General features: G+C 40.2%; 1 long non-coding RNA gene across 1 annotated transcript; it reads left to right on the forward strand.

The window, feature by feature from the left end:
- The first annotated feature begins 3,998 nt into the window (after window positions 1–3,998).
- Window positions 3,999–9,509, forward strand: LOC133388391 (uncharacterized). Its single transcript, XR_009763780.1, has 3 exons — window positions 3,999–4,136; window positions 8,794–8,920; window positions 9,218–9,509. It is a non-coding gene; the product is annotated as an uncharacterized LOC133388391 (long non-coding RNA).
- Window positions 9,510–72,089: the final 62,580 nt, after the last annotated feature.

Below are 72,089 nucleotides of genomic sequence, written 5' to 3' on the forward strand. Positions count from 1 at the left end.
TTTTGGCTTTCTGCACTGCCTCTGCAACAAGGACTGCTTGCAAAGGCATTTATGAGCACCTTCTAGAACAAGAAAACTGTACTCCCTCTCCATAATTCCCTTGAGGAATGCCACAGCATGTACTTCTCTCCTTTTGAAGTTCATGTGATTCTTCTCTGTTGAGATTGCTCTATTTGGGAAGACAAGGGGGGTTCCATGCAAATATCCAGGCAAGTGTTGCCTATTACTTATATTAATGAAGATATATTGAAAATGTTGTGCCAATATATGCATATATTTAGGATTATATGTGTTTAAATGCTAGTACAATCATCCTGGACCTTGTCTTATTCTGTCACAGTTCAGGGTTCAAAAGGGAAGCTGGCATCAGCAGAAGCACTTATAGGTAGAATAGAGCCATGCAGGGATGGGAAAGAATTTTTTTTATGTTTGCAAAACCTGCCTAATTTGCACTTTCCTAACCCATACATGATCTGAACTAAAGCTATCTTTTTGAAATTCTTCCAGTCTTGTGGTGTGGTACAACAATGTGTACAATGCGTACAACCACCCCCCAAACAACTAGGAGGGTGAAGTACATGCAGTAATGCTGATATTAGTAAAAACAATGCACAAAATCCTTTATATGGGGGAGAACTGCTTGCAAAAATGCATATATTAGACAAAACTGTACAAAAAATCCACATATTGCATGCAATGCACACAAACGTACATACATATTTTTATGTGGCCTTAACAAAAACAAACAAACCCTCAAACGGATGTGGAAATGGAGAGAACTGAAGTTAAGGATGGGAATATGAGAAACGCAGGGAAACCAAAACGGACAGATTCATCCATCTGTAGAGCCATGACAGGTAAAGAAGGGTCACATCCAGTAAGGCGGAGGCTGTCAGGACTTAGCACAGAGCACGGTGGACAATGCTAGTTGGCAAATTCTCACCCACACAAGGACAGCTGCTACCTCAGCCAGATGAGGGGGTATTCTAAGCATTTCAAAATTGTGGCTTGGTCCTGCTGTTGGCCTCACCCCATCTGAGGAACTGCCCGTGCTCTTGAAGGCTGTGGCCCAGTACTTCAGCTGTTGGCTCTTATGGCACAGAGGCAATGGAAACTGTATCTGGAGTCTTCTTCTAAGTCTGAGAAGCTGGCAAGGCAAAAACTTTCAGCCTGAAATGTCCTGGAGTGGGGAATGATGGAGAGGCACCTCCTACCTGTCCATTTTTTCTTTCAGGCTCGAGCAGGGAGAAGAGGGAATCATAGCCAGACAGTATGACAGACCATGTGTTTAAGGATGAAAACATGTCCCATGTTATGTACTTGTCTTGAGTACATTTATGTGTCACTCACTGATAGCTGTTCATTTCCCCACCTTTTTGTCATAGAGAATGTGTTCTAATAGAATAGTTTGACTCAACACACTGATGCATAGACTTCAGTAACTATTTCCCACCAGTCAGCATAATGCATGGCACATTTTCCTTTCATGAATGTAAGTGCTATAACACAATGCCCTTGGCTAAAATAACTGCGCAAAATAGCTCTATGTATCACAACTCAGGTTTAATCTTTTTTTTTAAAAAGCCATCATGGCTAACTGCATGAAAATTATGTTTTCAGAACAGTCAAGAATTTCCAGTGACTGTTTATTAATAGGGGGTTTAATGGCATCTGGCAACAGTTATCTGCACCATTTCATTTAAAGATTTGAATAAAACTCCAGACTCTTAGTCTTTCTAATTAGTAAAGTTATCAGTCTTGTAGGAGACACATATTAAGTGAAGGGCAGGTAAGTTTCAGACACTTCTCAGGGTTATGGCAGTTTTTGTGTAGTGGATATGAACAAACCTAGCTGGATTTTTAAAAGATGGACCAACCTCTATATTTCTATTTGCTATTTTCCAATAGCCTGTTTGCTTGGATATATCTGTTTGCAATTCTCCTAGTCAATAAATATCTGTATATCTGTCAACCAAAAGCAGTTCCCTTCTCTCCCAAATCTATGAGTGACTAGGGGTGTGCATTGGCCTCCATATAATCTTGTGTTGTTCTATTGTTTTGTATTCTATACCTTATAGTTCGTAGGAGAGCTATAAGGTATAGAAATGTACAAAAATGACAGAGCAACACAAGGCTTTGTGGATGCCTTTATGAAAGATATAGGAAATCTCTAGGTTACTCTTTGCAAGACGCATTGTCTGCAGAGCACTGAATAGCTCTGGATTTGTTTGTGCCCTCTCTGCTTCAATCTGTGTTTCAGGCTCAGTATAGTATAAAGTTCTGTGTTTCCCCATTCATTGCAAAGTGTAGTCTAAAAAGAGCTATAATTCCCCCCCTTTTATCCAAAGTGAATGAAATTTACAGTCATAGGAGCCCCTCCAGAGTGGATTTAGCCTGCCATATTGAAGACAAATATGCCCAGGGGCGTTTTGTGAGCGAAATAAAAGGGATTCATTTTCCTCCATAATTTCTTGTAAGCGTGGGGAGTGGGGTGTTGTCTCATTCTTACCATAAAATAATTAAGGTGTGGCTGAGTGATATGTATTTTTGTTTGTACATTTTTTAAAGCTTTGCATATTCATTCCAGCCTTCCCCCCCCCCTTATGGTTGCTTGTGTTCTTTGAAAAACCTTATAGGCTTTTACAGGTCTTTGATAGACCTTACAATGCAAGGCTGTCTTGAACACTGCCTACAAAATTCTGAAGGAACTCTGGGTTTATTTGTGTTTTGTTAATGCCAAGCAACACAGGACTGCATAGCAATCACCCATTGCCATGCTTAAAAAAAAAATCAGAGCTCCTCAGTGCTCTGCATGCAACATTTTGGACAGCCTTACCTCTTGTAAAACCCATGGACCTAGAAAAGCATAGCGATACGTAATAAAACAGAGTTGTATATGGTACAGAGCAACAGGGTAGCACAAGGCTTTGTGCACCCCCCCCATCTGACTCAGGGGGCTTATTGACATCATGCTTTGACTCAGAAGGGGCAAAATTCCTAAAGAGGATGTGAAGCCAGTGAAATAAATTTGAAGAGAGCCCCTAGAATAGTGAACTGGAAAACTCTTATCTCAGATTAGGTATGTGAAAATAGCATATGTTGTGACTCTCCTCCTTCCAGAGGTGGCCCTCCTAAACATCTCTCTGCTGTTCTGTTGTGCTGTACAGGTTTCCCATTAGCTGCCAGGCACAGTTCAAAATGGTGGTATCAGCTCTACATGATCTGGAGTCTACGTACCTCAGGACATACTTTCTCCTATAGACCTGATATTTAGATTTACAGGGCAGGTTTTACTCTGTATCCCCTCTGCTGTGGATGTGAGAACTGTTAAGTGTGTGAGAATGGCTTTCTTCAGAATAACATCCACCTTGTGGAATGCTTTACTTAAAGAGCTCTGCCCCTTTGCTAGCTCTCTGTTTCCAAGTTAAAACCTACCTTGATCAGAAGAAAATCTCTGCTGGCTGAGACATAGCTTCTTTCTGTTTTAATCAATGCAGAGTTTTTCTTGGCTGTTTTTTTTTTTTAATGCCCATTCCCTTGTGGTTTTAATTAAATTCTGTTATTGCTTCCATTATTATAGTACACTACTTCGGGTACCATTGTTTTGGTAGAGAATGCAGTCTACATATGTGTGACTGAATTTAAAAAGAAGCAATAGACCATGAATGGGTGTTATTTAAAGAGGGCATTCATCCATTTTTTGTTTTAGACAGAGGAATCCTTGTCAGTTCACTGGTTCTACACACTAGGTCAGATATGGGGAACCTTAGGCTCAACAGCTGTTGCTGAACTACAGCTCCCATCATCCCTGACCATTGTCCTTGCTTGCTGAAATTGATGGGAGTTGTCATTCAGTAACACCTGGAGCTTGTGTGTGTGTGTGTGTTGGAGGGGTTGTTTGAATTTTGTCTGTGTATGCATGCTTTGTGGGTTTGTGTGAAGGCAATGTGTTTGTGGGTTTATGTGAAGTATTTACATAACACTGATTCCAGTGTCAATATTCCTTCAATTTGCAGAGGAAGAAAATTGGGCTGAAAGATCAAGGGGAAATGTGAATATATGAAGGCTAACAGTGTAAACCTAACCATGTCAACTCAGAAGAAAGTTCTGCTGAATTCAGTAGGGATTACTCCCAGGTAAGTAGGGTTAGAATTGCAGCTTGAGTGTATTAAATGAGCACACAATGCATTCTGTCTGTCTGTCCATCTATCAGATTTATATCCTGCCTTTTCATTGAATGATCCTCAGGGTGATTTACATCAGAGTGTGCTTCTCTCCAGTTTTGAACTTCAAGGGCAACAACAATGAATACTATGTGAAATTAGGAGTTTGTTGCTAACATGGTGTAGAAGTAAAACTGAAAGTGGGGAACTTAGATTGCAATATTTCCCAAGGAATAAGACACATAGTGCTCAGTGAAACTTAATCCTGAGTACACCTGTTTAGGATTATGCAGGTAATGTACAATTTCTTGTTTTTTGGTGTGTGAGTGATGTAGAAATGTGTTAATCCATCTCTTAAACCTGTGATTTTTTTAAAAAAAATGTTTGATTTTATTGCAGAATAAATATTGCACATTCTGTCTTCAAAGTTTGCAAAAGCTTGATATAAAATATGCCTATCACATAAAAACACACAGTAGCCTTAACAGAAACATGACAGTATTAAATGGCTCTTGCACTGTAATAGACTAATGGGATTCAAGATGAATAGTATGAAGGAGTACTGGGTTTGTTCAAAAGGAAGGCTTCCATTAGCTGAACTTCTGTGATAATCACCGCATGTCAAAACTGTTTATGTTTCATCAACTTCCTCCTGAAGACAAAGTACAATGGCTCTGTGCACAGAGTAGGGATATTAGTGCACCCTGGGTAACATTTGATGCACTTGAAAAATTCAAACAAATTGAATTTTAAATTTGCTTTCATAATAAAAGATTGGTGTAGCTGGTTTCCAGCATCCCTGCACTGATTGCAGAAAAAAACCCTTACCCTTAACTTGAGCCATGGAAAGGTCAAGGGGTTTTTTTGTATTATTAATTTTAGATCCCCACCTTTCCTCTAAGGAGTTCAAGGTGTCATCCATGGTTTTTTCCTCCTCATTTAATCCTCAAACAACCTTGTGAGGTAGATTAGGGTGAGAGAGAGTGACTGGCCCAAGGTCATCCAGTGAACTTCATAGCTGAGTGGGGATCTGAACTGTGGTCTCCCAGGTCTTAGCCAGCACTCTAACTACTAGCAGTGGCGTCACTAGGGTTGGTGTCACCTGGTGTGGTAACTCATGGTGTCACCCCCATGGACCTCCTCCCGTATCAGACCATACAAAATCCTTAGTAATGTTTTTTGTACTAATGTTACTCGTAAATCATAATTCCCATATATCACTGAATGTAATGGCAATAGTAGTGACATAAACAACTAGCAAAATTAAAATTACACCTTTAAATTACAATATCATATGCACAGCCCAAATTCTTGCTCTTATCACTAATGGGAGTTAATTATCTTGCATATGCCCATAGTAAATTTTCAGATACTTTCAGACCCTCAGCAATTTTCAAGTGGTCTATGTAGAAGAAAAGTTTGGGAACCCCTGGAATAAGACACCTGCTTATGTCCCTATGCTGCTCTCTCCCTTCATTTAGGGGCCTGGGATGCATGCGTGTGGAAACACCTCCTTACAATTATGGAAAGTGATTCTTAATAATGTCTCCAGACACAAAGTTACATAGGTATTTATCAGTTGTTTAGTAGAAAATTCAGAGCTTCAGGGTCCCTTCATGATAGTTACAGCCACGTACACCCTTTTTTGCTCCTGGATTAAGGATGAGATCTTTGTTAATGCATTCTCTCACAACAACAAACATCTCTAGGAGCCAATCAGCATGAATGTGGAGAGTGTTAGCAACTGAGAAGAGTCTTCTCAGTGGCTGACTCACCTTCTTTCACTCTGATTGGCACAATCTGCAGAAAAGGGAAGGAAGCATATTAGAAGACTCTTCTCAGTGACTAACGCACTCCCTTTTCATACTGACTGTAGGATGCTTGGAGACATAGCGACCCTGCTCCCAAAAAAGCAGAGGGACTAAGATCCCCTGGGCGACTACCCTCCTGGTGCTTATGGACATGACTGTAATATATTTTGTGACGTGCAAGTTCAATATTATTTATTAAGTGTTTAGGATTACACTGATGGCATTCCCAAATATGTACTTTCACACAGACTTTGGTTTTCCATAACACAATGTTTGTCCAAGCCTTCTCACTTGCGGGGGCACTACTTGCACACCCCTTCCATAAGCACATCAAAGTTGGATACACACCTGAATGAAGACCCAGACAAAAGGGCACTCAAATCAAAAAGGTAATTACAGTGGCCGAGCAGATCTTGTACAGTGGTTATACTGACTGGGCAGCCACTGTCCTTCACATTTTACAAAATACTTTTTCCTATACAAAGATTAAATTTCTGTGTATGAAAAAGTAATATATGAAGTGGTCTCAATAGTGAGAAAAGTAAACAAGTGAATGGTGATCCAAATGTTTTTCATTCTCACATTATGAAGCTAGCTGCCAGATGATGTATCACCTTCCCTACGCATGCAGCGTAGACTGAAAAAACAGCACCCAAGCCACCATTCAATACGTGCACGTGTTCTTTCCGACATGAATCTACAGGTCTCAAAAAGTAATGTGTGAGAAAGTCCTCAAACACCTTATAACATGCCTCAAACATGGTCTCTTGTTCTACCAGCAAGCCTTCACACCATCACTTTGCCAAAACATAAGGATAGGTAAATTGCTTTTAGGGAGGTTCACAATTATGATTTCCTATTTATTTAATCTAAAAATATTTAAAATACATAAAAACAGCCAGGGGAAGATATTGGAGAAATATAAAATAAATACAAATAAAAAAGGGGGGGGGAGGTGAAGAGACCTTAAATGTGCTACTCACCATCTCTCAGCCTGTCCTCCCCTCAGGATGAAAACAACGGAGAACCATGACCACCCCCAGGAAGAAGGGCACACTTAAAATGTAGAGGAAAAAATTATCTACAACCATAGTGTGAAATCAAATACTTATTGGGACACAGTATGAAGAAATATTTATATAAACATGACTCTCAAATATGTTTATGAATTGCACGATCTGTAAACATATTTATCGTGCAATCCGATGTTTGTTTACTCAGAAGTAAGTCCCAATGTATTCAATGGGGCTTACTCAAGTGTGCAGAGAACTACAGCCTCAGGTGATAAGGAACTTGTTCTTTCAACTTGTTCTTTTAAGTTGAGACCTTATCCCAGTCTGAGTCTGTGTTGGAATTGCTTTTTAATATGTTTTTAAGCCTTTTCTTTTTTTAAAAAAGATGTTTTTTTAAAGCTTTTAAAAATATTTTCAAAGATGTTTTAATATATTTTAAAGTCTGTTTTATGATGTTTTAAAGTGCTTTTAGTGCTTTTGTTTACCGCCTGGGGCTCCTACTGGGAGGAAGGGCAGGATATAAATCAAATAATAAATAAATAAACTTCATTCACCCAACCCAAAATTCAGAATCATGCCTCTTTAGGCTGTTTTCCAACTGTTTATTCTTGCTTTATGGTTATTGGATTTTAAATGGCTTTATTTCTTGTTGTGAGCTGCCTTGGTTTCCAACCCTACCTCACAGGATTGTTGGAAAGACTACACACATACACTGCAGATGTATAAATACATACAGCCCATATAATAGTTTATTGTCAAACCAGTTGGTCATTGCAGAAAAATCAGTATTAGTTTTTAAAAAATCAGTATTCGTTTCCTACAGAATAAAAACTGTAATACCTAAGTAAGCCCTGCCTACTTGCTTTAAAATAGGACTGGAGGAGGGGGGGGGACAGAAAGACAACACAAACACAATTCTTTTTTACATTCACTCCAAAGTCCCATTGATTTTCAGCACATTCATAACCATGTCTACTCAAAAGTAAATCCTATTGAATTCAATGGGATTTACTCTGGAGATATGGGATTAGCAATGCTTTTACCCCCACAAAAGCAAGTATTGGGAAGGTTTTGAAAACACTGCCCAGGATCTGACTCCTACACACAAGAGGGGAAAAAACTGAAATGTATATAGTTACCCAATTTATGAGATTTTCAGATAAATGGGGGGGGGGAAACACCATTTTCTGGCCTTGCAATGAGGTTTACTAGACACTGCCACAGGTCAAACAAACACTTCACTGATTGGCTGCAATCCTGAACGGGTGGGGTTAAAGCTACAAAGTGCTATACAGTAGCTTAAAAAAAGATTTAATGGGGGCAGCTGACGTTTTTATGTATATCTTGAGAACTGGACCACCTAGAAACTTTTTTTTTAAATTAAAACTGAGAGACACCCCCCTCTGATGGTGTCACCTGGTGTGGTCTGCAACCCCCGCACCCCCTAGTGACATCAATGGGGCGTGGCTGATGTTTTTATATATATCTCGAGAACCGGACCACCTAGAAACTTAATTTTTTTAAATTAAAGCTGAGAGTCACCCCCCCTCTGATGGTGTCAGCTGGTGCAGTCTGCACCCCCCGCACTCCCCTAGTGACGCCACTGTCTACTAGACAACACTAGCTCTTCACTGGAAGTTCCCTTTCTTCCTGTCCCATTGAGGAATGCTGGTCTACCCACAACGGCTTTGCTGCCACACAAAAACAATCAAGTATGAAGCAGCATCTGGCAGGCAGAGCAAGGATGAACAGGGAAGGTGCAGCTGTTAACAGTCTGTTATGCTCAACGTGTCTTTCTGTCTACAGATTAGGAACAGAAATTATAAAGACTGACCCACAGAGTGCACAGAGCATCAGCCAGGAAGAAAAAAGAAAGATGGAGTTGCTGGAGGAAGTTGTTAGTATTTGCTTCCCTTGACTCTGCCTAATTCAGGTATCCCACCAAGGTGGAAACCACCTTCAGTAGCTTCTGCACATAACCAGTTTCCTCCAGAACTACAACCCAAAGGCACTGCTGTTTAAAGGGGCCAGAGTGGTGAGGAGGAATGGTAAAGGAGTTGCTAAACTTCCTTGTTTTTCCTTTGTTACTCTTAGGCTAGTAAAAGTAATGTAGCTCAGGGCTTTATTCCCCTGTTCCCCCATTTGTGCCTGTAACAAGGGACCACAGAGGACTTGCTGTGTTTAGTAACTTGCAATAGGGTTATCTGACAGTAAGCTTTCTCCCATACAGATCTGTCCTAAGGTCAGGAAGATCATCAAGCCTGTGCCACAGCCGGTAGATGTCCATCTGGCAACAGTGGAGTTATCTTCTGTGATGGCAAGTTCAGCCACTCTCAGGAATAGTTTTCCCCCAGAAATAAAGGGAAGCACCAACAAAGTTTAGTGAATGCTGAAAACATGTCTGTTCACTGTGGCTTTTGCTGGCTATGGAAGTCTGCTGCTGTAAAACTGGAAATGATTTTTTAACTGCTTGATTGTTATTGTAATTGCATTTTTATATTGTATTTTATTATTTGTTGCCCACTGCTGCCTTGAGATGTCCACAAAACAAGTGGTAAATAAATAAATAAATAACCCCAGGTGCCTCATTTCCTAGCCGTCCGGGGGTCAACATAGCTCCAAATCACCCCAGGTAGGGTTGGGACACCCGGAGCAATTCAGGGCTGTCAGGGGGCAGGCTGTTGGCCAGGAAGGCTGCAGAGATCTGCTTCACCAATGTGTTTCCCACAGGGAAGGTGCTTGATTGAACCCCTCCCGCTCTTGGTCAGTGGGGGAGAAGACACAGTGTCTCCATCCCCTATACCTCCTGTCTGTATGTTGAATTTGGGTTTTCAAAATCTGAAATAAAAATTTGCTCCACCCCTGAATTGATTCATGGCTGGATCTGCAGTGGGTGGTCCTTGGCACAGGCTCTGGGTCAGGATGGCAGGAGTTATGCACAGCCCTAGTGTGCACTGGTCTTCCCAAAACTAATGAACATTTCCACTACCTGACTCTTACCCATTGCACATGAAAACCCTCCTGTCCATGCATTCAGTTTATACAATAAAAATCCATTTATTTTCTTTTGTCACTCCAGAAATCTCAATTGTTCCTGTTTGTGTGACTGAGTGACTGACACAGCTGGTACTTTGGAAATAACAACAATAAAATGTTTCATCTGTAACCCTTCCCTTCTCTATCACCTTTACACAATACAAATCTGTTACTTTTCCTCTGGTCCTCCACATATCACAAACCAAAAGCATTAGCATACACTGAAAAAGAGGGTAGAAAATTCCAGGTTTTTTTTAATACTGTAAGGGTAGAAAATAGCTGAGAATAGTAAAGGATAATTTGCATTAGTACAAATATGTACTAACCTTGAGTATACACCCCATCCCCACTAAATCCAAAATTAAATGAATTCTTTTGTTCTCTGGATAAACCCTTTAGACAGCAATCCTAACCCCCAACCCATGCTCCTGGAAGGGGTTAGGATCCAATGGATTTCCTTGTCTGCTGATCTCTGCCAGATTTTGCCAGTAAGGGTGGGGCTTTGGTGTGGAGGCTTTTGCTGCATCTGTGGAAATTGCAGTAGAGGCAACACTACTGCTGGTGGTAGCTGGTGGAGGGATGAAGCTGGGCCGGTCACAGATCTGCTTGATCCTAAGCTGATCCAGTTGGCACAGCAAAACAGCTGGTACAGCAAAAATAGAAATAAGCTGCCCTGTCACCTCCTGCTCACCTGATACAAGTGGCAGGACTTGGATGTTAGATTCCACCTCACTTCCCCCAGCAAGGAGTTGGGATTGTTCTACTGAGTACCATCTCTGCTGCAAATAGATTACAAAAAAAAAAGTGAGTGAGGAGGAAGAATGGATAGGTTTGGGGGATATTTTTTTGGGGGGGGGAGTACAAATTGCAGAAAGATAGCCTTGATAGTCTCTTGGAGCAACACCTAAGGAAGAATGACAAAAGGCTGCATGGAGCACAAGAAACACAAATCACGTATGCTTCCTGCTCTATCTGCATTGTTGCTGAAGATTCCAAAGGCAGTCAACATTTTTATGCCAATATATAAGGAACTACAAAATAAACTCAGCTGGACATATTTTTTGTACTGTTTATAGCCAATGGCCATTACTAACATAACTAACAAAAAATAAAGACAATTAACTGAGGAGGAAGGTAAACATATAAATCATTAAAGAAAACTCTGATGGTCATATGTAGGCTGTGAGGTTTTTTTTAATAGAAGGTTGGGGGAGGTTGTATTCTGAAGCATAGGTGCTTGCCCACCAGTGAATCTTAACACTACTAATGGCAGTGACACACTAAAGTACCTGCTAAGTGCTGTCTCACTTCAGGAGAAAATTTAATTTGGAACTCTTCCTGGATTATGAATCTGACCCTGTAATTTACAGCTCATTGAATAAAGCTAAATAGAAGGGAGGAAATGCGGATGATTAATTAAGGAGAAGTAAATTAGTCTCTCTTTCTGAGTAACAGGCTTGGATACATTCTACCTCCTTCTCACTATAAAAATCCATCTGCAGGCCAGGTAGTTAGTAATTTCTAAATGAAATGCCTGCATTTAGATAAGAACCACTAATGAACAGACCAATTGCCTTGGTTTAGAATGTGCTGTGCAAGACTTGCTTGCAGGGAGATTAATCTGCCACATACTTTGTGTGTGTGTGCTTTCTTATCCCATTTTGTATTTAATTTCCAGATGGCATAGCAAGAATTTTGATTAGCTTCAGGCTAGTTCACTCATGCGCATTCAGCAAGCATGACTGCATGATGACTGCAGCATCTTCTTGCCATTGCATAAAAGTTTCCAGAGGTGCTTAGCTGGCTCCTTAGGAAACAGAATATGAAGCTCAATGGGTCCAGTGATGCAATTCTTAAAAACAGTATGCTTCCCTACTTTGTGACTGTTCATTTGTGTCTTGGAAGAAAAGATAGATGAGGCAGATTAAAAACAGTAGGTGTCACTATCTTCATTCACCAGGTATTGGAACTTCAGTGCTGACCTCCCTGCCCTGAAACAGGTGGGACCCTAATTGTATGTTTCATGTTCCAAAGGCATAGTGTACTTGGTGCTTGTATGATCTGTCTTCATAAGCATTCAGAATAAGTGTTCAGAAGGAGCCACAGGTCAGTGGTTTTCATTCTTTGTATGCCAGAGGTGCCACGTTCAGTCCTTGGGATCTCCAGATACAGCTATGGAAGACTGCTGTCTGAAACCCTGGGGAGCTGCTACCAGTCAGTGTAGGTGATACTGAGCTAGATGCGTCAATAGTTTAACTCTCGTATAAGAAAGCATCCTATATTTCAGGTTCCTCTTGCTTCCATTAGCAGATGTTCTGTTGTCAATGAGCTTTTTGAGCCAATCTAATCTAGTCCTTTCCTCCAGTGCACATTGCTACGGTTTCCAGATCTCTGTTCTTGACCATTTCTGAATCATGAATAGATTTCCATTTCTTTTCCGCACTCTCATCTTGCTTGACCACAGGCCAAGCTGGCTGGGGCTGACAGGAGTTGAAGTCTAACATATGGAGAGCATCATGTTGGCTACCCCTGTCCTAACTCATGCTTTTTGGTCTTTTATTGGACTGGGTGACATTTCTGCTTAGGTGGCACTCTTGTCTTCAGTCCAGCCCTTTGCAAACGGTTCAGGGACCACTGGGTTAAATTAAGGTGCTTTTACAGTGCTTGCACCAAAATGGATAGTTACATGCTATAGCTCTTGATAGTCTGTTACCCTAATAGCTGTCCAGCATTTATTCTCCACAGGACTCCAAGGACTGTGAGCAAGTCATGCCAAACAATGTAAGTGCAGGATTAATGTATGGCTGTCTGATTTTAGCAAAAGTTTTAAAATGATAAAGAACTTACTGTCTTTCCAGAAAATGATTTTGTAGTGAAGGGGAATGTTGTTATCAGAAAATAATGTTCTAAATTGAAATACATACTGTTGGCAAAGACATTTCATTGCTTTAGCCTTGTTTTTAAAAATGTTATTGTTTCCATACTACCAAGATCACAGAGATTATGCGCTACCAACACAATGGGCAAATTTATGCAATAACATCCTGGAAATTGTTTACAGGTTTTGTGTATAAATTATTGCTTGGATTACATTTCTCTAATTTTGGTTCTGCCTGTTCTGAGTGAGAATTCAAGGGTTATTATTTTTTTCTGTTGCAGAAAGGCAGCTGCCCTCACTAATACTTCACCTCATTTTTTGCTTGCACTTACGTTGCTTTACCAAAGGAACCTTGGTGGAACTTAAACAGTATCTATAATGGTTCTTTTTTTACAGAACAGTTGGCAGTGATACTAATATTTTGAGTAGTTATGTCTCCTTTTCACTCCGTGTTCCAATTAGAGGCAAGGATGCCCAGATATATCTGCTGATCAATGACTACAATTCATATAAAGGGATGTTTCAAAATCTTGGAATTCTTCCCTCACTTTGTTCATTGACAACAATGCCCTGCTTCTAAGCAGACTGGTGCCCACTGCTACTTTGACATTCGAATTTAGCTTGCAATCCTAACCCCATTTATCTGGGAGTAAACCCCAGTGAATTCATTAGGGCTTATTTCTAAGGAGTTGTAGTTAGGATTGTGCTGTTAGACAGCAAATGGACACGTCTACATTTCATCAGTAGGAAGTGACTGTAAGGTTTTCTTTCTTAATATTGTCCATGGAAGATCTCATCCTTGGCCAAGTTAGACATGTCATCTTTGGGGGGGGGAGTCTTTTCATTATATTTAAAGCCAACTGAAGCACTATAAAGTAGATAAAGTACAAACTTTTATTGCCATTCTTCAGAAGAAGCATGCAGGCTGATTGAAGCTGGTCTATGAAAAGATTATTATTATTATTATTTATTAAATTTCTATACCCCCCCCATAGCTAAAGCTTTCTGGGCGGTTTACAACATAAAAACAAATACAATATATAATATACAATTCATATTCAGTACAATTAAAAGGAAAAATACATTACATTTTAAATAAACATAACTAAACAATAAATCTCAACAATGTACATAACATAACAAAATAAATAAACCAAACACAGTTCCCTGAGATAAAAGCTTGATTGTTAAGCTACTCTGAGAACTGTAGCTAAAAAGCAATAAAAACCATGTACCATCATTATTCCATAAAGTGACTGGGTCTTCAATAGCCATTGGAACATCTATTTTGCATGCTTTATTATCTGGCATATATTTGGACGGTGCTGTATTTGTACCAATAAACCAGTTGAAGTTTGTGATGCTGTGTGACTAAAAGAAATTCACATAAAGTTGACCAGGTAAATTAATGTCACAAGGCTGAGCACCAATTCACTTGGTCACGCTATCTTAATTCATTCAGCAGTGTAAAACTTTTGAACTGACAAATCTCTTGATTAGGGCTGTGTGGGCCTTCCACTCCACCCCACCCCACTTTGCTTTGGGGACCTTTTTGGATTGGACCCCTGTTTGCTTTGGATCGCTATGGCTCACTTTGGGAAAGGTTCACTTCAGAACCAAAATCCAAAGCAATATTTGGAGAATGGAAACTTCAGTCTTCCCATAGATTTGCATTGGGAAACCAAAATGGCCATAACTTTCCAGGTTTTTTTTCCCGCATAGGTGCATAAAACTTGCAGTAAGAGTACCCTCCCCCTAGACTGGATTAACACTACAAGATTTCAGACAAACACTATGGCCATAATGAGGATGGGGGGAAGAGAAGGCTTAGACCACAGTTGTAAAACACTCTTAATAGTTTCCCATTCTCTTTGGATCATTTTAGGGGGAGGAGCTCACCCTGGAGGGGCCCTCCTTCAGTCTGAATACACCTCCCTTGATATTCAGGATTTGGAGAAAGTGGTTGGATAGCCCTACAGTTGACCTTTGTGATATCTTCTTGCAGGCTTTTGCAATCTAAAACTTCAGCCAAGGCTCTATATAACATCTGCAAAACCTGTTTATTTCAGCGATTGCATTAATACCCCCATCTTTCCCTCTAGGAGTTCAAGGCAGTGTACATGATCCTTCCCCACCCTTTTTTTTTTCTCACAACAACCCTGCAAGATAATGACTGGCCAAAGACAACTGACTAACTATGGCTCTCCAGTTTCAGACAGGAAATATATACATTTTATAGCAGCTGGTGAAGGCGGAAGCTGAAACGTTGTGATAGAGCAATAAAAACCTCTGTTTTGTTAATCACAATTATGTACATATATTTTTAGGTGATTAATGGAATCCTTATAGGGATCCAGAGTAAGCTTGGGTAAAGTTCTGTTTGTTGCTTTCAAAATTCTCTCTCTCTCTCTCTCTCTCTCTCTCTCTCTCAGTTGTTGAAAAAGTATTTCCCATTGTTGTAAGGGATGACTTCTGTGAGGATTATCTGGGTAATCAGATCTCACCCAGGGCATTTTGCTACTTGAAGCCAAATATTATGCCCCACCCATTCTATGGGCAGCATTTCCTTGAGAGGAGCAGACTAGCTGACAAAAGCAGAGCAGGCTGCACGTATCACACAGTGCTGTCCTCTAACACATCACCATCACTCCCTACCCCTCCATCATCTTCCATCTGAGGTAGCTGCCTCCCTCTGCCTAATAGTAGGGCTGGCCCTGATCCAGGGAGACAAGAAGAAAGGGGGACATTTATCTCTTTCTTGGCTAATTCAAAGGGCTTGCTTGCACAAAGGTTTAATTTTAAATATAGCATTCAAATGTGATTTGATGTTCAGCAGTGCCTTGTCCTATAGATATTTTGCAGAACTACTGTATTGTCAGCTATGTTCCATTCTGACAAGTTAAGTATTTGGAGATTAGTTTTGCTCTTACTAGACTTAAGCAGTTAAAAAAGTAAATTAAGGCAATAGGCAGTGCATTTTTATTCCAGAAAAGGAGCACATAAATGAACAACCCTAAAAAAGCATAGCCCATTTCTACAGCAGAACTACAGGTATTCAGAATAAATGGATTAATGTGTCATCTGTTTCACTGTGAGAGCAGTCATAAATTACTCGGGATTTCAGCTTTAGAACACCTATGCGGACATATGGGCAAAGACAGGTCTACTAAATGCTATTGCTGGAAGCCATCTTTGCATATTGCAAATTTAATGATTCTGTCTGCTGTCATTGGCAAAAATTGTATGAGATGAGAAAATGGGTGGCTAACAGTGATAAAGCCTTACAGTAATACAGAGTAAAATGAAGTAGTTGAAATTATATGGTATGTGATGTATTTAAAATTCAAGCATGCATTTTTACTTCTTGAGTGTTGAGCAAAATCAGTTTACCTAGTCTTTAAACAGTGCGGTCAACAAGATAATTGTCAGTATCCAATCATACTCAATCCAAATGGCTATCTGTATGCTTTGATTACTTTTCTGTAAACATTTGTTTTTGGTATGGTTTGCAAGTGCGTTTTGTAGACAACCAATTTTTTAAAAGAAGTGTTGACACACTCTGGGTGTCTTTCTCAGAAACCTCATGTATCCCATCTTTTGTCTTGTAAATAGTTGGATTATAATATCATAATTTCAAATTCTGTAAGAATCAAGCATTTCAAGATGGGCCAGTCCTGCAATGCATGTTGGCTGTGATGTCTCTACCTATCCATTTTGAGCTGAATGTAAAAAAAGAAGTTACTTCCTAGTTGCCTGAATCCACCCTTAGGTTCCACATATTTCCCTATAATGACTGTACATCCTCTGTTTTGTCCACAGTGTCAGAGTCCAAATCAGTTTTGGACTCTGAATCCATAAACTTCAAATGTGACACGGATGCATAATTCTGACTTGGGCAACAAATGAATTCCAAAAGTAGCAAACTACCACAATGTACATAATGCTTAGGCCAGCCCTCCATAACAACAGCTTTGACTTATCAAATTGTCTTATTTGTAGACATTTGGAGAATTGCATTTCTGATTCAGTTTGGAGTGGCTTCTAACAGGCCTGTCATCATTGGTAATACCTCTGCTGATGCATCTGAATTAGCAACTAATATGATACTAGGACAAGTGTAAGGTTTTGGTGTTCATACACAAAGCCTGTAACAACTTGGGAGCAGGGTACCTGAGAGTTCACCTTACTCCCTCTCCATACATAGGTGCAGTGTTTTGCTAAAGACTTTTCCCTTTCCTGAGGCAAGAAAGTTCAAGAAAATTTAGTGTTTTATTGAAGCAAGCTGTTGTCTTAGCAGGCATTCACACTCAAAGCAGCTAATGAGCACAGTTTTATCTCACATTCTTCTTTTATCTGTTGGAAGCCCTGGGTCAGCAACAGCAGGAAAGATTTCTTTATGGCCCTGCTTGGATTTACACCACCCCACTCTTCCCTTCAGGCCGATGTTTTTATTTATTTATTTATTTTATTTTATTTATATACCGCCCTAAGCCCAAGGGCTCTCTGGGCGGTGTACATAACAATAAAACAATCAGAAAATATATAAATACAATAATACAATGGAATCAAACCAAACAGATGTAAACAAAAATCAAAACAGCAGCAAAATACATCAATAAATATTAATAGTACACATTAAAATGCCTGGGAATATAAAAAGGTTTTCACCTGGCGCTGAAAAGATAGCAGCGTCGGAGCCAGGCGCACCTCTGCCCAGATCTAGGGCCCTTTATTTATACCAAAAAGACCCTCTGGGATGGGGCACAGGTGGTACTTATACATGTGAGATTTTTATCTTTCCCAGGGGTCAGTGTCTTTAGATCTCACACTTCTAGCTTTTATTTATCTCACAGTGACCTTGGAGTTGTTACAGGCTGACCTGAGAATGCAGCTGTGAAGCCTTCCCCCACCCCTGTTAGTGTATGTGAAAGTTTTCTCCATGCTGTTTGTTTTGACTAATTAAATTGCCTTGTCCTGCTTTCTGCTGTCAGCATCGGCAGGGACAACAAGCTTCTTCAGAAAGCCTGCAATTTCTGGAAAAGAGCTTTTTCAGACTCCAGTTCTATGCAAGCAGTTTGCTAAAGCAATAAACCATATAGATCAGGGGTATGAGACAAGAATTCTGGGACAGGGGGAATGGGGCATGCCGCACTAAGCTTCCTCAGTGTTACATCTAGATATCTTGTGGATTTTGCCCCTACATGCAGTTACTGTGGTCATCAGAGAAGGCCCATTTGGTTGTATCACATCATGTCTTGATGTTTGATCCATGGCAACTTGATGCAAGGCCTTAAATTTGGCAGCATGAGAGTTGTAGAAGTTCCCTTTTGGTTGACAGGGGTTCACCCTACTGGTATTTTGATGCCTAGTGAAGACTTTTTCCATGTAGATGGACCTCCTGGGGTGATCCAAGACATGTCTATCTGTCAATTTTATAAAATAGTACAATTATATTTTACATTATTTATTATGGGTTGTATCCATCAGGGTTTCACTGGTGTGATGGGACTTCCATTTCTCTCCTCCCCCCCCGCATGCCCCCAATCCTCCAGATCTGATTTTGTGGGCTTATGGGCAGGGGTTTAGCAATGGGGGGCAAATGAAGACATTGCCCCTCCAGATGATAATTCTGCCCCCCCAATGAATTTTTCCTTCAGCCCCCAAATTTCTAGCATTGCAGTAATCAAAACTTCACTTGAGCTTTTAGGAAAACAGTTTAGACATCCAAAGGAAGGGGCAGGGCCAAGTTACCAAGGGGATGTGAACACAGCAAGTAGAAGAGTTAGAGCTGCAAATGAACACAAATATTGATGAATGGGGGAGGAAGTTGCCAAATGGAGGAAGGTGAGGCTGGAAGGACAATATTGGTCTGCTTGCAGAAAATTGTTGCCAATTTAATGATTTTCCCATTAAAATCTGGTGTTTTTAGGTGCACATCTGGTGGCAAATTTTCCTGTCTAGTGGCTAGTGGGAAATCTAGTGGAAGCCAAACATTTTATGGTCAGAATCTGGCAGTTTTTACAAATACATCAATTTAGTTTTTCCCCTACTGTTACGTATTTCATGAAACTGTTTAGCCAAAACCTAGCTTTTTTAAAAAAAATTCTACTTTTGGATTTTTTGGTATTTTCCATTCTTTGCATTTCTGTACAGTCTATAAAGTGCTACATGCCTATTGTTCCATTTTTGCTCGAAGCCATGGCTAGTTGGCCCCCCATTGATTGAAAGGATGCCAGAGTAATGTACCCAACACAACACAATGAGCCAGTGACAGAGAGGAGGATTTTTAAGTCAAGTGTCCACATCCTCTGGTGTGCTTGGTTTTTAAAGGAATAAGGAAAGGAGGTTCTTGCCAATTGGCTTACTGAGAAGGAAAATATGTAGGCAATATTCTACCCAATCAAAGTGTGATGCAGCCTAAGCACCACCAAAGGAGATGTGGTTTAGGAACTATAGCCCTCAGAAATAAATGGCCTGAGCATGCACAGAGTGCACCTGACTTACCAATGAGGAACCTCTGTTTTTAATAAGGTGATTCCACAACAGGTATCCGTTGTATAAACAGTACATCTTATAATCATAGCAGGAAGATTCTGCTGGATCAGGCAAAGGCCCATCTACTCCACCATCCTGCTCTCAGAGTAGCCAACTAAGCACACACACACAGCATTTTTAAACCTAAAAAACCCAGGAATGCAAAACCTCCACACTTCCCTCAGATCTAAAAGATACACACACACATTTATATTTGCCATTCCAAACTTAAATATAACACACCAATGGTTGCTACAACCTTTAAATGCTATTATCCACCTTGTTAAGCTATTCCTCACAACACCGTTTCACAATAATGCAAAAATGTTATCATATACGGTGTGTAGTGGGTTACAGACAAATTTTGGTGAATTTGGGTAATGGGATTGGTGGGGAAATTTTTTTTGTTGGCAACACTGGTATCTCCCTTCCCTGTAGTGCTCAGGCAGCCTCTGTAGGTGGTGGGTGCTATTAGTGCATCTGGGCGTGTAGGATTGCCACATCTCTGGCTTTTGCCCAGACTAGAATTTCAGTCAGTCATTTCTAAATATGAACTACAGATATGAGATTTTTCTTACATCTATTCAGACTAGGGTTGCCAGGTGTCTGGTTTTCACCTGGAGACTCCAGCTTTTGGGGGTCCCCTCCAGATCTCCAGATGAATCACCTTAATCTCTGGACTGTTGTTGTTGTTATGTGCCTTCAAGTTGATTACGACTTATGGCGACCCTATGAATCAGAGACCTCCAATACCATCTGTTATAAACCATCCTGTTCAGATCTTGTAAGTTCAGGTCTGTGGCTTCCTTTATGGAATCAATCCATCTCTTGTTCGGTTTTCCTCTTTTTCTACTCCCTTCTGTTTTTCCCAACATTATGGTCTTTTCTAAGACCCTCTGTGGCACAGAGTGGTCAGCAGCGGTAACGCAGCCGAAGCTCTGCTCACGGCCGGAGTTCGATTCCAACGGAAGGAGGAAGTCAAATCTCCGGTAAAAGGGGTTGAGGTCCACTCAGCCTTCCATCCATCCGTGGTTGGTAAAATGAGTACCCGGCATATGCTGGGGGGTAAAGAAAGGCCGGGAAAGGAACTGGCAATCCCACCCCATATATACGGTCTGCCTAGTAAATGTTGCAAGACGTCACCCTAAGAGTCGGAAACGACTCGCACTACAAGTGCGGGGACACCTTTACCTTTTGGAGTTAACTCCATTGAATTCAGTAGGACTTACTTTGGAGTAGACATGGTTAGGATTGTGCTGAAAATCAATGGGACTTTTGAGTAAACATAGAGAAGGATTGTATTGTAAATTTTTCTCCCTCCGATCCTTTTTTTAAGCAGTTAGGCAGGGCTTACTTAAGTGCCACTGCTTTTATTTGGCAGGAAACTAATACTTTTTTTAAAAAAAAAAGTTCTGCAATGGCCAACTGATTTTGACAATAAACTATTATATGGGGCTTATGTATTTTTACATCTCCAGTGTATGTGTATATGGAACATTTCCAACAACCCTGTGTGGTAGGGTTAGAAACCAAGGCTGCTCATAACAAGAAATAAAGCCATTTAAAATCCAGTAACCATAAAACAAGTATAAAACAGTTGCAAAACTACTTAAAGTGGCATTATTCTGAATTTTGGATTGTGTGAGTGAAGATTTTTATCACTGAATTGCAGTCCTGTGCATGCTTCCCTGTCTGAGTAAGCCCCATTGAATACATTGGGACTTGCTTCTGAGTAAACATGTATAGGATTGCACTATAAATATCTTTACAGGCTGTGTAAATAATAAACATATTTGACGTTCATGCTTATATAAATATTTTTCATACTATGTCCTGATAAGTATCTGATTTCACACTCTGGTTGTAAATTAATATTTACAAATGATTATTTCCTCTACATTTTAAGTGTGCCCTTCTTCCTTCCATGGTCCCCCTCTGTTTTCACCCTGAGGGGTGGATTAGGCTAAGAGATGATGCGTAGCCCATAGTCAGCCAGTACACTTTGTATTTCCATTTTAAAAAGTAATTAAAATAATTTATATGCAGGCAAAGTTTATGAAGTTATGCAGATCTACATAACACATTTAAGCACATCCAACTCACATTTAAAATGAATAACTTCCCCCAAAGAATTCTGGGAAGTTTCCCCCTCATAGGTATAGTTCCCACCACCCTTAACAAACTACAGTTCCCAGGATTCTGTAGTGGGATTCATGTGCTTCAAATGTATGTTGAATGAGCTTTAAATGCATGGTGTGGATCTGCCCTAGTACGGTGTGCATTCATTACTGAATTGAAAAGAACAATTTTAAAAGATTGTTTTTTAAACAGGGCTGTAGCTTAGTGGTAGGACACATGCTTTGCATGCAAAGGTCCACAATTCAATCTCTGGAAAAGACTATTGCCTGGAATCCCGGAGAGCCAATGCTAGTCTATGTCATCAGTACTTAGCTAGATGGTACCCAATGGCCTGACCTGGTATAAAAGAGGAAAGAGACCCAAGGGCCACAGTGACCTGAAATTTATTTATGTGTTTCATTCACAACATTTATATACCACTTTATTTTAAAAAAGCCTCAAAGTGGTTTATAGAAGGCATGAAAACAGTAAAAGTATTGGCAAAAACAGTTAAAGACAGGTATTTAAAAATATTCAAAATAAAAAAACATAACAGCTTCTACATACCTGGGTAGGCTTGCCTAAACAAAAATGTTTCTAGCAGGTGCCAAAAAGAGTACAATGAAGGCGCCTGCCTAATGTAAATAGGCAGGGAGTTCCAAAGCGTAGGAACTGTCACATTAAAGGATTGATTTCTTACAAGTCCAGAACAAGTACTATGTGGAACCCATAGCATGGAAGGCACATCTTGAACTTGGCCTGGTAGCAAATCAGCTACCGGTGCAGATTTCAGAGCAGAGGTATTATGTGCTGATAGGGTCTCATTCATGTCAGCAATTGTGCCGCAGCATTCTGCACTAACTGCAGCCCCCAGGTCAGGTTGTGCCGCATGGGGATTTCTGTAACCTTGACTGACTGGCTGTCAAGATTTTTAAGTTTTGGTTAGGAACCCTGACTGGTTGTGGGATTCTGAGCTTTCTGCCTTACTCATAGGAATCTTGTTGTGGTTGGTATGGTATTGCATTTAGGAAATCATCACTGCCTTTTGTTTTTGTTTTTCTATTTGGATTTCATTTACCTCTGACCTTACTCCCTTACATCCATAGAAGCAACAACAGTGGCTCCATGTGGTCAGCTTAAACCCCTTAAACCCACTGATGATGCACCTTGTTATTTGCATGATGGTTTGTTTCTTGCCCAATAGTGGTAAAAGAGAATTCACAAACTGGGAAGTGTGACTTCAATTGCTGTTGTTCCCAATCTACTGCCTGTGAAGGTAGACCAAACCATGTGTGTTTTCTCTCTGTCAATTATTGCTCACTGGAATTGGGTTGGCTGTCAAAGTGAGTTTATAGCAGCCCACAGGGTAGGCAAGAAAGAGCAGACAATCTTCTTAACTCTTACTACTTTCTCAAACCTCTCTCTGCAGTGAAGGGTCAAGTCTGTAAAGAGGTTTGGAGCAGCGATGTTAAAAGGAAGGGCAGGGCATTCCAGGCAGGGAGTTGCCAACCCTGCTTGGATATGGATATCATTGCAGAGGATTCCTAGTCAAGTCTTACCAACAGCACAATCCTAACAATATCTACTCAGAAGTAAATCCTGTTGTATTCTATGGGGTTAGTCCCTTACTGTGTTTAGAATTGCAGCCCTCAGGGACATCCATCTTTACTCCTGAGTGCTGTGATCTAACATCTCCATAATACTAGGCTCCCTCTTCCTGCAATGGCCTTCTGGTGACTGACCTGGCCTGAGGGCACTTAAACCTTCTTGCCAGAAGGAAGTAGCTAAATTAAATGTTCCTTACCCAGGCTCTCTAAGCAGGTGGGAAGTGTTAGGTAAAAGTCATTCCCTAGACCCCAAGAGTTATCAAGAAACCTACATTATTGTCAGAACCAGTGTTACAGTGAATTATGGGACTTGGAAAGAATGGGAAGGACAACAACTCTAAGCCTAGTTTTTCTTTGTGAGAACCAAATGCTTAAGGCGCCTCTCAGACTGCAAACATCTCTGTAAAAACGAGATAAAATGTATCAACTCTAGATGTTGATATTTCTCTCTGTCTTAGAATCACTGTAACACATCCTGTAACATGGTAGCTAACTCAGCACAAACATGAAGTTCCCAAAATATCTAGCTACAATTGTATCCATAAGCTCTACGTCATATTGATGAGTGGTGTCAATCTGCCCCTTTTCCTCGCATTTTCTCAGCCCTTATCTCTGACAAGTTTTCTTTAGACTGACAAGTGTATCAAAACTCTCGCTTTCTTAGAATCAAAAGAAATACAACAATGAACAAAAGCGCTTACTTATCTCTGTAATATTGTATTCCCGCCTTATGATTTTAATAATATTGTATCTTGTTTGCTTTATGAAACCCTATATAAAGGATGCTTTAATTAATAAACGTTGCTCTTTGCCCTGACAAGACTTCTGTCTGGTCAGAGCAGGGAGCCCCTCTTGATCAAGAAGTAAAATTGTGTGTGTGTCTCTTTATGTTTGGTATCTGGCTGGACCATTAACAGGTAAATTGAATTGCTAAGCGTGCGCTCCTATTCAGGGCTGAGGTGTGCGCTAGCTCACCCTTCCTGGGAGGGGAGGAGGTTTAAATTTGAACCCAACAGAAGGAATGATCCCATCACTTCAACTGGAACTGGAAACACCCTCATTTAGCTAAAATTTCTATCTTAATGTCCAATCAGATAATTTTTTTTGTTTGAGTGGTATGCTCCAAGCAGCTGTAGTTAATATTTAATGTATCATGCTTAATGACATCACTAGGGCCCACTCCTATGACATCACTAGGGCACACACCCCTATGACATCACTAGGGCACGCACCCGTATGACATCACAAGGGCATATCCCCATGACATCACTAGGACCTGCCCCTGAAATCTCAGGGTTTGGGTGCTTCTGACCTGGCAACCCTATGGGCGTATGAAAAGCAAATGACCATTATGGACCAATCACTGAAAAGGGGAGGACTTTGGGGAGTGGCCAATGCTCTAGCAATTTAGACAAAAAAAAAACCACCCATAAGTCCAGATGCTAGAAAATCGGGTTTTCACAATAATCCGACCACAAACAGGACATGTATGGATCTTGAGGCTGCCAACTGAATTTGGAAAATGTGGATTTTGTGATTAGGTTGGTTTTTAATAAATTAAAAACTCTCTTTTAATATTCTTAACCAAGATACAACATCTATTAACTTCCCAGAATGATTTCCACCTGCCCCCTCTGTAGCACATGTAGTGCAATTTTATATTCCATTGCCTTCTGAGCATAGTTGGTAGTAATGTGCAAGACACCTTTCTCTATGGTACTGCCTTATATATGGAATTTCCTGCTGCAGGAAGTTAGATTACCGTCTTGTAAATGTTCTGCCAGCACTTCAAGACATTCCTCTTTAAACAAGCCTTTGATTCTGTCGCTGTTTAATGTAATCTATTCGTTTTTAGATCTGGCAAAGAAATATTTTATTTGTTTGTGCTTTGGGATTTTTTATTTATTTATTTTTTTGTAACTTGGGCTGCAATCCAAGCCCCGGCTGGGCAGGAGCAGGGCTTAACAGAGCAGTGGGGCCATCACCACATCCACAGACCTGTGTCTCATGCTGGCTGGGGCAGAAGGTGGGGGAGGATAGGCAAATTGTTGCACCAGCCTAAAGTTGGTGCAGCCATCAGGCCCACATTGGGTCCAATGCAGAGCTTGGAAAAGTTACTTTTTTGAACTACAACTCCCATCAGCCCCAGCCAGCATGGCCACTGGATTGGGCTGATGGGCGTTGTAGTTCAAAAAAGTAACTTTTCCAAGCTCTGGTCCAATGTCATCAAATGACAGCAGTCGGACAGGCTTAGGAACCACTGGATTCCAGGCCTGCACAGCCCCTTCTCAGAACACCCCATTTGGGGTTTCCACAAACTGCCAGTGGAAGGGATCCCACTGCTGTCACTTCCACCTGCACATTTGGTGGACAGAATGGGAACCTCTTCACCAGCAGAGTAACCATCTGGAAGGTCTGGGCAGAACATAGGAGGCTGCCTTATAGCAAGTCAGATCATTGGTCTATCAAGCTCAGTATTGTCTACACTGACTGGCAGCAGCTCTCCAGGATTTCAGACAGGATTCCCTCCTAGCCCTACCTGGAGATGCTGGGGCTTAATCCTGGAATGTTCTGCACACAAGACAGATCCTCTGTCACTGAGCAATGGCCCTTGCCCAAACACCTCCATCCAATCTAACACTGCCCCCTCCGCAGTTTGGCACAAGGGTGGTGAGATTATTCTTATGCTTATTTTTATACTTTGGTAGCTGCTTTGAGCTTTTGGAGCAAAATGTGGAATATAACATCTTTTATAAACAAAATGATGGGCATTTAGTAGGTATACATGTTACTGTAAAAACAATGTGGCATTGAAGTCAGCAGAGCATCTCCTGTTGGTTTTGATAAACATAGATTACATCCAATATTAGGGCAGGGGAACCAGGTACTTCTTCCTGTCTTCAGCTAAATTAAGTTCTGTTGTTTGTTCTTGTTATTGTTAAATTTATATATCGCTTATATGCCAAAATGGCTTCTAAGCAGTTTACAACAATAAAATCAGTAATAAAATACATACATAATTAAAATAAATAACAATTCAATGATAACATTGAAACATCCTTAATTATACAATAAAACAAACCAGTTAAAAAGCATGAGAATTAAAACACTTTAAAAAAAAGTTAATACCAATTGAAAGTCTGTATAGTGAATGGAGGGGGATGTATGTGACAGGGTGGATGATCACTTTACTTCTGGTCCATATCAATTTCATATGTGGTCATTTATAGATCCATTCCATCCTTTCCACCTTATTTCCACATAATCTGCATGAACATTTTATTTAAATTAATATTTGGTTGTAAAGTATGTGTTTTGATATGTATTTTCCCCAATGCATTAATTTCTAATTATTTTTATCCTAAAATAATGCATTTGGTACTTTTTTAGCAACCCCCCCCCAAAAAAACCAAAACTAAAAACACCCTGCCACACATTTGGGAGATCTGATGGATAAGTACATTCCAACCTGCCCATTAGTCTGGGAAATGTAGTTCAGGTCGGTTCACAATGGGATTCTCAAGTATCGGGGGGCGGATGTTTGCCTTAAAGTTCTCTTTTGTAGTAGAAAACAAAAAGGAAGATCATTCAGGGTACAACAATTTTAACATTAAGTTGTAATCTGCCAGTTTATCTTCATATGGCACAAAGTCCTTCATACAGTGCACAGCAGGATGCCTTCTACGTTCAGTAGCCACTCTTGAAAAATATATAGAGCATTTATCTTTCATAATGGAGTACAGGGTCTTTATTTTATAGTTACAGAATGTTATTGCTGCAGTTGATTTACTGCTATCTGTATAGGAATGTTATAGACATTATAAGAAGGGAAAAGCTTTGTAGAAGCATAAAACTATGGGCATTTATTTCAGCAAGGACTAGGTGTTCTTGAGATGTCACACTTGACCTGTGGCAATGATGCATCAAGCACCCTGTGGTGTTGTGTTTATCTTAAAAGTCAAGATGGTCTTTTAATCTCATGTCAGTACCATAGCAGTGTTGATGCTCTGCAGGGGACATTTCTACCCACAGATAAATTTCTGGATGGTTTCCCAGAAAATACCCAGGATTTGCCTGGATTTTAAGAAAAGATACTTAAAGCAGCATTTCTATGTGTTTACTGGGAAGAGCAGGAAAAGTGAAATATAATAATGTATGATGAAAGAAATTTTTCAGTGAAGTTTCCACCAGTGAAATAAAGGGGAGCATGCAACTTATTCAGGAGCAGAGCTGCATAGTACATTTTATGGTCTGGGTCCAGATGTTGGCCTCCAACTTCCACCAACCCCAACCAGCAGGGACAGTAGTTGGGGATTATGGGAGTTGGAGGACCAATTTTCTCAGCCCCATTATAGACAAAGGCCAAAATGCTACAGATTTCAATACATTTGTGACCTAGCATGTAACCTTGGAAAGGCATGTCCCCCAGTGTGCCAGTATGGGTGGAACATTTGTAGGAGAGAATCTGTGAGCTAGAGAGTTTGTGCACTTAAGTCTACCTGCTGTCACTCTTCCTCCCTAGTATTCCTGCGGGTCATTTTTTCCTAATTGCACAATCATGGTATAAAGGTTTTTTTTCCCCCTCCCTACCCTTTGGAGAGAAAATGAAGGCCACTTGGTTTTCCAGTTCAGCCAAGAACAGGATCACGCAACACAACATTGGCATGTCACCCAGTGTTCACCTTAAATGAGTATCTGAGAGGACTGAGGATTAAAGGTGGCTTGGGCTGACTCCAAAAAGCCTTTTACAGTAAGCTGTTGTTAAGGATTTTGCAAAGAGGTGGCAGGATTGTCACAGTTACTCTTCAGTAGGGGACAAAAAAGTTGTAGGTTATACATCTGGTTGATTGATTGCTCTGCATGGATTCTGCTGTGGATCTTTGAAAAGTGAAGACAATCCTATAGAAGATTAGACATCAGGGCATAAAGGGTTAGTTTATTTAAAATATTTCTTAATCACCCTTCATCAAAAGATCCCAATGCAGCGTATAAAAGTGGGAATAAAAACTAATTCACACACAACATACAATTACAATGTAAAAACCAACAAATGAACATAACAAAAAACAATACAAATACAATACCAAGTAAGACAAAAGGAAATTTGAAAGATCCAACTACTGAAGAGCAAAATAGGACAAACAAAATAATCTAAAACCTGCACTCCAGCAGCACAATCCTAGCCATGTCTACTTGGAAGTCCTTCTGAATTCAGTGAACCTTACTCCTAGTAAGCGAGATTATGACCTAGCAACTAGCCCCATTGAATTCTCAGTGCCATTCTGATAGACATAGCTAATATGTCTGGTCAAATAGAAAGGTTTTGGCTTGGTGATGAAAAGCTTGTATAGTTGGCTCCAGGAATGCCTTCTGGGGTGAGCATTCCAAAGTTGGGATGCCACTGTAAAAAAGGTTCTCTACTTTGTAAATTTATAATGTGTCTCTACTAAAGAGGGCACATGTCGCAGGTTCTCTAACACATTTTAACACATAGAGAAGAGGTGCTCTTTAAGAGTTTTTTGGCATTTTAAATTAGGCTCATATGCAAAAAGGCAACCTTTCAAAATCAATACAGGCGTAGTTCATATTATACCTATGAGAATTCTAGCAGCTAACTTCAGCAGTAACTGAAGCTTCTAGATCATCCTTAAGGGTAACCCCATTGCAGTTCAGTCTGAAGGTAATAGGAGCATGGATCACCATGGCTAGGCTATCCCTGATCTGAATATTTAATTTCCATATCTGACTCCACATTTGGGTTTTAGTATTGGATATCTGACAGTATTATAGAGCCAATGCTAACCTTGGGTTGATGTGCCAGGGTATACCTTCCAACCAATATTTTTTTATTTAGGAAGATCCTCAGAGATAGTAAGGCACATATTTATTGAACAAAACCTTTGGGTAAAATCCATCACAATGAGGCAAGCTTAAATTCATAGATTTTAATGGGCTGTGTTGGATTTAGGCCACTGGAAACTATGTTTATGTAATAATTCAAACTATTGAATAATTCAAACTATCCAGACAAAATAAAGCACTTATAGCTGCATTGATATGCACATACATCCCTCGGAGTAAGTCCCATTAAGCTCAATGACGCTTATTTCTGACTAGATGTGTATAAGGAATGCACTGCTCATATCCTATTGTTGGATATTTGGCTAGTAGTGCTGCTGCTGCTGCTGCTGCTGCTGCTGATAATAATAATAATAATAATAATAGTTATTAAATTATTGCCTAAAAACAGGAACTATATAACAATGACCAAAGCCATGCCTGTAGGTTTGCATTCTAAATAAGAAAGAGGAACAAGGTGATAAGGAAAGACAAGGAAGGAAGGCACTGGAATCTTAGTGCATTGGAGAAGACCTAGAAAAATAGATATATCTTAAAGACTAGGAGAGACTGAATCACATGAATATCTGGAGGCAATGAAGTCTAAGAATAAGGAGCTGCCAAAAAATGGGCAGAGACTTAAGGTAACAGATGCAATCTCATCTAGAAAATAGAGTGGTATCAGAAGAATGTAGAGGGCTGGGAGCCCAGGGGGGGAAAATGAAAGAATAGCAGTAAAGTATAAGCTTTGAAAAAAATAAATATAATGTTAAAATGAACACAATAAAGGAAAGGAAGATGCAAAGTGCAAAGATGAAAAGTCATGTTTGTGTAAGACCATCTGAAAGACTGTCTTGCCTTAGGGAGAATGGAGGAGAAGGAGCCTGATGAGCTGTCACAGATCCAGGTCCTATAGTCACCCCTCCCTTCCCCAAACTACCACCACAGACGCCTCTGAAGGACCATCTTGCCCTGAAGGGAGTGGAGAAGAAAGAAGGTTGAGAAATTGCCACGATCCAGGTCCCAAAATGACTTTTCCCCACCCCCAACTGCCACTACAGGGGCATCTGAAAAGGAATGAGAAGCAGTGACAGCTTCTTTTAAATGAACAAGTGGTATTTTCCATATTATTGTAACTTTTTTGTATCTGTGCTTATTGTTGTAATCATGTAATTATGTAAACTACTTTGTGAGATCTGCCTGAAAAGTGGTATATATCATAAAACACCATAAATTGTATTTACCATAAAACAAAGTGCCTTTCCCTCTAAAGTATGCATGTCAAAATTCTATTTAACTTACTATTACATTTTGATTCTCAACACTTGACTTCACAGTACAGCCATGTCCTCTGGGTACAGATCAGTTTTAGGGGCTACCTATCCATCCTACCTGATCCTTTACTAGTTAGCAGGTAAGTATATACATGGTATTTATTAATAATGGATGTTTAAGATTAAGAAATAAAGACAGATAAGTATAGCTATTCTTCAACAATTTCCTTCTCTTTCCCTGATGAGAGCCAATGTGGTGTAATGGTTAAGATGTTGGACTATGACCTGGAAGACCAGGGTTCAACCCCCCCCCCACAGCCATGAAACTCACTGGGTAACCTTGGGCCAGTCACTGCCTCTCAGCCTCAGAGGAAGGCAATGGTAAACCCACTCTGAATTCTGTTTACCATGAAAACCCTATTCATAGGGTCACCCATAAGGCAGAATTGACTTGAAGGCAGTTCATTTCCATCTCCATCCCTGATGGTGAGTGGTGGTAACACCTGCAATCAGCCCAAATAATAGAAAGAAGACATGTGCTGTGCTGATCTTGTTTTAGCAGGGAGAAAGCAATAATATTAAGATAGTCGATTTAGTTCAGATAGTCACTTTAAATATGTCTGATCTACTTTGCAATTTTAGTGAAGTTTCCTATAGGAAATCATTTTCTTTTGTTTCTATTTCTGTGAATATGTGAAATACAGCAACACTTTGCAAAATTTACATTAAAAAAACTCCAAAAATAATTGTGGAATAATGGCACTGACTATTCTGCAGAATAGTCTCCAGTGGACATCAGGAGTGTCTCAATTTGCACAAGATAAAACAGTGGAGGTGAAATATATTCTAGCAAAATTCTAGGTGTGCTCTATGTTTTTAATTGACTGTGCCCACCTTGCCTTAAATGAAGTGGTTTAAACATAGCAGGCTGAAAACATGCATCCTCTTTTTTCCAACAGCTAGAGTCATTGCTGAAGTACCAACATATTTATTTATTTATTTATTACATTTATATACCGCCCCATAGCCAAAGCTCTCTGGGCGGTTTACAGAAATTAAAAACATTAAAAACAAATATACAAAATTCAAAACACATGCTAAAATTCCTGGGAGAAGAGGAAAATCTTGACCTGGCACCGAAAAGATAACAGTGTTGGCACCAGGTGAGATCATTCCTTAATTTGGGGGCCACCACTGAGAAGGAATATTGTAATCAGTCTGATTTTACATCAAACTGCAGTTTCAGATTCAACTGTTAATGCACCCAAAATAGAAATAGAACATAACCTCCAATTTGAAATACAAAAGGCTGTCTTCACCATCATATGACACTGACCAATAAAAAGGTTTTGAAATTAAAAAAAAAATAAATTTGACACAGATTTCCAGGATGAAAATGAGAGAAATAAAATTTTCTAGATTAGATTATCTGTAGAAACATTAGTAACACAGGAAAGAAGCAAAGTAAGAAGAACACCAACAAACATACGAAAATATAATTCTCCATCTGTGGAGATGGCAGGTGTTGCCACCACTCATGCTCAGAGGCACATGTTACCAAGTTCTTCCAAGCTACACAGGAAGTGGATTGGACTGTGAAAGACCAACCCAAATTGTGTTTGCATGTTGACCAATTTGTAGGGCAGTCCAATATATCAGAGAGGAGGTCGGGTCTCCTGCTTTCCTGGTGCATTCACTATAGCTGCCCAATTTCCCTGCTTTTAAAAGTTTGATGGAAATATCTGTGGGCTATAGGTATGTTCTTAAACCGCAAGGTTTTATGCCTATTAGTGAATTATTGATATTTGTAACTAAGGGACAACTGAGATGTGATGGCAGCAATTCCATATCTTTAAACATAGAACTGTGCCAAGCAAATAAAAAGAAGGGGATAGGATCTGACAGCAAAATTGTGGATGAGGTGAACGCTCCCTATGTTGGTGACTTACTTCTCAGCAGAATCTTTCCCCAAGCTTTTCTCCCCTCATCAGTTTAGCTGGTAAGGCTGGTCTCATGGAGGAGTTTGGAGAAAGCAGGGCTAGTAATGGACTGGAGGAAATCAGGAAGGGTTTGCAATTAAATTCAAAGTTAGAGAACAAATACAGGTCCTTCAATATCCTGGACAGGTCCCAGGGATCTGCTAATGTTTTTGGGAAAGTACTTGATCAAACTTGAGTCTTTATAGGCTCCCTGGATGTGATTGCTCTTTCCAGGTCCTGCTCCTTGTTGAGGAAGGAGACCAAAGGAGAAGCCCTCTGGCACTCGGTCAGCTCCCCATTATTTCTCTCTGAGTGTGCTGCCTGAAATGATGAATAGACTTGGCGGGACATAAAGTCCTTGGGACTGAGGATACTGTCCATAGATGTGGAATCTGCAGTTGCAGTGGTATATTTTTCTGGCATTTCTTATTGAGAGGGTCCCTTTCCCCATGAGACAGTGTCCAAATTGCTGCTGGTAGCCTGGGATATCACCTGAACTCGAATACTGTAAGTGACCTCATTGAGTGAAATGTGCTTGGAAAGAAGTGCTGTGGGCATGTTAAGTGGCATTTGTGATGAAAGGACACTTACCTGCTCAACCTCTGATTAGGACAATTTCTTATACACCCATAGAGAAGCCACTATCATGTCTAGCTTGGCCCTAAAACACATCTGACCCAAGCTGATGATGGTCTTTTTGTTTGAAAAAAATGCCTCCTATTTTATGATGCTAGACTTGTAATGAAGGACCAGTTCAGTGGACCAGTTTGATATGGAACAATGCAACCTTTGCGCAGGGTCTTGTGAATATTTCTCCATATCCAGGAGAATGGCTGAAAACTAACATTTGGCAAGATGTGGTAAAATATTGTCACCTATGCTGATCTCCAAATGTCAAGTACAATGCCCCTCAGTTGCTCTCACAAAATTGGCATCAAATCATAGGTGATGGCTAAAGAGGCTGCTGCTTGCCATTGCTGTGACCAATCTCCTGAGCATGTGGCAACGGTGCTAAATATGTCAGGAACCTCTGCTGAGATATGGAGGTGGAATAGGAGCCAAGCTGCGCTGAGGAAAGGAGGCTAAATCCTGTCTTCACCCAAAGAAAGAGAGAGACGCAGGCAGTGGTAGTTGCTGCTGAGACAAGGTAGGCTAAGGGTCAGGACTGGGTTTTCTTGGAGGCTTAGCAGTTGCCTAAGGATGCAAACCCCTGGGTCTCTGTCTCATTGTTCCCACCCATGGACCAGGGGATGCTCAATAGCTACTGCCAGTAGATTCACAAAATTCATGAATGAGTCCTTCTGATTACATAATGTGGGATTAAGACTGCAATTCTGTCCCTACATATCTTGTTGCCCAGGCTTCTCCTGATCCAGAAGGTCTGGCCCTGTTTTTAATTGTCTGAATTGCCAGAATTCCTGATTTTATGTTAGATTTTTGTTTTAATGATATTGTTTGTTGTTGTTAAGTTATACACCACTTAGAGATATTTTTTTAAAAAAAGTAAGCAGTTTGTTTATTAATGCTTTTAAATAAATAAATACCTAGGAATAAATCCCATCAAACTCCACGGGGCTTACTTCTATGTATGCTGATATAGGATTGCACTGTCAGTTATATTAATTAGTTTTGCTGCAAAGGGAAAAAGGTGTTTCCATATCCATTTGTCTAAGATTTGCTGTTTGTTACTCCCCCCACTCCAGAGGCCCCCTTTAGATAGATAGATAGAGTTCTTGCTTAAAAAGTATTCCAAATACATCTTGCACTTTTTCCATTGTTGCTCAATCCTCCTTCAAGTCTCCAGCATTGAAATTCTTGTCAACACGAATTTCAGCAGACAAGTTTCTTCTTTTTGCTTAAACTCTTAATTAAAAAGCATAATTGAGAGTTTTAATTAGTTGAAAACAGTCACTGCTGCAGGTGAATTCTATTAAAGATTGGAGCCTGCCTGAGCTGTGGAAATTTTAAAGTGCATTTTTGCTTCCCTCCCTAGGTTCTGCTAATGTAATTTTTTAAAACCAATTACAAATGCATTAGATTCCACCTTCGATTTGAAAGTGTAATTCTGAGCTAAAGATAACTAATTCAATAATTTAAATTACAAATCAAAAATTACAAGTAGTGAAGGTCACCATTGTACTACTTAAACTAGCCACAGACAACTATTTTGTATGAAAGCAACTGTATTTCTTTAAATAGAGTGTATCTTATTTTTTATTGAATCTCCTCTATGTACAATGTGCAAGCTTTTAAGTTACACCGAACCCTTTACAGTATGAATGTTCAGAGTAAATAGATATATCATCAGATGGAATTCATATACTATTGCTACTGCTATCAATTGTATATAGAGTATATTTTACTATTCTGCCTTAAAATCTTTACCATGTTTGTCTTCAAAGTATTTATTCATTTGATATTTCAGTTTGTATGCTGCCTTTCCACATACATGTGCTCAAAATGGTTTACAGCACAACTGCAAAAATACATATATTATCAGATCATTGGTACAATAACAGTCAAATGCTAATTCATTTCAAAACATAATATGACAATCCAAATTCTTCATTTTTATAATATGGACATTATAGCAGTTAAAATTAACTACAAAACAAACTATCAATCATTAAAACACCTCAGTTAATATCGGTTGGTTAACATGTAAACCAGAGTCAGATATTATCAAAATTTCCAGCATAGTCAGGTATTAATAAATAATGGGCCATATTCAACTAACTTGTTGCACTAGCAGAGCCCAGCACAAGAATTCCCGCTTGTGCAATGGAACTTTCTCCCTCATCTCCTCCTCCTGCGTGCCCCCATGCCCTCCCCAAATCTATTCTGGAAGGTCAGGAGAACCCCCAGAACAGAGTGCAGTGGGAAAAGAGAGGAGATTGTTCTATCAGACAAGGAGAAATGCTTGTGCTGAAGGGATGATCTCTTTAGTGCTATGTTGAATACGGCCCAATGTAACTATCAGCCAGTTCCTCAAAAGTGCCAAGTGCAGGAAATAGCAACCATATTTCTTACACAGATAATGTCTCACATGTCCCACACTCTCATATTCTGGTGCAATTCTTAAAGGCTTCAACAGTGACACTGGTTGACGTTCAGTCTCTTTCCCGGTGCTCTGGATATTACTGCTGCTTCTCCCATTACATCTAGATGGAGCAGATTTTTCTTTGCCAGCTGGTAAAGGATGACACTGCTGGCACATTTAAATACCCCTGGTGGAAGTTGGAGCAGGTTGCCACTCCTATTTCACAAATGCTGATTCCATCCAGCTGTGGCTTCACTCACTTAGTCCTTGTCCTCTTCTGGTAGCCTCTCAGGGACTCCCAAGCACAAAACAAACTCTTTTTTGCTCCTTACACAAAGATCTTCCCAGGAGTTGGAAATATATTGGGGTTGGGAGAGGACTCAATGTTAATGAAGTCTGTCTCTTCCCAACACCCTGATGTTCCAGCTACTCTGCTTTGCTGTTGTAACCTCTGTGAACCAGGTCACTATGGTTCCCACTTCACTCCTTGGGAAACTCAGTCTGAGAGAAAGTGATTTGGCCAACCCCACAACCCAAGAATATAGCAGAGACCCAGGAAAGTGGGAAAACATGAACCAAAGTCTTCCAGCCACCAGTACACCTTCTACCACTTCAGAGTGCTGATGTGAGACTTAGAGCTGAGCTGAAATGGGTCAGAAGACATTTTCCAAGGACATTTCTGGGGGATTTCTTTGTCTCACCTTCCTAAAAACAGAAGTGCAGAGTTTTCTCCTCTCTCTCTCTCTCTCTCTCTCTGTGTGTGTGTGTGTGTAGGGGCTGCCATTTTCTTCCCACAAAGCCGGAGAGTGATGTAGAGAATGTAAAATGGTTCCTCCTGCTGCTGCCACTTGCAGTAGTAGCAAAAAATCCCATCAACCCTCCCTTAGAAATAAAGAAAGAAGCTGTGCTCCTGGCTTTGTGAATATAAATAAAATTTATTTATGGATCATTGACCAGAAATAAAAAGTTACAGAATTTAAAATACATAATATCATTAACGTGTGTGTGTGTGTGTGTGCGTGTGTGTGTGTGTGTGTGTGTGTGTGTGTGTGTGTGTGTGTGTGTGTGTGTGTGTGTGTGTAAGTAATTGTTAATTGTCTAACGGAAATTGCAGTGTTGACAAATTTTGCAACTTGCTTAATAATTTAAGAATTAGAGCCCTCCAATAAAATGATAAACAGAGACTCTGTAAACCATTCTGGGAAGGAATCCTTAATGGGGTAGATCAGCATTTCTCTAGCATTTTAAAACTACACTAAAAAAAAACCCTTGTGACCTTGGCTCCACCTCAGAGCTTGGAAAAGTTACTTTTTTGAACTACAACTCCCATCAGCCCTAGGCAACATGGCCACTGGATTAGGCTGATGTGAGCTGTAGTTCAAAAAAGTAACTTTTCCAAGCTCTGCTCCACCTCTTCATTATTACAAGGGCAGCTTCTGTTATTTACAGGGATTTGTCATATCTTCCCTACTAATGGTGAGCCCCAGCCCCACACAACTGGAGAATTTATCTTGCTCCTGGAGAAATTTGATGAATGGGTACTCCCGGTTTCTCTGTCCATAAGTAGGAGGGAGAGTTTTGAGAAGTCATTTGTGCATTAGCTCTGATGCATTAGTCTTTAACTGGTGGATCAGGGCCCAGTACTGGGCTACAACCTGATCCAAGGTGGATTGCAACAGCTGCATTACCACCATGCAACTATAGGGTAAATAAAATATTAAGAAATGAGCCCCCAAATGCATGTTTGGTTTAAAGGTGGGTCCCAGGTCTAGTGGTATTACCCCACATTAAAAATAAACAGCTCCACTGTGGGAACCTGGGAACTTATTTTCATTTGTGGTGGAAATGTGATTTGGTTTAAACAAATTCTGGAAACTGGTTCATACTGAATAATGATCCCACAATAAGTGGGTGTGGGTTTGCCCTCACCCTTCTCTCTTGCAAAGAGGACTCAGGAGAGTGGCTTCCATAGGGAGGGGTAAAGGGGAACATGTGATGTTCTCCAGCCAATGTGTAGTGGGCTGGAGCAGAGTTTAAAAGCCTGGTCCTCCCATTCATTCTTCCTCCTTGTGATTTTTCAGTGATCTCTCTCCCTCTGTCCCTTACATGCAGCATGGGTGATGCCACTTGTCTATATGGGGCCAAGTAGGATATTTTTTGGTCGGGCCCCTTTGGCAGGCCTTTCTTGTTTTGCCTACTTTATACTGTTTGTCTTTGGGAGAGGTTGCCTGCCTCTTATGGCACTGAGTACGGGCAGGTGAGGAAACTGGGGAAAATGTAGGTATACTGAGACATTAGGAAAATGTAGGTATACTGAGAGAGAGAGAGAGAGAGAGAGAGAGAGAGAGAGACTTTCACTGACATGAAATGACATTGCACCTGCTCTTAATTGCAAAGCACCGACTGAAAATTCCATATTGTATGAGCAAGGCTGTTTCAAGCAGGGCATTCTTCCTAAGGACCGATGGCGAGGTAGATGGGGTGTGCATGCGGGCAGGTGCTGCGGGCCTGGGGCAGGCTGGTGCCCAAGGGCCCAGCCATGCCTGGTGCTGGCGCTGGCCCTGAAATGAGGGCTACAGCAAACTGCTAATGCGTACACTCTATACGATTTTGAAATAATAAAAAAACCAGACAATTCCTAATCCATCAGCTCCACTCTGAAAATAACATCAGGTAATTTGGAATTCTGATATCTGAGCAGAAAGTCAGATGAGAAGCACCTCTACATAGAAATCACATAGTGAATTAGATGTCACCATACTACATTGGATAAATTGAGCTATATGATGGTTTTGCAAGGGCCAAGAAAGTGAACTCAGAATGAGAGCAAAGCTTTCTAAATAGGCAAGCGTTTTTGACCCAATTAATGCAAAATGAATACTTCTGAAAATGTTCATTAAAAATCCCAGCACCAATCATCTGTTGCTCCGGTTAACTGTACAGAAATTGTTGCACACGTGTAGTCATGTTCATACAACCTACTGCTCTGTGTGAAGATTTGTGAATTGGGGTAGTGATCTCATCATGCCAGTACTGAATAGGAAATAGCACAAGATATATCTCTGACTCTCTCCTAAACCCACGGACAAGGAAGCATTAGGACAAAACTGTTCTCTCTGATCTCTTTTCTTGTCAAGTCACACATTGGTATGATGGAGCAGCACAGACACCCACCTGAAATCTAGTGGCAAGAATCATTTGCCAGAAAGCGTTCAGTACTCTAGAAGAAGAGGGGGAGACAGCAATACACTGGTGAGAAAAAAGAAAAGAGGCAAACTATGAGGTGCGGAAGAGTGTATAGATAAAGAATTAGATAAAGAATGATCTTTTTTAATGCAACTGCCTGCTGCATTTAGAGTACGTGTTCTTTTTCAAAGATGACAATGTTGTGTTGGTTCCCAAGGTCCAAATTTCTTATCTCATAGTGACCCCAAGCTCTCTTGACAATTAACCTGAGTTCTCCTGAAGTGCACATTCTGCTAAGATGCCTTTAGGTTCTGCTTCCAAATGTCTCTGACTACTTCTGCCCTAGATGCTCTGGACTATTAGTGGCTTCCTCAACAATTATGGCTCAAAGTACTTTGTAAATAAAGAGCAATCTGTCCTCATTCTGAGAAACATTTGGGTGCTTTATACACAAACAACTAACATCTAATGTAATCTTTACACACCAAGAAAGGAGAAGAACATACAAGGGGGGAAATTGCCCTTTGCCACCACACCCAAGAAGACTTGTGACACAGTTATGGTATAATGGTACATTTATTAAAATATAACAAATATTAAGCCATAATCAAATTCAATCCAATTAATCCAATTTTAACTCCTTCGGGCAGGTGAGGTGCAGACTAACTAGTAGGGAATTCTCCCTCGATCTTAAATCAGGTCAGTCACCTTGGACTGTAACTCCCCACCAAGGATGTGGGAAAAGCCATCCCTCCATGCTATTGGAGTCAGGTATGTGGTTCCAACTTCCACATCCTGGCCCCACCGTACAGGCATTCACCATGATGTGCAAGCCGTTCCCACTAGGACACTCCCAGATCTGCACTGAGGGTTGATTTCAAGGGGGCTTTACATGAATGCTGTTGATAAAAATTGTCCAGAGGAACTGGATAAAAAATGAATTAATGGAAATGCATCCATCCTGTACCTATTATTCTTCATCTAAGTGAAAACTTGTTAATATGTGTTTGAAAGGCCATTGATAAAGACGCACAAGTCGAAACGCGTCTGGCCACAATATACACATCTTGCTCCTTTGAGGCACAGATTTAAAATCTACAATCAAGATAACCAGCAGCTTTTACAAAAGCACTATAGTAGAAGTGTGTATTCATTCATTAGTATGGACTAAATACTTAGGCACTTTTGATTCAGGAGACAATTCTGTTTTTTTAAAAATTTCATATGTATGTATTAATGTTTGCTATTGTTTGTATAAAAAAACCTTTAAAAATCTTGTATAAGTTGTAATTGTAATGACCACATACCCTAACTTTGTGTAAGACACATTTGCATCTGTTACGGTTGATTTTGAACTTTAGATCTTAACATAAGGTTCAGGACCACCCAGGCTAAGATTGTTAGGTGAAAAGGAGAGACACTCCTAAATATGTAGGCTGCTTTCAAGTGCCAAGCACTCAGCTGTTCCTTTTCACTTTTCACTGGAAGTTCCCAGACTTTGCTCCATAATTTGTAATTTTTCTTCTCTTTCCTTATACGCAATCTGATTCCAGTTATGATTCTGCCATTATGCTTTCATTTTGAGAATTACTGCATTGCAAATTGTCTTCTCATTAAAAATAATAACAAAGTTATATATTGAAAGCATTCCCCTGAAGTAATCAGCCAAGGGAGCTGCAGCATTTGCACAAACCTTAAAGTACAGTCAATCCTTTGGAAGACATATTGGGTGATTACTAAATTATTCAGAAGCAATGACTGTGAAAGTTCTTCAGTGGCTTCTTAAATCAGAGGACTGCAGAAGCGAGAAAGCCAATGTCTCGGTCTCAGGGCAATTATGAATGTGCACACTGTTGTAGGGTAATGCACATTTTGATAATAATATATCAAATGTTATTTGGCAGGATACCACATCACATTGCAATGTTTATTGTTAACCCTATGAATACACAACTATTTTCATTGATTTAGTGCTGGAATGAGTATGATGATTTTGTTCACTAAAACCGCACATCAAACATTCAGTTTCAGGAGCCACCATGTTGTGGAGCTGTGGGTCCATATTTAATGTATGTCATTGGGTAAGATTAGGCATGCTGAAGAATTTGGTTCAGTCCACATTTTTTAGCAAACCAACCTGATTTGTACTTCCAGGCCTAATATAGTTATCTTTTGTTTCCACATTTTGCTGAAATTTGCCGTGCAGTTCGCAGTCCAAAAGAGTACCGACATGCAGATAAAAAGTATATTATAAGTTAACTTGTGTACATGTGTGAGTGTGTTTTGGTAAAAATGCATATGAAATTGTGTATTTTAGGGTAAAATGTGTGCACAAATTGTTTTTTTTTTTTAAAAAATCACAGCATGATGAAGAAATGGGACAAAGGTATTATGAATGTACGCAGAACTGACATGAATCAGAAATAGTCTGATTTATCTGTCCATAGATAGGATCTGACTTAAACAGCAATCCCAAGGCTTCAACACTAGCACACACCTAGGTGTGCTAATAGGTAAATCAGCATGATGTGAAAAACACAGCGTGTTTATTGTAGCTTTGATGTACTATTAGAACATTGTTGTGGTCAAATGCCACATAATTGTTTGGTTCTTTTGTTGTTTGTTTGTTTTGTTTCTTGATTTATTGTATTTATTGTATTTATATATTGTGCTGGTTTTTATCTTTTTGTACACCGCCCAGAGAGCCTCCGGGCTTAGGGCGGTATATAAATTAAATAAAATAAATAATAAATATTTAAGAATGGAATCATTATTATATTTGTCCAGATATAATGGGATTGGTGGGAAGGAAAGCTTTCCATCTTTAAGACAGAACAACTAAGTGCCTAGCATAACATAGTGATGGTCATGGAATGAAGAAGCAAAATAGGATACTTGCTATCTTACATGCTTGATCTTTTTTTCCCTTCTTCCCCTCACTGATATTTAAGGTTGCTGCATCAGTAGGTTTCCAGAAGCACAATGAGCTCAGGGGAATAAAAGTACAAGTGCTTGCATTTGCTGTACATATTACTTGCTCACCTTTCAGAGAAAGCCTAATTGTCTAATCCTGTCCTGACATTCAGAGCTGCTCTACTAAGTGAAATAACAGAAGCTGGGGTGGGGGTTATTCACCAGCAGTTGCTGATGTAATGAACAGTTCTGTGCATCTGAAAATGCTAGATGTCACCTGCTTTATGTGTATTTCTGTGTTAGGCCACGCATAGAATTTTCAGCACATGCTTTGTAAAATAAAATGTGAAAAATTGAACAAAAGCAGCTTTGTAAGACTGCACTATTTATATGGCTTGTTTTCCCATCAAACAATTTGTTGTTGTTATTTATTTACTGTTATGCATATGGAGAGTAACTCAGCGGTCTGAGCTGCGTGTGCGAGTGTGTGTATTTACCTAAGTAGCAGGCTTTACCCTGCATTTAAATCACTGAGACTTAAGAGTAAAATAAGAAAAAGGTGCTTTATTGATAGAAATGCATAGTAGATAGGAAAGGCAAACCTAGTTCTAACTAACTAACTCAGTTGGAGGCACAATGCCCAGATTTGAGTATTCCCTTATGGTTCAGGAGAGAGAACAAAGACAGAGATGTCTCCTCTCTCCTCAGACAGTCAAAGAAGACAAAGAGAGAAAGGGCAGGTCAGCTCCTTGAGCATATCAGTCTACAACGGAAGGAGGTTAGGTAGAGAAGAACACAGGTAAAGGTTAGGTAGGCAAGCCTAGCCAGCTGGAGGACCCTAACGCTATCTTCCTTCTGGAATACAAACAAAAAGAACCCAAACAGGAGTTGCTCTTGCCCCATTTCAAACATTTACTGAATTTCTTACCCACCTTCATCATAACCAGAGAATTTCTTCTTAATTTCCCCAAAATATCAACAGCTTGCTTCACAGTAATTCAGAGCAGAGCTTTCAATATGGGTGCTCCTGATCTGTACCTCCTACAAACAACTGAGGACATTTTGTATTTTCACTGGGCAAAAAGGACTCTGCTTTAGTTTTAAAAATAATACAAAATTAACACCTATCTTCATTTGTCTTTTGTACTGCTTTTAAAATTATTTTAACTGTTTTTATGGTGTATCTGTAAATTGCCTTGAGACGTAATGACCCATAGCAGGTTACAACCATATAAAAATATTATAATAGGTTTAAACAACTTATTTTAGTTTATTAAATTTCTCACCTCACACAACCAAAACCATTTCCCAAAGTGATTTCCCAAACACAAGTAAAATACAAAATGACATAATATACATAAAACAATGAAATATATTCAAACTGTTTATCCAAAATCATAATAAAAAAACCCAAGGATGTTTACCCTTATCCCCCACACAAACAAACACCAGAAACAGCTGCTAAAAGCTGACTGTTAACCCTGTCCAAATGCCCAGGAAAACTAAAAAAAAAAATTTGTCTGGAGCCAAAAAGACAACAGCATCATTGCCAGGTGACCTTCCCTGAGGAGAGCATTCCATAAGCCATAATTTTAGGACTACCGCAGACAAGGCCTGTTTTCTTTCTGACACCCTCAAAACATCTCTTGGAGGGGACACAGCCATAGAAGGGCCTCTCTGGGTCAAGTACATCCAATTCCTGCTCAGCTGTCAAACTCAAAGGGATCCAGCTGCAACTTGTCTTTGGGGCTGTGCCAGGTATAGTACACACTATGTTGGCCCCAGGGGGTGAGGCTGAGCATGGGGCTTTTTAAGCCTGCTTCACCCCCCCTTCAGACTTCACAGCATCTGTGGAAGAGCACCACAGAGAAGAGCTCACTATGGTGGAGCAGCAGCATAGCAGCTTGAGAATGGCTGGGAATGGTTGGTGAGCGTCAGCCAGTGGCAGGCCGTGGTGGCCAGCAGCCAGTGATGGTGTGACTCCTTGTGGGGTCTTGGAGGGTTTGCTACTTGATCAGGTGTGTTTTTCCAATGCTTGTTCAGCAGCCTATTGGGGTGGCATGTCAGCAGATGTGGCAGCCCATGGCCAGGAAGGTCGGCACTCAGACTGAAGTGCAGGATCATGGAGGGGCCTCCTGGATCCATTGGTCACTGTTAAGGATGATGCTATCCCCTTTGCTGAAACCTCTGCTCCTTTGGGTACTCATTTGTTTCCTATACCCAAGGAGTGTATATGGAGGAAGGAGGACTACACTGACATCTTTACCTTGCTTGACTGTGAACTGGAGCAGAAGAATAAGAAGCCAGAGGATAGGGATAATGAGAGGACTAAGAAAAAGAAGGTTGAAAGGACCTGTACCAATTGGCTGGTGGTTGTTGTTTTCTCTTTCATTCACATGGGCGTCATTCTTCAGAGACAGCCTTTGAGGGCTTTTGCCCTACTTAAATATTTAGGCATCATATTCAGGGCACTAAATATGTAGGCTCTGCCTGGCTGAGTTACAAGGAATCTTTTAGGATGTGGGCAGCCATGGATCCCGATCTGAAGTGGGATAGGAAGGATCCTGAACTATGGCCGCAGTTTATGACAGCTGTCCACCCAATACGGGTGAGAGGGCAGACTGTTGGCATTTTATGCTTAGACTTGCCAGTGTTACATCTTCCCATGGGGCCATGGGGCAGAGGATTCAACCCCACCTGCTTTGTTGGGAGATAACACCAAGGTATTTTGTGCTAGGAACCACATAAATTCAGTCATGAATTTGCTATCTGTAGCAATCCCCATGTTTTCTCTGTGTGCCCTAAGACCAGGGTTGCAAAGGCTCAAAGCAGGGAAAGAAATCTGTCCTTCTAGCCAGAATATGAGTAAAGGGCCTCAGACCGGTTAAGCTTTCTAACACCTTCAAGTTTTTCCTAACAGGGAGGATGCTGTTTACCTTAAGGATTTCGTTATGGTTTTCACATCCTAATTGTTGGTGATCATAGGCCCTTCTTTTCTGGGAACCTCAAATTGTTTCTGAATCTGGAGGATCTGGTTCAGGACAAAAGAGAGAGGTCAGTGGTTATGGTCACAGTAAGATATTTTGGGTAGCTGGAGGGCACTGCAGGATGCTCATGGAACCCAATTGAGGCTCAGCTGCTGTGCACTGGTCCAGTGACTGGGTAGGTGTGGTAAGCTATGGAAATGTCTCCTGCCAACTTTTTTTGATCCTGTACAGGTGCAGCATCCTCCTCATATTCTCACATTCTGGTCATTTACTTGGGTGGCAATGATTTAGGGTTGCTAAAAGGCAAAGCTGTTGTCATCCAGACGGTTGCTAAAGTTGGGACTGCTGGGAACTGTACTACTAATGCTGAATTTTACTATTTTAAAATTGGTTTTGATTCCTTTTTATCTAGCAATATGATTGGTTTTAATATTGGATGTAGTTTAATTTCATTTTAATGTAGATTCTGTATGTTTTAATTATATGTGCTTTTATGTGGAAGCCGCCGCGAGTTCCAGTATTGGAAGGATGGCAGGATATAAATAAAGAATAACTAACTAACTAACTAACAAGTGTCATCAGGCAGCGTTGACAAAGGTCCTTAATTGTGTGGTGACATTTTCCCTCAGCGGGTGTGGAGGGGTGATGGGAACCCTATGCATCTTAATCAGCATGTAAAAAAGTAAATAGGGAGGTCTGACTTGCCCTGGTTGGACTTCAGGCAAATAGGGTTACCATGTATAGACCAGATGGGATCCATTTATCCAATCTGAGTAACGACATATTCCTAAGTGATCTGCAGTGTGTCCTGCATGACCCTGTTCATCACAGGGGGAAGAGGGACTAAGCTGAGGCTTGTCCTCTTCTGTGGCAGGTATATGTGAGAATTTCATAGATAAGGGTATGATGAGCACCCTTAGGCATCTTTAAGGTGAAAGGTGAGACCTGAGCCTTGCCTTCTGGACTGTGTGCCCTGTTGGCTGGGTAAGGATCACCTTTGAGACTAACATGGAATACCCACTTAGAGTCATGGGGCCCAAAGAGGACCCTACCTACCCATACGAGTAGGGCTGACAAAAGGGGTGGAGTTAAAGCTGCCCCCTTTTACATGGTAGGGTTAGCCTCGCCCAGTTGGTTAGCAGCTAGATTCCCACATCATCAAATTTCAGATAATTTGCATAAATTTAAATAAATGTGGGCCTGTGTTTACCATACTTCACCTGCATCACGCCTCTTTATTTCATGGTTGTGGCCAAAAATGGTAATTACAAACAGCACAATGATATCAATGTTATCAAAACACGGCTTCTTCCTTATAGATAAACTGACTTATATTCAGTGTGAGTCACTCAAGTTGATGTTCTCTGTAATCAGACAGAGCCCCAAGGGCAAAATGTGGCAGTGCCTCTTGCTATCCACTGCCTAGCAGAAAGATAATCATATCAGGAATTAACTTTGCATTTAATGTGCTTGTTAACTGATAACTGATATGATACTGAAACCCCTAATCAGACATACTTCTCAAATGCTTTTCATTGAGTGAAGAGCACTCATAATTGGGTTGCTATGTTTTAAACCTCTCTGTCTTTCTTAAATGGTTTTACAACATGTCCACCTGCTTAGTGCTTTCAGTCCCTTACAAATGATGATCACTGAAATCATCTGGGGAAATGCTACTCAATGGTACTGCACACTATAGCATATCATAGCGTGGTGACCCCAAAATGGCCTTTTCTCCTATTGCCCCTGCACTATGGAATGCCCTTCTCTCAGCCATACATAAAGGAGCAACCATCAGTTGTTTCAGAATTCTTGTAAAGGCATATCTTCCCCCCCCCAGGCACTCCCTCACCCATATGACTGAACCCTGTTTTTATTTGTTGGAATTTCCTCAGTTCCTGTTTTCTTCTTCTTCTTATATTCTTTTCTATTACTGTTTGACTGGCTTTATGTTGTATTTTTGTGCCAATTATACTGTTTATAGTTTTTATGTTGTACACTGATTAGAAGTTTTTAAAAAAATATTAAGAGGTTTATAAGTGCTTTTAAATAAATACAAAGCAGGTCTTTGCTAAGGCTTTGCTAAGACACTAGTCGCCTACAGCAAAGCATTTCCATTGACCATGCCTGGAAGCAGAATGGGTTGATCTGCCGATCAGGTGTGAAATCTCTTTGAAGCGATTTTTTAAAAAAATGCACTCAAGCTGATACTCCCAGGTTTTACAGTAAAAAGGGGCAGGGTTTAACTAGTGTCATGTGCTCCACTTTTTAAGAAAAGAGAGATAGAGACACAATAGAACTGGCAAAACAGTGTGTCTCTACCGTAAATTAGTTATTGCTGTATTTAGGAGCCAGAGGAAAGAGTCCACATTTCAACTTGATTACAGTAGGGCCCCGCTTTACGGTGTTCTGTTTTCCAGCGTTCCGCAGATGCGGCAGCTTTCAATGAGGGGAAATTCCCCATTTTAAAGCCACTTTTGTGCTTTTGCAGCATTTTGCGGCATTTTTGCATCATTTTTGCTTTACTGGTCCCTAACCCGCCGTATAAGCGGGGCCCTACTGTAGTGCTTCTTATAGTGTGTGGCTTGGATATCTTGCTTGCACCTTAGGGAGCTATCCAGTCTTTAAATACTGGAATATGCCTTCACCATGTCAAATTTGGGATAAACCAATCCTTAATATGGATTGATTTAGAGGTTGTGTGCCAGACATTCTAAATTAGTCTGATTTTAAATGGGACCTATTCTGATTTGATACAGTTTCTTGACCTAGGTAAGCTCTTATTGGTGTCACTAAGAGTGTACAAAAGCCTCCTCTGTAATCCACCTTACAGAGATGAATGTGGTCATCAGCAACAGGTCCTAAGGATTGCTGTGATAGCTCCTCAGTTTTCAGGCTCTGGCTTCTGTGAGCCATGGTAGCTACATTTTCTGTAGTTCCCTGTGTCCCTGGAAACCACTACATAATTTGTTGTATCTTCCATAGCCTGAGGCCCCACCACTGGACAGTTCTATTGAGTCCTTCCTAGCCTCCTGAGAACAACTGTAGGCTAAAAGTGCCCCATTTCTAATCAGTTCACATTCCAAAGCTGTTTTGTTCAACATGCCACTGGGAGAGGAAATTCAAAAATCCCATGTGAAATCAATTATATATACAATAGGCCTAATCACTACTACTTTCTGCTTATAGTAATAAAGATTATGTGAGGCAACCTGTGGGAGGCCTATTGTATGTATAATTCAGCTTTGAGATGGAGTTTAGGGCTGTCAGATTTGATTTCTAAAATTCTGGTATCTGGAAAGGGCCAGGGAAGAGAGATGATAGCAAATGTTTGGCAGATGGTACTGGCAGGCATGTTTGGCTGTGTCGGTACTGTTAGAATAAACAAACTTGCATGTTCCCTTGTAAAAAGGGAGATGTTCCCTTTAAGGGATATTTGGGGAAATATCCTATGTACCTGTTTACCATGATGTAACTTCCTAATAGGTGGCGTTAGTTACTGGCTTCCTCCTCCTTTGTCCTGGAGATTTTTGAATATTCTCCATTGCTGATCTCTTTACCTCTGTGGGAGGCTGCATGGCAGATGCTCTCCTCTGAGAGCATCACTACCAAAGACTAAGGTGGACTAAGACTCCTACTTTTTCTTTCATCTAAGCTAGAGCCTATGTTTTCGAACATATGAAAGGTCGTGAGTAAATATTCTTTATCTTTTACCTACGAAGATTGTGTCTGTTATTTGTGCCTAGGGAAAGGTGTGGACTGGTTTTATCTCACTCTGCTGCTTGCATTTTTATATCTCTGCTAAGAAATAGGACCACGAAACTTAGTTCCTATTTCATTTTATATTTTTAAAATACCAAACAGGTACTTCGGTTTCTGGTGCTGAATGAAGTTACATGGTGAAGATACTGTAAGAGCAACCTTCACAATTGTTGATGTTGCTTAGTTGTTCTAAATCTTAACAGCATGTGACACTGTGCCTTTTGGCTCAACAGAACCTGTGGGGTACATGATTACGGATAAAGGCGTGGATAAAGGCATTCATGTCCCTTGCTGTCTTTAGCATGACAACATATGAAATGATGCACTAAGGTTAAACTCAACAATCTGGCTTCTTAGTGTGTATGTGTGGGCTATGCCGTGGATAGGAAATCTGTAGCCTTCCAGAAGTTGCAGGACTTCCCCTCACATTAGCCCTAGCCAGTATGGACAATAGTTAGTGATGATGGGAGTTGTAGTTTATTTATTATTTATTTATTATTATTTATTTATTTATTTATTAAATTTATAACCTACCCTTCCTCCCAGAAGGCTCACAGGGTGCCAAAAACACACACTTAAAGCACTCTAAAACATCTTATAAAACAAAAGACTTTAAAACATATTTTAAAAGTTTTTTAAAAAATGTATTTTTAAAAATCTTACAAACACCTTTAAAAACAACTTTAAAAACATCTTTTTTTTAAAAAAACCTAACAACTTTACAAACATTTTAAAAAGCAGTTCCAACACAGACGCGGACCGGGACAAGGTCTCTACATAAAAGGCTTGTTGAAAGAGGAAGGTCTTCAGTATGTGCCAAAAAAAAAACAGAGATAGCACCTGTCAAATATTTGAGGGGAGGGAATTCCAAAGGGTTGGTGCCATAATACTAAAGATCCACTTCTTATGTTGTGCAGAATGGACCACCTGATAACGTGTGTGTGTGTTTGAGCGTGTCAGTGCACAAAGTTGGGTGGTGTTCTCAGTGGTTAATTTAGGCAGAGGTCTCTGTTTTGCTGGACTGACTGCCTTGAAAGATTTCCCTAGCCCTGCCCCGAAACCTTGCATCAACACTTTTTTAATTAAGATAAAAACAAAAGCATCCAAGCTGGTCCATATGAAAAAGAATCTCCAAAATCCACAGTTGGGAAATATCTTTATTAGGATCAACTAAAATGTCACAAAATAATGAGCAAATGTTTGAGTCTGTCTGTTCATCAGGCTTGATGTTACACAAAGCAGGGGTTGGGAGTATGTGGGGGTGGGGTAGATACAATACAAAAAATAGGTTCGATGATGATGCCTTGAGGCCTGCATTAGTCTGAAGATGGAGATGGAGATGGCAGACTGGAGTCATATCTACTTGGTGTTTGCAGGTATCAGACCTCACCTAGGGTGAAGAAGCAATGATCCATTTTTTAAAACATAAAGCCTGAGTGGGTGCCAGATCTGCCTCATGCCTTAAGCAGAGCATGTAGGTTCACTCATAAAGCCCACTGACAGATATCCCTTTCTTCTCATCCATGTGGGAACAAATGATACTGCCAAGCGGTTCTATGAAGAAATCATGTCAGACTTTGAAGCTCTGGGAAGGAAACTCAACGATTTGGGGGCCCAGATGGTTTTCTAATTCATCATTTTGGTATTTAGAAGAGGAGTAGAAAGGGAAAGCAAAATAGTCCAGGTGAATGACTGGCAATGAAGATGGTGCAGATTCAAGAGATTTGGATTCTGCGACCACGGGCTATGCTTTCTGGAAGATGGCAAGTGATGGATTGCACCCCAGAAGGACTGGGAAGAATATGTTTGGCCACAGTATGGAGAACTTCAACAGGAGAGCTTTAAACTGAATCCTAAGGGGGAGGGAGATGTAACTACTAACAAAGGCTTGTGCACAGTAAGAGGAACTGAGAGGATGGCTCTAATGGGGCCCAGTAATAGTCTTCATAAAAATGTAGGAAGGAAGCCAGGCCATAATTCACATGGTCTTTGATGTCTGTATATTAACGTTAAGAGTATGGAAACAAACAGGATGAATTTGAACTCTTAATACAGGAGACTAAATATGACTAGATAGGTATAACTGAAATTTGGTGGGATAACTCCCATGACTGGAATACAGCAATTGAAGGATATCACTTGTTCAAGAAGAACAGAAGTAATAGAAAGGGAGGCAGAGTTGTGTTATATGTTAAAAATATATATCCCTGCACAGAAATACAGGAGGACACGCTTAGTAGCTCCACCAAGAGTATCTGGATTAAAATTAATGGGACAAGGAATAAAAAGAACAGGTGGTTGGAGTCTACTACTGACCACCCAATCAAGGAGAAAACGAGGGATGACACTTTTGAAAAGCATATTGCCAAAGTTTCGAGGCATAATGTAGAAGTAATGGGGGACTTCAATTACTCCAATATCTGTTGGGAGACAAATTTTGCCAAACAAGGTTCCTCCAAGAAATTCCTGACTTGTGTTAATGATTCTCCTACAGAAAGTGGAGGAAGCAACTAGAGGATCAGCTATCCTTGACTTGATTCTAACCAATAAAGATGACTTGATGGATGAAGTGGCGGTTACAGGAACTCTGGGGGAAAGAGACCGCTCTATACTTGAATTCTTGATTTTAAAGGATTCAAAAGCTGACAGTAGCCATACGGGCACCCTGGACTTCAGAAAAGCTGGTTTTAATAAACTCAGAACAATGGTAAGTAAAGTTCCATGGCAAGCAACCCTAATGAGAAAAGGAGTGCAAGATGGGTGGGAGTTTCTAAAAAAGGGAATTCTAAAGGCACAATGGCAAACAATTCCATCAAGGAAAAAGAGGGGGAAACAGCAGAAGCCGCCAATGTGACTTCACAAAAAGCATAGAAATGACCTGAAAACAAAAAAGAACACATAGAGGAAGGAAGACCAGACCACAAAGGAAGAGTATAGACAGGTAGCACGGAATTGTAGGGATGGCGTCAGGAAGGCTAAAGCTGAGAATCAGCTGAAGTTAGCGAGAGATGCCAACAGCAACCCCCCAAAAAAGCTTTCTTCAGATACATCCATAGCAAAAAATTTAAAGAAAAGAAAGGTGGCACAGCTACTCAATGAGGATGGCAAAATGATAACAGATGACAAAGAAAAGGCAGAAGTTCTTAATTCCTACTGTGGCTCAGTCTTCTCCCAAAAGATTCCTGGGAAACATGAAGTTGAAGGGCAGTATTGCAGCTTGAAATTGATAGACAAATGGTCAAGGAATACTTAATCACTTTGAACAAGTTCAAATCTGCAGGGCCCAAGGAACTGCATCCTAGAGTAATGAAGGAACTGGATGAAAAACTCTCAGAACCACTGTCTGTTATCTTTGCGAAATCATGGAAGACTGGTGAAGTGCCAGATGACTGGAGGAGGGGCAAAAGGGAGGAACTTGGGAACTACATACCAGTCAGCCTGACATCAGTCCCTGGGAAAATTCTGGAGCAGATTATAAAACTGTCAAGCTATAAACACCTTGAAAACAATTCAGTGATTACTAGAAGCCAACATGGATTTATCAAGAACAAATCCTACCTGACTAATCTTATCTCATTTTTTGATCAGGGAATGCTGTGGACATAATATATATCTAGACTTCCGCAAAGCTTTTGACAAAGTACCACATGATATTCTGATTAGCAAGCTAGTTGAATGTGGGCTGGATGGAACAACTATCAGGTGGATCCACAGTTGGCTACAGAATCGTACTCAAAGAGTGCTTATTAATGGTTCCTTCTCAAACTGGGGGGAGGTAATGAGCGGGGTACCCCAGGGCTCAGTCCTGGGCCCAGTGCTCTTCAACATTTTTATTAATGACTTGGATGAGAAGATGCAGGGAATGCTTGTCAAATCTGTAGGTGATATCAAATTGGGAGGGATAGCTAATACTCTGGAAGAGAGAAACAAAATTCAAAGGGATCTGAATAGTCTGGAGCATTGGGCTGAAAACAACAGAATGAAATTTAACAAGGATAAGTGCAAAATTGTACACCTAGGAAAAAGATACCAAATGCACAGTTATAAGATGAGGGATACTTTGCTCAGCAATACTACATGCGAGAAGGATCACAAGTTGAATATGAGCCAACAGTGCAATGTGGCTGCAAAAAAGGTAAATGCTATTTTAGGCTGGGTTAACAGAAGTATAGTTTCCAAATTGCATGAAATATTAGTTCCCCTCTATTTGGCAATGGTTAGGCCTCATCTTGAGCACTGCGTCCAGTTCTAGACATTGCACTTTAGGAAGGATGCAGACAAACTGGAACAGGTTCCGAGGAGAGCAACAAGGGTGATCAGAGGACTGGAAACAAACCCTATGAAGAGAGACTGAAAGAACTGGGCATGTTTAGCATTGAGAAGAGAAGACTGAGGGGAGATACAATAGCACTGTCCTAGTACTTGAAATGTTACCACACAGAGGAGGGCCGGGATCTGTTCTCGATCATCCCAGAGTGCAGGACATGGAATGATGGGCTCAAGTGGCAGGAAGCCAAATTTCAACTGAACATCAGGAGAACATTCCTAATTGTTAGAGCCATGCAACAATGGAACAAATTACCCGGGGACGTAGTGAGCTCTCCAACAATGGAGGCATTCAAGAAGCAGCTGGACAGCCACCTGTCGGGTATGCTTTAATTTCCTGCTTTGAACGTGGTTGGACTTGATGGCCTTACAGGCCTCTTCCAACTCCATGATTCTATGAATCTATGATTCTATGTATGACTCTCCCACTTGTCGGAATGATTATCCTTATGGGTACAACTGGGATGATAAAGCAACACTTTGATATTTCTTTTATATTTAATATATTGGCTGATTCAAATTCCATGTAATAAATATAATAAATTCCATGTAATAAAGCCCCAAGTTTTTAAGTCAATCCAATCTGAAATCATATTTCTAAAAATATTGCTATCATTTGAGCCCATTCTTCATACGGTCTCTGTGCATTTTGTCCTCATTCCTCAATCTGCAGTAAACTTAGCTGCAATATTTCTCATTATCAAAACTATTAAATGATGGAAACATTTCAGTCAGATTCTTTGCATGGGCTGTCACAAGCATTCATCATTTTCTTATTATAAGTGTCTCTGATGTGGAACTGGTTTGGATGAATTTCCAAGATCTGCTGAAGAAACAAAATGTGTGCTGACAATCTTTCAAAATGGAAAAGTGCTCACATGACACAGAAGAAAAACACCTACAATCATTACAGCAATTAACAAACATAACTTTGCTTTCAAGGCAGACAAATATTTAAACCTCTGGTATTCTGCTCATAACACTGGAGAAAATTAGTATTTGATTCATAAGGTTGTTTGCTTAATACTACTTATTGTCAATTCAATCTAAACTGATGAAGTGTAGTAGTAGGAAACAAGGCAAGAACAACAGCAACAATCTTAATATCTGAACACAGTTTTTCTTAATGCATTATCCATTTTCAAAGATAAACCACAATATTTGGGGAGGGGAGTAGGAGGGGGAGGGGAACAGAAGAGACAAGGGCTGCATTCATATTATACATTTATTCCACTATTATTCCACTTCAAACAGTCATGGCTTTCCCCAAAGAATCCTGGGAAGTGTAGTATGTGAAGGGTGCTGTGAGTTGTTAAGAGATGCCAATTCCCCTTGCAGACCTACAGTTCCCCGGAGTTCCCTGGAAAGAGATAGTTTGTTAAACCACTCAAGGAACTGTAACTATCTGAGGGGAATGGAGGCCTCCTAACAACTCTCAACACCCTTCACAAACTACACTTCCCAGGATTCTTTGGGGAAAACCATGACTGTTTAAAGTGGAATAATAGTGGAATAAATGTATGGTGTGAATGTGGCCAAGCAGTGATCTAAACCAGAGGTGAGGATCTTAAGACCCAGGGATCAAAGGTGGGAGTTCCACTCAGAAGGGAGTTCCAAAGAGAGTGTGCCATTATATAAAAGTCCTTGGGTTTGGTAGACACCTTCCAAAATTGAGATTACTGGAGCATCCAGAATAGGGCTATTCTTGCTGACCTCAATGCTCAGAGAACACATATGTTCCATTCCATCTGGTCATTACAAGATTTCTATAACAAGTTTGCATTTTTCCTCCTTAATTCCAAACTCTTATATAAAAAATCAGAACAGTTAGGAAGCTTTTCCTGGTCCAGTCGAAATCTGGCTTCTTGCAACTTGAGCCCATTATTCCGTGTCCTGCACTCTGGGACAATCGAGAAGAGATCCCGGCCCTCCTCTGTGTGGCAACCTTTCAAATACTTGAACAGTGCTATCATATCTCCCCTCAGTCTTCTCTTCTCCAGGCTAAACATGCCCAGTTCTTTCAGTCTCTCCGCATAGGGCTTTGTTTCCAGTCCCCTGATCATCCTTGTTGCCCTCCTCTGAACCTGTTCCAGTTTGTCTGCATCCTTCTTGAAGTGCAGAGACCAGAACTGGATGCAGCACTCAAGATGAGGCCTAACCAGTGCTGAATAGAAGGGAACTAATACTTCACGTGATTTGGAAACTATACTTCTGTTAATGCAGCCTAATAGAGCATTTGCCTTTTTTGCAGCCACATCACACTGTTGGCTCATATTCAGCTTGTGATCAACAACAATTCCAAGATCCTTCTCACATGTCATGAGCTTCCTAACTGTTAGAGCCATATGATAATGGAACCAATTACTAGAGAGGTAGTGGGCTCTCCAACACTGGAGGCATTCAAGAGGCAGCTGGACAGCCATCTGTCTGGAATGCTTTGATTTGGATTCCTGCATGGAGCAGGGGCTTGGACTTGATGGCCTTATAGGCCCCTTTCAGCTCTACTATTCTATGATTCTATGAAAATATTTATTCCCCAACTTATAACTGTGCATTTGGTTTCTTTTTCCTAAGCGTAGAACTTTGCATTTATCCCTGTTGAATTTCATTCTGTTGTTTTCAGCCCAATGCTCCAGCCTATCAAGGTCCCTTTGAATTTTCTTTCTGTCTTTCCACAGTATTAGCTATGCCCCCCCAATTTTGTATCGTCTGCAAATTTGATAAGCATGCTCTGTACCTCCTCATCCAAGTCGTTAATAAAAATGTTGAAGAGCACTGGGCCCGGGACCGAGCCCTGTGGTACCCCACTCATTACTTCCACCCAGTTTTGTAATACTGTGTCCCTATAAGTATCTGATTTCACACTATGGTTGTACAATGCTTCCTTTACATTTTAAGTATGCCTTGGGGTAGTCATGGTTCTCCATTGTTTTCATCCTGAGGGGCACATAGGCTGAGAGATGGTGAGTAGCCCATAGTTACCCACTACAGTTTATAGCACATTTCCATTTTGAAAAATTAATCAAAACAATTTATATGCAGGCAAAATTTATTAAGTGGATTCACACAATATGTTTAAAGCACATCCAACTCGCATTTAAAGTACATGACTTCCCCTAAAGAATTCTGGGAAGTGTCATTTTCCCCTCATAGTTCTCACCACTCTTAACAAACTGCAGTTCCCATGATTCTGTGGTGGGATTCATGTCCTTCAAATGGGTGTTGAATGTGCTTTAAATGAATGGTGTGGATCTGTCCTAGGCATGATGTGCATTCAAGAGTGAATTGAAAAGAACAATTTTAAAAGATATTTCTTACTCTTACTCATTTCTCAGACCTCTTTCTGAAGTGAAGGGTCAAATCTGTAAAGAAGTTTGGAGCAGCCACATTAAAAGATAAGAGCAGGGCATTCCAGGCAGGGGGTTGCCAACCCTGTTTGGATATGGATGTCTTTGTAGAGGAACTCTAGTCAAGGTTTACCAACAGCACAATCCAAACTATATCTACTAGAAGTCAGTATTGTTAAATTCTATGGGGCTTAATCCCTTAGTAAGTGTGTTTAGAATTGCAGCCTTCAGGAGCATCCATCTTTACTCCCCAAAGCTCCCATCTAACACCTCTACAACACTAAGCTCCTTTGTCCCTACAGTGGCCTTCTGGTGACTGGCCTGGCTTGAAGGCACTTAAACCCTTCTTGCTGAAAGCAAGTAGGCTAGATTGAATGTTCGCTACCCAGGCTCCACCTTTTAGCTAAGATTTCTATCTTAATTTCCAATCAGATATATTTTTTTAATTGTATGCTCCAAGCAACTGTGATTGATGCTTAATGTATCATGCTTAATGACATCACTGGGGCCTGCCCTGTGACATCACTGGGGCCTGCCCCATGACATCACTAGGGCCCGCCCCATGACATCACTAATGCCCACCCCTCAAATCTCAGGTTTTGGGATGCTTCTGACCTGGCAACCCTAAATCAGATACCTGCCCCAAAAAGCTTACCATCTAAATACACATAGTGGAATGGGGATAAAGAAGACAAGGAGAGATGTAAAAGTAACAAGATATGAATGTGAGCAACTGGGGTACCGCAGAATTTATAAACACACATACTCAATGTATTATTCCTCAATTTATTGCCAGCTAGTATAGGTGTATAATGATTTGTCATCTAAATAATATCTGGAATGGGAATCCTGAATCTTCTTGCCAGCCTTCCTTAAACCAACGTTCAGTTTGGAGGCATGCAAACCTATCCCCTAACACCTGGCTGACTTACCTGTGTTGATTAGGAATGGTCTAAACACCAACAACTCAAGTTAAAAATAAATATTTTGGATTTATCAGATTAGTTTGCCAGACAACTGCTGAAGTAGGTACAGGGAACCTTTGACTCTCCAGAAGTTGCTAAACTACAACTCCCATCAGCCCGAGCAAGCATGGCTAAAGATGGGAGGTGTTGTTCAACAACATCCGGAGGGCCACCTCAGCTGGTGGGTCGGTTTGTTGTGCTAGAGTCTGATTTGGTCTGCTAGGCCCTAGCACAGAGCCATGTTGACATAGTTTACTTCTGTGATCCATGGCCTGGTAAATCTTCCTTTTGAATTACTGTAATGTGTTGAAAATGGTCTGGAAATTTCAGTTGGTATGTAATATGACTGCAAGATGGCTAATTGGAGTTGGGTGTTATGAATATACTGTGCTAGTCATCTTCAATGTGTCCCAGCCTAATTCCAGGCTCAGTTGATCTTTAAGACCCTTCACAGCTTGGGAACACATTTGGTATTTCTCACCACATGGACCTTCTCAGATCTTCATCTCAGGCCATTCTTTTGAGTGCACAAATAAATTAATGGCAAGTGATGACTGGGAGAGGGTCTTTTCAATGGCGGTGCCCAGTTGTGACCCTCCAGAGAGATGCATATGACATCCATTTTAATGGTACCAGAAAAATAACTTATTTTCTCAAGCCTTTAAAATCATGTCCCAGCTTTTAACATTCTTTTAGCTCTGTTGAGTTTTTATTATCTGTTCTCCGTGTTCTTTGATCTGCTTTGATCTTATTTGAGGTCACTGTTGTGTTTTATCTTATTGTATTTTTTCATTGTATTATTGTATTTTTAATTTGCTGTTTTTATTCTGTGAGGCGCCAAGGGAACTTTTTGTTATGGGGAGATCTATAAATAATGTAAATAAATACATAAATGCATTGGAGCATGCCAGACGTTTGTGACTTCCCGAACTGTTGAAGCCATTGATAAGATCTTCTGTGCTGGCCCCGTGGAAACATCGGTTATTTACTACCTTGTATTTTCATTTTCAATCAGTTTAAACAGGTGCACTTTGATTTAAACCTGTAATCCATACCTAGATTAAAATCAGTTTCAGTCTAAGAGCTTTGGTTTGTAAAATCTGAGCTCTGGGCTACTTAGATTTTACAATATTTTTTAAAATATGCAAGAAGCATTTATGCAAAAATTCATCTTGGAATGAAGGAGGAATTCCTTACAAATGGCTTTATACACAGAATTTGGAGTTTCCAACCCAACTGAGCTTTGCCTACATATAGAAGGTCCCAGGTTCAATCCCCGACATCTCCAAATAAGAACCACTTGTGCATTGGTCAGGATTTTTTTAAAAAAACAACCCTAACTAATTATATGCATATATATATATATATATATATATATATATATGCATACAGAGAGAGAGAGAGAGTATAAAAGATACCAGGAATTGCTTTAGGAAACCCAGAGTGCACATGCTAGGGATGTGCAGCAACCACAAAATTCAGCTTGCATATGTATCTGCAATGTTTGGAAGCAGCCCAGTCTATTTTAGATCCACTCTGTGTTGCTCCAGTTCAGTTAGTTATTCTGGTCTGAATCTGATCTGTCAATTCTGAAGCTCTGTTTTGCCCCATCTAAAATCTAAAAACAAATCAGAAAATGGGTGGAATTTTAGTTTTCCATTTCACATAGGTGGATAACATTTCCAGACAAAGATGCCCTCTAGGGCAGATTAAGCCTTCCAGATTTCAGGCAGATCCATCCAGGGGTTCTTTTGTTTGTTTTTTGTTTGTTTTAATGCACACAACCTTGAAGATTATTTTTAAAGGTCTCTAACTTATTTATTTATGTATTTATTTTGCCATAACCCCTTCTTAGGGGAGGAAGCCTGACAAATTTCAGAAAGTTCACCATAGCAATTGCCACCACACCAAACAAGACTCGTGACACATATATGGAGTAATGTTATATTTATTAAAATATAACACATAATCAATCAGATTCAAATCAGCCAATTAATTGTATACCAAATACTTCAGGCAGGTGAGGCTCAACCTATCTGGGAGGGTATAGACCCTCCAATCCAGAAGTCAAGTCAGTCACGTCAGACTGTAACTCCCCAGTCAAGGATGTGGGAAAACTTATCCCTCCTTGCTATTGGAGTCAGGTATGTGGTTCCAACCTCTGCATCCTGGCTCCACCGTACAGGCGCAAGCCGGTCCTACATGGACACTCCACAGATCCACACCAGACGTTACACCCTGATGGTTCCCTAGGTAGTACCCTTTACCAAAATGCCTCAGCCACCTCAAATTTTAACCCCAATTACCTCACCTGCCTGAATTCCATGCCAGCCAAACGGGAATCACCACAACCCCCCCCCCGGCAAGCCAATTGAATCAAACCAAGCAGTATGGAGTAGGCGAAACCAAAGAGATTCTGAAGTCAGGATTTCAAAAAAAAAAAAATCCTACTCAGCCCCATTTGGCAAGAAGCAGAGCCCATATTGACAAGGGAGGGGGGGTGATGCAAGGCAAAAAAGGCAAGTTTTTAGGGAGGAGCAGACTATTTATAGCTGCTCAATCCCTCACCTAATTGGTCAAATTACCCCACTTGACCAATCTGAAACCTTCGGGAACCTTCCCGAGCCTTCTCTACAGTGGGGTGGCAGCAAACACGCCCCCGCACAAGGCGGGAACAGCATTCTCCCACAATTTTCTGGTTTGGATGGGGAAAATAAAATTCATGTTTCCTCCCCTAGTTATTGGTGGTGGAGAGGGCAATCAGTTTGAAAACTGGGGATATGAGAGAGGTGCACTAAGAAACCTGCCGAAGTTCAGAAAAATAGTTCTATAGACTATTTTTTTTCTTCCTCACCCCCCCTTTTCTGGAAGTACCCTCCATGAAAGAAAGAGAAGTATGATTTAAATTGTTTGTTAGGAAAAATAACAATCAGAAAAGACGCAGACCGCCTCAATAGTTTAACTCTACCACTTATGCTTTGCTCTTGCAGCCAAACCTCAGAGGAGGAGAATAACCCACATGAAGAACAATTCTGTTTATTTTTATTTCATCCCTCCCCCAAATCATTGTGATTAGAATACAATGGAAAAATCATTCACAGCGATTAAAAACAAGACATGTCTGTCAAAATGAAAAGATCCCCCCCTGCAGCCTGTCTTCTCTATACCTCCCACCATCTCAACCGCAGGGTGTTTTTCCAGTTAGTGTGGTTGCATTTCCCAGAACATAAAAGGGGGGAGAAGGCTATGCATTTAACTTTTGAGAAAAACTGAGGCAGTTTGGGGTCTCACTCCTCAGCCTCGGCACCACTTCTTTATGGTGCAATCCATTTCAGGAATGTGAGAGTGTGCCTCGAATCACCCCAATATGTGTGTAGTGTTCATATAACATTATACTATACTGTAATATACATAATGCATATAATATATAAACATCACATATTTAGTACAAATATGTGTGTATATATGTATATATACGTGAGAAAGGAATTAAAAAAATCCACTTGGATAAGCTTGACATCCAGAGTTTCAGAAAAATCCATCCCTAGGCTCATCACTTTGGTCAGGATCCAGATATAAAGATTCTGGGCACAATCCTGCTACTTTGGTTTCAATAGGACAGTTAAGCAAGTCATATCATTAATATCCCTTTATACATTTAATATACAAGTGTAGAACTGGACATTTCAGGTTTCCCCAAGCTGTTCATGCCATCACCTTTGTGGAAATGGTGCTGTTTGGGCTTCATAAGATCCACACTTGGAGAATGAACTTGCAATTATTATATAGGATGGTATATTCATTCTTCATTGATGAAACATACTGATTTATATAGCTAACATTTTTAAGCATGAAGACCCCTGGTCAGTAACTAGTTTTCCCAAATGGCAGGGATACCTCAAAGTATTTTGCCATCCCATAGGTGAGTAAACATTTTGTCCCAACACCAGTCATGCATGTTACACACTACAGCACATCCTTTTGCTCTTGTCATACTTCTGGATGATGTTTTTAACAATGAATAATTAGTCCAAAATTAATAACTGTGCTTCTTTACATCACTTACTCAAGAGCACACCCTTATCATCACTCTGTATTAAATCAGTAATAACTAGCATTGTCTGGTTCTATATTCACCAGTGCGGAAGCCTAAAAGGAATTATAATTAGACTACCCATTTTCACCCAAATCTATGTATTAGTTACTACAAGAATTCTAAAAATGCACTAGGAAAACTGCACAAAAACCTGGCCTAAGGCACCTAATAAAGAGTCCCATTTTACAGGCCGGAAATACTGAGGCTGATAAGTCATCTATTTAAACAATGGCAGAAAATATAATCTTCCATTATAAAACACTAACAAATTTACTAACAGTTGCCTACTCAGAAGTAAGTCCCACTGACTTTACTCCAACGTGAGTGTATATAGCAATATCAACAACAACAATGATCCCATTTTACAGCTGAGAACACTGACAGCTTGACCTTGTGCATTTTTACTCAGAGGAAGGTCCCATTCTGTTCAATAGTAGAAATCCCTTACCCTTGATGTCACCTCCAGACAATTATACCTGCAAGATTGTCCACAGGCAACCACTTCTGTCGCTTTGTTGCACACAAGAGCCATTTACCCCATAACTCTTTTGCCTGCATTTGACAATTGGATAGCCAATTGGCATCATCTTTTAGGCAGCCGTGTTTGGTCTAAAGGCCTCCAGCTGCTGACCCCTTACAACAGGGATGTGGAACCTGTGGCCCTCCAGATGTTGCTGGGCTTCACTCCCATCATCCCTGATCATTGGCCATGCTTTCTCGGACTGATGGGTATTGGAGTCCAGCAACATGTGAAGGGCCCCATTGCAGCCTTACAAAGCCAAAGTTTCAGACACAGGGCCAACTGGCATCAGGCAACTATGCTTGGTCTAAAGACCTTCAGCCACTGATCCCTTGCAAAGTCATTTCAGAGGAAATGCGTTTCAGACTCAGCAACCTAGCCACAAAATGATGGTTTGCAATTTTTATAGCACTCAGCTGAGTTGAAAGGAAGATAGCATATTTCCTAAAGGGGTCCAGTGAGTTCATGGTTGGACTGGAATTTGAATCAAAACCTCTTAGATCCAAGGCTGAAACTCTGTTCACTGGGCCACATCAACTGGGAAAGGGAGGCATTTATCAGGATGTTAGAAACATTTTTTTAAAGAAGCCTGTTTCTAGAATGCCTGATTTTGCTAATAGATGTCAGTTGGCAAGCTGCCAAGCTGGAAAGTGCAGCCTCTGAAATATATATCTTTTTTTTTTTAGCATAGGGCTCATTAGCAAAAAGCAGCTGTTGGTTCGTTCAGTATTAATGTTAGCCTGTAATGAAGGACACCCACTTGTGAGAAGAAGTGAGTTGGGAATGGGGAGAGAGTACATAAAAAGAATACTGAACCAAATTGCAAAGGATCAATCAAGGTAGTGAGTGCAATAAGGCACCAATTTGTTCAACTGTTAGGGAATACTGAGAAGGTGCACAACTCTTCCCCCTTCTGGAAACGTCTTCAGTAAGTAATGCTTACACTTCTTTGGTGAAAATGATCAAATCATGAAGCACATTGGCTTATGAATGATCCCATAGCTATCTAACATAGCTTTCAATGTTAGCACCAATGGATGCTTAGCAGGTTTGCTTTTGGGGACTGTAGATGTTCACCATGCCACCATAAATCTTGGCTCAAAACAACAACACCACCACATGAGCTGGAGAGTTTAAATCAACAGGATTGTGAACTGAGCTGCATTGTATGAACATTTTCCTTTGTTAAGCAGCCTCTGTGTTTGGGATCAATAACTGACAAGTCCTTGAATCAAATTGGGCTTTCTTAGGGATGCTAACTGGTACCTCAATTATCAATGCAAACACAAAAAGTGGATATGGAGAAAGTCTAGGTGTGGCAATGTTTTTTTTTTTTAAAGATTGTAAGCTCCTTTGGACAAGAATCTGCAGTCCTGTACTTTGTAAAGTGCTAGTCATACTGATGGCACTCTATAAAATAGAAATAATAAATTCTTTGGGATGTTGACATATCGCCCTTCCTCCTCTTAAATTTGCTTTCTAGCTAAATTAGTTGCTCAGCAGGGCTCCATGGCTAGATGACCAGAGGACATGATGCCATGACTTGAATATGTGAATTGGGATGGTGAACATGTGATCCTTCAGATGTTGTTTGTCTCTAACTTTCAGGATCCCTGACATTGGCCATGCTGCCTGGGCCTGATAACAGTCCAATAACATCAGGGAAGTCACAGGTTCCCCAGCACTGTCTCAGTCAGTCCTTTTACTCTCTTGGTTGCTAAAAAAATGTCCCTGTAGCAGGAGTAAATATATATGAGAATAGTGGAAACTCTCTGAATGTTGTTGCTTACTGTAAAGAATTTAGGAAGACAGTCAGAAAAGTAAAAAAATAAAATGTTGGCAATTTTAGATGCAACTCAAGGCCAACTGAGGCTGCAATCTTAACCCTTAGCTGACAGTTGTGGAGCTTCAGGGAGCAGCACAGCCAGCACTGAATCCACAGCCTTGGCCAGGGTAGAAAGGGGGGTGCAGGAAAAATGCCACTTTGCTGCACCAGCTCCCAGACTGGCACAGCTAAGAGCCCCAGATTGAGCCCATTGCCATTATATGATGGCAGCAGGTTCTACACAGGATCCAGTAAAATCATGTGCCATATGGGGGGGTGTCTGCTGGCTACCACCAGTGTAGATTCCACCAGCAGTAGCTTCTGCCTATCCACCAATTGAACTGGTGAACTGGGAGTGGTCCTCGTCAGTGGGACATCATGGCAGAGCTCCCCTGCCAGAAGAGACTGGTGGAGCCCAGCAGGCTGGGTGGAGGGACACCTCTGCACCATCCAAACCCCTCCAGCATGTTGGAAGGGGTGGTTCGATTGCTCTGCCAGTAGCGTCGATAAATGACCCAAGTCCATCCTCATCTGCATCATTTACAGGTAAAGTATACTATTATATAGGTGTAAATTTTGAAAACAACCCTTCTTTTTGAGCAAGCAAACTACACCCTCTCTTCAGGTTCTGGAGTTTTGCCATTTTTGTTTTTGAAAATTCTGCTTGCATATTTGCCAGGTTACATGTTCAGCATTTGATTCACTGTATGTGCACATCTATCACTGAATTTGCAAAGGCCCAAAGAAACAAGGCTTAGGGTGCAGCTGAGGAATCTGCTGCAACAGTTCCTTTTATGTTATGTGGGTTTCATCCATCTGCACTATTTATGTGCTGCTGAATAATAAAAACAATTCTCTGGGCAGTTTATACCAAACAATAAAGAATTAAAATTTATTTATTTAAAAGTATTTCTGAGTCCCTTTCCTTTTTTTAAAAAAAAAATCTCAAAGCAGTGTAAAACATTAATTCAACTATTTGTAAAAAATGATCAAAATGCCAGCCTATCAAAATACTGGGCCATAAGATCCAGTGATACTTATCAGGAGACACCTGAGCAAAGAGCTGTGTCTTCAATACACAAAGGAAGCAGACTACAAACAATGACTCCCATATAGCAAGAAGGAGAGTGTTCCAGGGAGTATTTGCAACCATGGAGAATATAGAATCATTATCACACTAAAAATATAGCATAAAAATGCAGTGAAGAATAAAAGGTAAACTGGACATATTTTCCAAGCAGTCAGTGCAGAATTAAAAAGGTAACTATGGAATTCCAGCCCTGTCAGTTCTGTTCAGTGGGGTTTATTCCCAGGGTTACATCCATACCATTCATCTAAAGCTCTCTTATATCATTTTAACAGTCATGGCTCCCCATCCCCCCAAAAAAGAATCCTGGGAACTGTAGTTTGTTAAGTGTGCTGGGAACTATAGCTCTGTGAGGCATCTTGTAATAATTGTCAGTGTCCTTAACAAACTACAATTCCCAGGATTCTTATGGTGGAAGAGCTTCAGATGTATAAAGGGCTTCAGTTATAATTGTGCACATACATAACTGAAACAAGAAGAATGACTGAATTGTATTTCCTACTTTGGCACTTCTTCTATATCATCTGACTTTTTTGTGTGCAGAGACTGCCCTTTGCCTTTTGGCAGGAACATGGATGTATTTGCCTTTTTAGTCTTTTTGACAATGTTGCCTGAAGTTTTTATAAGTTACTTTTTAAAAAACTTGAATTTGATATTTGTGTGTGAACTAGGGATGGGTGAGAATTTTGCTAAAATTGAACTTGGCACCAGACTTCCTGATAGTCCACAGGTTCACTATCTTTGAGCACCCATCCTGAATGCTGTGAGTTTCCTCAGCTTTTCCTGACACCGGATTTTTTTAAAAAGAAAACCCCCAAACATACAGAACTTTGTTTTGCTAATGTGAAACTGACCATCCTGCCTCTTTGCTTTACTAACTTGAAATTTATAAGCATGTGTCTTTGCTTTGCATTAAAGCAATCTCTCGCTTTCTCTCAGGGCTGAGGGGAAGGATCCAATATCATTCGGGAGGAGGAAGAGGAGAAAGGGAAGGAGGGGTGATTGGGTGGATAGGCACTAGGTGGAAGGAAAGCCACTTTCTTTTCCTTTCTGAAATGAAACCCTTGTTAACAATGTCTTTGGAACAGTAAAGGCAAAGGACGGCAGAAAAATAACTAACCCGAAATAGAACAGCCTGCCAGTTTGACAGACTGCAATTGAACAGACACCAACAAGTGGATTCCATCCCTGGTGTGAACCTTTGTGCACTGTTTTGGGAACCTATTTGGTCACAAGGCAACATAGAAATAAAATCTAACAATAAATAAACTCTACAAATCTTAAAAGTAGCTCATTCATCTTCCCCACTTCCTTTTTGAGAATTACATAAGTATAACAGGATGTACAAGTCACTTGCACTGCCTCTTCAGCAGTTACCACGCCTGAAGCTACTCTGACAGCATAATAGTAATTGTCCTATAATCTCCGCTTCCTTTTCTTGATAATCCCTGTTCGCTACATCTCCTGACACATAATGCTGGTTGACTAAGATTGTATCTATTATTTCCTCACAACAGCACATATTTCTGATAGAAGTCTTCTAAATTGATTTATACAAGGGAAAGTTTTTTCATACCTCTGCATAAGTCTATATATATACAAGATTTTATCTAGTCTTAAAGGAAACAATACAATATATTTTGTTCTCTTCTAAAAAGTGGGGGGGGGAAACCTGTGAGATATATATGCATTTGCAGTGAAAAGGTTCAGAGCACAAAATCAACTGTCCGATACTTTCATTTATTTCATTTATGTTTGTTGAAATATAGATCTGAGTGGTTATAGTAAGTAAAGGGAAATTGGGAATTGGAGTAGAATAAACAAAATATGTCTATGAAAAACATCAACATGCGGCATCTTACACGAATATGAACTTTACTGAATGTAATATGCATAAAGGCAACTCAAAGCTGTACATTTGATTTACAAAACAATCCCGTTCTTGAAAAGTGTGAAATCATTAAATATTGCAGGAATAAGAATGCATGATTCATAGAATCAAAATGGAAAGCTTTCTCTCCAAGAGTCTACACACATAAATGTAATCCAAACTGAACATTTCCCTTTAGATAACATATTGCTTTCCTGATAATTAGTTGACCTCTAGGCAGGAACACCATCACTCCATGAAAAAGAATGAGGAGAAATTTGATCAGGTTGCATTTAAAGCCAAATTTCCAAAAACTTTCCAAACTAATATGAGAACCGAAGCATAGTCATCCTTTGGAATTTGCACATATCCAAATTTTGTGATGCAGTTCTCCAACTAAGCAATGTTTACAAAAATGTATATATTTGGGGAAAGTGTGCATAAAAATGAACATATTGCTGAAAATAACATGCAAAAATGCATTTTTAGGAGAAGTTGCTTGGAGTATGTGAACATTAGTGAAAACTGCAGGCAAAAATGTGTTTATTAGGAGAAATTTGCACTAAAATAGTAAAGAATTTTCATGAGGATTTTTTTAAAAAAAATTCAAATTGCTGCAAAAATATGAAGAATAGAATATTTAAACATGAATATATAGTTTAAATATAACTTTAAATATATAGTGCAGATATGACCTAAGTTATAAGAGTAGACCCCTTGAAATCAAAGAAGTTTAGTTAGCCAAGTCCATGTAGGAAGCTGTCTTTTGCCCACTCATACCATTGACCATCTACACTGACTGGCAGAGAGTCTCCAGGGTTTCAGTGATTTCAAGCAAGTCTACCTTGAGTATGACTTAGTTGCATAGAACCCAAAGAGCAGCACAAGCAAGCAAAACATATCTTGGAGCAGGGAGTTCCACATACAAGGTGGCACCACAGGAAATGCCTTTATGTGCATTGTCACACAGACAATGGCACACACAATAAGGGTGCAGCAGCAGATCTTAAAGGACAGGCAGATTCACATAATAGAAGATGGCCCTTCAAGTAACTTGGTCTCAAGCTGTTTAGAGCTTTATAGGGAGTAATAGCCAGCACCTTGATTTCTACTTGGAAATTGATTGGGAGTAATATACATTCCACCTAAAGGCAATGGCAGTATAAGACAATTAAGTCCAGATTCTATCATTACCTGTCTGCATCTATTAGGGAAGGGCCATAGTTCTGCAGTAGAGCAGAAGCTTTGTATGCAAATGGTCCTAGGTTCAATCCAGTGCAGGCAATGACTCAGTATAAGGCAGCTTTCTGTGCTCTTATGTTCACCACGGTTCCTAGGGATGCAGTTGTGGACTCAGATCATTTTGTTGACCAGAACATCAGTTGTTTCTGGCTAAAGAAAGTACAGACACTGTAAATGGAACCTAAAGGAATTCAGTTCAGAAACAAAGACCGCAAAGGTTTTCCATTTTAAGCTAAAAATGTACACATATGTTTGTATGTGTATGCATAATGCATTTTATGTATTTTAATAGTATTTTATGCATTTTAATTTACTGTAATGTTTTGTGTTTTTATTGTGTATTTTATTATACATGTGTGCGATTTTATTGTAGCCGCCCTGAGTGCCCGATTGTAGGGTAGAAGGGCAGGATAGAAATATTTTAAATAATTTTTTAAATAAATAAACAATGAGATTCTGTTGAAACATATTCTTACATCCTTATTTGAAGTTAAGGATTTGAGGAAGAGAAGGGTTCAACAATTGCTTCACTTTTGGGAAAAGAATAGGTGCAAGTAGATGGCTACAGGCTTTTGAATAATTTTTTGGTAAGGAAATTTTGAGGAACAAAGTTGACACCATTCTAGTGAGAAAATGAGGATCATTATACAGCCATGAGTGTGGCTGTATACTATAGCCAGCATGGATTTTTTGCATTCCACATTGTTAAATTGAAAATACCCCCATGCCATACTGCTGCTTCCCATAAGCTCATTTCAAAACAAAACCTTACAAAACTTATAGTCCTAAACTCAGAAACAGTTGCTTAACAACCCTCTAAGTTTTCATGGCGATAAAACAGTCAGAGAGAATCAAGAGTTCAAAGTGTAAAAAGAGAGAAACAAAAAGACCCCTCCTAAACTTTTTTCTTTCGGAGTTCTCATATTAAACACCACCACTGCAGGAGCACGAGCACGAGCAGGAGCAGAACTATGATTATACATTTCAATCTGAGACAATCAGATTCATGTATTTGCAATGCACCTGTTGCTCTTTCACTTTGCTTTACTATTCCTTTCCTTTTGGAAGCAGGAAGCATGACCTCCCCCCCACTTTCTCTGCCCCCCTTGGAAAGCAGCAATATATGTATAATTAAAAGAACAGAAAACTTTCTATGGGCTTATGCAAGGTTATTGACTTCCATTAAGGGCAAGAGCAAGAAATTATTATGATTATAATGAAAACAAAAAACTTAGTACAATTGTTAAGTACAAACTTAACTCTTGTAAATTGTGTTTTGTAAATTGTATTGCTTTATTGTATTGCTTTATTGTTTTATTGATGTATTCTTATATTGTATTTTGATATTTGTATCTTCTGTAAGCCGCCTTGAGGGCCTTGGGCCGAAAGGGGTGGTATAAATTTATTATTATTATTATTATTATTATTATTATTAATAATAATAATAATAATTTGTTGAAATTAATTAAAAACCAGCCATGTTCACAGAGTACCTGCAATCCTGTTACTGACCTTGCCCCATACTCTGACCTTCATCTTCTGCAGTTTAAAAGTTAAAAAAAATGCCTGACTGATTTTTAATTAATTTAAGAAATTTAGTCAATAAGTGCGGGCATGCTCGGTAAGAAACAACTGTCAGTGTTCTAAAACCAAACTCCCAGCTGCTGGCTTGGCTAATCAGGAGGCCACACCCACACCAGACCTTGATTTCACTTGAGACACTTCACCCAAAGAATCCTGGGCAGTGTAGCTGGTGAAGGGTGCTGAGAGGAGACTCCTATTCCCCTGACAGAGCTCCAGTGGCCAGAGTGGTTTAGAAGTCAACCGCTCTGATTGAAGCTCTGTGAGGGAAACAGGGCGTCTCCTAGCAACTCTCAGCACCCTTCACTAACTACACTGCCCAGGATTCTTTGGGGAAAGCCTTCACTGTCTAAAGTGAAATAAAGGTCTGGTGTGGCTGTGGCCAGGGACAGCTTTGGTTTAAATTTGGGTGTGCCTGCTGTAGTATAAAAGGGGGAGGAATGCTGAAAAAAATGATATTGTTCCCAATGTTTTCCTGTTGGAAAGGAAACAGGCTTTCTCTCTCAGTGCCCACCCACCCAATCTCCTCCCCTCCCCCCTCCCTCCCTCTACCCCTCCCTGCCAATAGGTCAATTTCACCTATCCTAAGCATGACTGTACAGGAGTAAATCCCACTGAACTCAAAAAGCATGCAAATGATCAAACCTGCCCTCCCCTCATCCCTCCTATCTGTTCCCTCTTGTCCCTCCCCTTTCCTTTGCCCCTCATCCATCTGCATCCCTTTCCAATCTCCTCCTTCCCTTTCCTCTCCCCTCCCCTCCCCTTCCTCCATGGTCAGTTTTACCTATCTTAAGCATGATTTCATGGGAGTAAATCCCATTGAACTCAATAATCATGCAAATGATCAAATCTGCCCTCCCTTCTTCCTCTCTCACATCACCTCCCTTTTGCCCTTCCCCTCCCCATCTTTCACCTCTCCCAATCCCCCTTCCCCTGCTCTTTCCGGTCCCTTCTCCCCTTCCTCCTTCCCTTCCCTCTCCTCTCCCCTTCCCCTCCCCTATGGTCAGTTTGACCTAACCTAACCATGATTGTGGCAGTAAATCCCATTGAACTCAATAAGCATGCAAATGATCAGAGCTGCCTTTCCCCTCTCCTCTCCCTTCCTCCTCCCTTTTTCCTCCCCTCCTGCCCACTCCAGCCCTCCCTCCCTCCCCCTTCTCCTCCTCTGCCCCATGGTCAGTTTTACCTATCATAAGCATGATTGCACAGGAGTAAATCTGACTGAACTCACTAAGCATGCAAATTATCAGACCTGCCCTCCATCTCTGCTTCCCATCCCGCCTGCTCCCATCCCCCCATTTTCCCTCCTCCTCCTCCCCTCCCCATCCCCTTTGGTCAATTTCACCTTATCCTAAGCATAATTGCATGGGAATAAATCTCATTGAACTCCATAAGCTTGCAAATGATCAAGCCATTCTCAGCAAACTTGCACAGAATCCCATTTCTTACCTCCCAGATTAAAAAGCAGAGAAATTCACTAATGGGGGGGGACTTGTGGTTTAAGAACTTTTAAAAGCAGGGAAATTGGGCAGCTACAGTGAATGCACCAGGGGAGCAGGAGACCTGACCTCCTCTCTGAGATATTGTACTGCCCTCCAAATTTGTCAAAATGTAAACACCATTTGGGTTGGTCTTTCACAGTCCAATCCACTTCCTGTGTAGCTTGGAAGAATTTGCTAACATGTGCCTCTGAGTATATGGTGAGTGGTGGCAACACCTGCAATCAGCTCAAATAACAAACATAACAGACATGTGGTGTGTTGATCTTGTTTTAGCAGGGAGGAAGCAACAATATTAAATCATTTGATATAGTCCAGATAGTCACTTTAAATATGTATGATTTACTTTGCATTTTAGTGAAGTTTCCTATAGGAAATCATTTTCTTTTGCTTCTGTTTCTGTGAATATATGAAGTACAGCAACACTTTGCATAGTTTACACTAAAATCTCCAAAAGCAATTGTGGAATAATAGCACTGACTATTCTGCAGAATAGTCTCCAATGGACATGAGGAGTTGTCTCAGTTTGCACAAGATAAAACAGTGGGAGGCAAAATATTTTCTAGCAAAATTCTAGGTGTGCTCTATGTTTCTAATTGACCATGCCCACCGTTCCTTAAGTGGGGTGCTTTAAGCATAGCAGGCTCACCACATGCATCTTTGGCAGGCCAAGTTTGTTTTTTACAACAGCTAGATTCATTGCTTAAATAGCAACATATTGTAATCAGTTTGATTTTATATCAAACTGCAGTTTCAGATTCAAATGTTAATGCACCCAAAATACAAACAGAATATAACCTCCAGTTTGAAACACTAAAGGCTGCCTTCACCATCACACGACATTGACCAATAAAAAGGCTTTGAAATTAATAAAAATAAATTTGACACAGATTTCTAGGATGAATAATGGATATAAATATATGCATATATAGCTATATATACAGGCACACATATACTGATACAGATATATAGATATAGATATAATGAGTTGTAAATTAATGTATAATGCTGGCTCCACAAGTTTATTGTGTTAAACTTTAGACTATTTTTTATCTAAGTCCAGCTGATTAAATGCAAATTATAACATTTTCATGTAACACACATAGGCTTTGAAGGAGGGGGAATGTGATCTTTGTGAATTCTGGTATAAAATTAAACCTGTTGCCCACATCCTGGACAAATATGTGGGTTGGAATATTACTATCCACTAGCTGTTTTAACCCAGTTTTCAGCTCAATAAAAGGCATTAAAATGGATTTAGAAATGCATATTTTAATAGGAAATGCATTTGAAAATGCATATTTAATTACATATTTGATAGCCAATTTTAATGCTGAATTTAAAAACAAAAACAAATCACAGATTAATAAGGAAATGGGGTGTACAGAGTAATGGGTGAACACAGGTGACCTGGACTGGAAGTAGCAATCTGTCCACTCCATCCCTACCTGGCTCTAACAGTATAGTAGTTTAGAATTAAGTTTGGCAATAAGCAAGATGCAAGGGGGCTGCATTCAGGCATGGGGTTTACTGTATTAGTTTAATGGATTAAAATGGTAGCGCTTCAGTCCAGATTTCTAAAATTCCTTTCA

This window comes from Rhineura floridana, chromosome 7 (genome assembly GCF_030035675.1).
Source record: "Rhineura floridana isolate rRhiFlo1 chromosome 7, rRhiFlo1.hap2, whole genome shotgun sequence".
Classification (NCBI taxonomy): Eukaryota; Metazoa; Chordata; class Lepidosauria; order Squamata; family Rhineuridae; genus Rhineura; species Rhineura floridana.